Raw genomic sequence first — 70,647 nt, forward strand, 5'->3', positions numbered from 1 at the left:
TGCGAAGAAGATACATATACCTAGACTGCAGGACCTTTGCGTCGAACAATAATGCAGGTATAATTGTGTTCCCCGTCTTACTACGTCAGATTTGTGGTCTTCTCTATTTTTGTTCCAAACATTATTATTTTCTCTTGAGACGAATTCAGAAATGTAAATCCATGCTTTATCACCTGCGACAATCTGAGTCAACGTCTCAGAACATTCTTTTCAGGTTTGGTAAGTAGTTGTTTGGCGATTTTAACCACAGTGTGCTCTTTCCTAGTTGTCAATATATACTGGACAAACCATTTTAAGTTTGAAATGAATTTCTAATCTAAAGAAAACTGCTAACGAATTAATACCAAGGATAAAATAAATGTCTTCCACTGTATATCTAGTATTTTTATTAACTGGCCACATCACAGCAGCCAAGTTCCGCACATTTATCGCAGACAACAGTCTTCTAAAACGTAGGTCATTTTCCGTGCATTTTTAACTATCTTTAAAGCAATAAAATCACCTCAAAATTGTAGAAAATGACAGAATTATATAACTAAACATCATCAATGTTGGTGCTGGCATCACAGAGTACCCGGATTTGACAGTATGCACTTTTCTCAGTAGTAGAATTCTTCTTCTGCTCAGACATTTTTACGTCACTGTTATTTATCTATGTTATCTCAACGTATATATCCACATGCGTCCGGTGTACAACATTTGCAACTGTAAACATTTTTATAAAGGTTTTATATCTCTATCAGCGTTAAATGTATTAGTACCTTCAAAGAAACATATTATATCATACAGAACATTTAGAACTTTTCAATACACAGATAATTCCAGCAGTGATTTGTCATATTACTGCCTTAGATATTATATAAACAACGTCTTATATGATTAATGTAAATACATGGTCAGATAAACAAAACTGTTTTTAGACTTATGAGAAGCAAAAACTAATATTGCCTATAGCTCAGTCTTTACTAAACATTTATGATTAAATCAATATTAAATTTCCAATTAGTCATGAAATATTCTCGAAGATGTGGAAACATAGGATACACATATGAATCAAAGAAAACTTACGTTCTGTAATGAGTTTTTGATAGTTTGTTTAAAATGAATTATTTTTCTTGAAAGACGTTAATTGATAGATGGTCCAATTTACAACTTTTTATAATACGTATGAACTGTTATTGCCCGGTGTTTATATGTAACGTATGGGTGGGGTGGAGGGATACATTCTGTAAGAAATGACATTTCAAGTACTTCTTGCAAGACAACGTCAAGTGAAATATAATCTGGCGCCCAAACTTTCGGGAACAATAAAACGGCAGTGGTAAAAATATATTGGTATGTCAACATGTAATAAAATAATGAACTACTTACAGCCTTTGATCCTTATAACCAAACATGAACTACTTAAAGCTTTTGATCCTTAGAACCAAACATAATTGGTATATTATTTTATGCTAATATGTACCTCATAGTTAGCATACTCAGTTTCTTTCCACATCAACGAGTGAAATAAAATCACTGTGCAAGAAAGGAAATACGACCAATGACTTACCGAGAAATGTTTAAAACATTTGGTTTAAAAGTGTCAAGTTTTTTGTATAAAAAAGGACCTAGGTATCTAAACCCCACTTCCTAGCGCCCAGAAGTACAAACTGAATATTCACACATGACTTGAAGCTTAATTGTAAAGAATTATACAGGGATCACTATTGGCGATTAACAGTTCCCGAGTGAATTATTTATAATGTTGGATGACAATACTAACCAATCTTTCGACGGGAAAATTTCCTATTGAAATGTATATAATACAACCAGCAACAGCAGCAACAAAATAACTTTAGTGACTGTTAAAATTACAAAAGTACAGGAAATTATTTGTTGTTTAGGAAGTAGAATAGTAGTGTCCACATTTTCTGTCTGATCGCTCAGGCATTCACAAAACTGAAGCTCCAGTCGAACTCAAAGTTGTCCAAGGAACCCATATAATACATAATATAACAAACTAATGGACATGAAACTGGGTTCAAACTACTATTTTAAATGTCATGGAGATTCAATAATACAGCAAAATATTTCATAGCCAAGTTGTTGACCATGTCTGATGAAAAAATAGGAGCACAAACAATCTAAATGAAGCTATACTGTTCAAGGGAGCATTTGCTTTCAAAGCTAGAAATGTATTGGAATGGATTTTTCTAAAGGTAAAAGGTTTAGAAAGGAGATTTTAAGTTCCACACTTTTATTTATTCCGCTTCTCCTTCATCGTCGTCTACTTTTCCTCCTCCTCCTCCTCCTCCTCTTCCTTCTTCTTCTTCATTTTCTTCTTCTTCTTCTTCTTCTTCTTATTATTATTATTATTATCATTATTATTATTATTACAGTTCCGTCGAAACCAAATAACTATACGACTAAAATGCGAACATCCACTGAGGTTTCAATACTCTGGGAAAATGGGGATGGCACAAGAGACAAATCCAAGATTATATATAATTGCGTAAGCCCAAATAGCAATATAAACAACACTACGGATCAGATAATTTACACTAATGGAAGTGAATACACGTTTTCCAACCTAGACCCTGGAACAAAATGCAACATCTCCATATTAGCAGTTGCCGGAGACCCAAATATTGAAAGTTTGCCACTAGTGGGGAACATTTCAGCAAACGAAACAGGTATCGGATCATGCAGAAGCGAAATATAATATCAGTTGTTACAGAAGAAGGCTTTATTCATAATTACGTGAAAGGCATCATAATATGTTAATCTATATATTTATTTGCAATATCTTGAATAACATTTTCAATATGCTTGTAAAGTGTACCTGCATGAAAGTTACTTCAAACTACTTAAATTTCTGTAACGTTTCCGGTACATTGTTTGTCGAGTTATGAATTCCGATCCTAAATATCATATTACCCATAGCATGAAGACATGGGAGTTAAAAGCACGATTTAAATACCCGTCGACATTTTACATATTTATAGTGTGGTACATGAAATGTCCCTTACAACAAACTTGTCCTATTTGGTTTAACATCGTATAATGTTATTACTGGTTGCTTGCATGCAGCTATTTAATGTTTATTATTCCGACTTAGAGTACCCATGACTTTGATATCACGTTTCAAACGACGTTTTTATAAGCAAACCATGTAAATGAGGAATGTATGCTTGTTCTGTACTGCCCCTTGTGATATTTTCAGAATACGCTTTTTTATTTTAAACTAAATTTAAATATTTAAACACGCTTAATTTTACTAAAGTAGTTTACAATGGTCCAAAGTCTATCTCAATACATCAAAGAAAGCTTTGTTTCAGTATTAATTACAAAACAAATCATATTTAATGAATGTTTTGTACATCTAGTTATGCTAAATTAGTGGTGTACTCTTTCATGCATACTCGGGCATATATTTACGTCTTTGCTTTGTTATAAACGTAAATCTGCTTTGTATAGCATTTGGCAGGTTTATTGCTTACAGTGTAGATTACATTTTGACTTAGTTTTAAATTCGTGGTTAACGAAATTGATAAATAGTTGTTTTAATTTATACATTAATATAACGATCCAGATGCACACTTTCTTGGCATATAGTTTCAAAATAAGCTTGTCGCAAAGTTCATTTGCAAGATTATAATATTTTAGACGCTTATAACAATTTATCGTCAATGTCCTCTTTCAACTAAAGAGAGAGGAAATAGCATTATTTGTAAACATAATGTTTCTTGCAGCGCCAGAGAAAGTTTGTAATTTCCGTGTCACTAATGTGACTTCGGATACGATTGGACTTAATTGGTCACCCCCACAGAAGAAAAATGGTCGCATTCGAAAGTATGTCTTACTAGTAAAGGAAAATAAAGGTTACTGCTTCCAAACTAATTCTACTATCCGTTACTGGTGTTTCTTCACAAGGGAAAATGAAGAGGAAGATTATCGTTGTAATGTATGTATTTTGGAGAGAGAGAGAGAGAGAGAGATGATAGATTGGTAGAGCGAACTATTTATTGATTCGATATTTGTATGATTACAAAATGGAAATATGTTGATTAGGTTCTTCAAAACTTGAGGCATTGTAATGGTACACAATTTTATTTTCATCAGGCTCATTCCGAAAGAAAGTTGTTTTGAAAATGGTGTATTGATTTAAGTACAAAACTTCCAGGGGCATATATTATACCGTTGATTGAAGGTATGCTATTCAACAACGGTTTATTATTATATGCTCATTGTTTTCCGCGTTAACTTTACATTTTCAGAATCGTGCAATATTACCCAATACTGAACTCGCGCGCCAAAACACATATAGCATTCACATGCATAAAGAAACTACTTTTTATTGTAAAAACAATGGACGCAGACCCCAGCACTTTTGTTTTGTAAGCAAATCATCTACACTTGCGTAAGAGTTGTGGTTGTTTAAATTTGTTTCTGAATGAACTAAGACTGATGTTTCGTGGACTGCTACATACCAGCTGTTTGGCATAATCCGCGTTGATACAATGTTTCGGATTTATGCTAGCTACGTATATAACAGACGCAGGAAAGGATCCTTAAAATAACATACAGGTGACAATTCATATACTGTCTTCTTTAGCTTTTGATAAGAATGGCAAAAAAAGTTTACTTTCAGTTTTACATCCTGAATTTCCTCATAATGTACATTCTTAGTTCTGTAAATCCGAATTACATGAGACATGTTATAGGTTCTCAATCTTGATTACACATTTCGAAATTTGACTGTAATTTCGATAAGTGCAATTACATCCTCCTTACTGCACTCAAAATGAAATAAGCATTAAATCCCATAGCGTCTTCTTGATAATTGCAATTGAAAGGCTTCATATTTTTCCCTCGTTATGATATCAAACACTCAATGACATAATAGAAACACATTTCCAGATGTCAAGATGCTTCTCCCTCGCTTCTTCAATCCGATGTATTTCATGTGGAATTTTCAGATATAAATCCAGTCCATAATCACGAAATTTCGTAGAATCGAACAAAATAACAAAATATATTCATTCCACATCAAATGGTAAAGTTGCTGCGATGCGCACTCATTCACAATATGACTCCAAATTTCAATTTTAACTAGACACGCCAAGTTATGTCGAGCGCACGATTAAGTTCAAAATTTATCTGGGAGGAGTCATGTGCGCAGTTATAATGTTGTTGTTGTGCAATGATGAATCTGCGCTTGTGTAGTTAGTTTGGAATACGGGAAATATTCACTTACGTTGTTTCTTGTAGTGTACTTTGTTTATATAATAAAGCCTTAGGTAGAATAAGAAAATGAGCATATAATAAAACGGCTAATGCATTTGTATGGGAAAATATGAACTCGTTTTGTCGGATGGATATACTGCACTTCCAAGGTCGTGCAGTATTCCATCCAAAAAACTCGTTCATATTTTCCCATTCAAATGCAGTAACCTATCATTCGATAAATTTGTACTCTGTTACAATATTTACTGTGATAATATATTAATGAATCCTATCTTACAATTAATCGTTTGTTTTTATAGAATTCAAAAGATTCCATACACTTTATCGACTGCGATAAATCCAATTATATCAACAAGACAGATGAATCGATATATGTGGATGGACTGAAACCATATGTAAATTATACATTCGAACTGATGGCATATACCTCTTGCTTTGGAGACATGTTACCTCTTACAAACTCAACATTGCCTTCTGGTAAGTGTTTGTATCGTGCTCATCCTTGTATAGTTTTAATATCCTGTCATGGTCATTGTACATAAAATTGATAACGCTTACGTGTTAATAATAATAATAATAATAATAATAATAATAATAATAATAATAATAATAATAATAATGAACGAACGTTTGATTTCATATAAATAAATAAAATAAATAATTTTGAGCTTTTTCCAATGAACACACAAAATATATATTCTATGTTTAAAGCAAACCTCAGATAGTAATAATTTACTAGGTAGTAGTAGTAGCACAGCATGCACAAAATGAGAGCTGGATATTCAAAAATGATAGGAAGAAATGAGTGAGCAACCAATACTGTAGACATATTCAAGCAATTAGCAATAACTCTAGAGCTGATTAGTATGAGAGAAAAATTCATGAATGGACCCAAATGATCTAGCTAATAATTTTAACCATGACTATGGAATTGATCACAGGCTACGATGGTCAGAACACAGTAAAGAAACGGGAAGATGAACTGATGTAGCACATTGACATGGCCAGGTCACTCGTTGGTACATTGTGCTAATAAAAAGCCAATGATGAATATCGAACGTCTAGGATTTGTAGCGAATTTATAGTATCAGGCTGTTGAATTTCTAACTCCTTCAAAAGACATAAGAGACAAGCCAGATGTATGCATTAAACGTCCAAGCAGATATAACTGTACCGATTTAAGCACATACAACAGCAACAAGAAAGATAATAGAAGCTGATGACGACAATAAGAAGAATTACAATAGGAGGACCAATAACATGAAGATGAGAAGAAGATATATAATAAAAACAAGAAAACACGAACACTCAAGAAATGGTGTATGGAAAGCACCTTCTCATACTATTAATGCTCATCGTTCCTTTCCTGAGATAAAATGGGGGAATACGCCACGATAAAAACAATTGAAATTATGAGGAAACGGTTAAAGACACTTAGAGATGACCAGATAAAATGCAACAAGCAACGATTGAAATACATTCCGTGATACAATGTAGCCATAAAGCAAATATTATGGCAATAAAGTGTACATCTTAACATAAACAAGAATGATAGTTAATCAAAATCGGTCAGATTTCTAACAACTATGAGTGTTTCAAGTCTTTTTCGTGATAGATGACATCCAAAAAGTGTTTACCTTTTCCTTAATTGGATCACATTACACATACTTTGGCTTAAGCATATTTTTCTTGCAAACAGTACAATTGGAATCGGCTAAAAAGTTCTAACGTACAAAGCATACTTTCTAATGAAAAACGTTTATGATGACACAAATTTGTTTCATGAATAAATATTATAATAGAGATGTTGAGAAGAGATAATTTGACAAAAATATGTCAGAAAAGAAAAGAAACTAGATCGTATATCATAAATAATACAGGGAAATATTCAACATTGTTGTAATCCAACTTTTTCGTCGTTATAATGTATTGTTGTAAGACAAACTTATTAACTGATTGTGCTGTTTGATTAGTCTGGAATTTTCTCCTAATAATAAATCAAAGTTTAAATTTAAATTCAACTCATGTATTTCATGCAATAATATGCTCTTTGGTTAGTATACCTGCGACATGAAAACAAATAATGCAAGCTTGTTTTGGCGCCTACTCTACATATTAGTAGTGAATGCACTTAAGTCTACTCTGTACAGCTGTTGTCTTTAAGTCTTTTAAAGTATTAGATTTTGAAAGCCATGATCGTTTGAACTCCTCTAGCGACATCATCAAACGTATATCCTCTGAATGATTTCTACGCCAATTAACATAAGGATATATAAATGATTTTCTATAAGAATTATGACAGCAATCAGCTGAAATAATGTCAAAGTTAGTCACGTAAACATACTGTTAAAATGGCAGCTATTGTAAAGTACAAGCTGCAAGCATTGACCAAAGTTAATCAAACAATATAGACATACTGAACACCTCCCTCAAAAAAGATTTATACACTTTTTGTCAAAAAAGCATATGACGCTATAATAAATAACATTACATAGGAAGATGTTTAATGAAAGGCAAAACTCACTTTACCTAAATTCACTGTTAGATTTGCATCACGGAGTCGATCAAAGAATTTCCGAGAGGTTCCAATGTCATCTCTATAGGTATTTAGTTGATGACGACGTCATCGATGTGGGCATGACAATGTTTATAGCCTCTCATTAGAGACTGTAAAATGGTGTGCAGCTGCAAATTTAATTGTAAACAATCTGCATCTTGTATAGACTAATTGATGACTGGTAAATTCTGGCTACATTAAAAGTTATTCTCCATTTATTTCTCAAAGACTATCTTATATGAAGGTTTTAGTACTATACATTTTTTTCAGTTCATCTTATTATTTCTTATATTTGTTCATTGGGCTTAAAGTGTGCTTTTTAAATAAAAATGGTTTTGTCATTAATTTTAATGTATTGTTGTAGAATAATGGCATGGATAGGATATTTTCAATGGTTTTCGTGGAGTAATCGCTCATTTATAACCATGTAAAAATCCAGATAACAAATTTTATTTTAAATTCAATTGATATTTTCGGAGACCTTAGCAGTTTGCAAATTTACTATTTATCCTCCCCAGTTTTCTAATGTATCAATAAGACGAGGTTTCCATGGTACATGATTGAGTGAACAATCAATCAATTAGAGTACGAGTGCCCTGATAGAAAGATTTAATGTGGAAAACGTTTGAAAATAACTCAAGAGAATGAATGGCTTTTCTGTATAACACTTTCTAACCCAAAAGAATTAACAAATAAGATACCGAAACATTTTAATCAGTCCTTTTTTGAAGGGTCCGATAATACAGTAATGCAATGTCCGATAATACAGTAATGCAATGAACAAATGTATGCAAATCTAAACTGCTCTCAATCGTTTGTGCGAATAATATTATTTTATTAAGTGAAGAAAAAATTGTTTGAAGCAGTTAGAAAAATATTAGTAAATTGATCATTTAAAAATATCTTTATGGCTGCTACAATTGCATAGATCATAGATCCATGGACAACGATAATCAACATCAGACTTTTCCCAAAATGTTCGAAAAATACCAACAAATGTCCAATCAGACCGAATATTAAATGATCAGATACACATAACGTTTCTACTGATTTTCCTCTATTGCACAGATCCGTAGCGTCAAATTTATATTCATGAATGAGTTAAACATATGAGTTCTTCTTATTTTTGTTTTTTTATTTAAGAATTTTTACATAACTAATTGCGTCCATATCTGTATTAAGAGGTGCACTGTTTACCATTGTACTACATGCGACAATAGTTTGAGAAGGAACTGAAGTAACAGTCACTTCACTCATTTTCATAACACCTGATAACAGCTATTCATAACCAGTAAATAATGTACATATCATACATTGACTGACTCTCTCAACTCAGGACATCAATCATGTGATGAAGATTCAGCTTTTACCTTTCTACACACAGTTCCTTGTCGAAAATGATAGTCCTAGATGAAACATGCGGATACGTGATAGCATGAAATGGATAGTGAATTCATGTATGTAAAGAATACTTTCAAACTGGCTAGACGTTAAAATTCATCTTCTGCGAATAATAAAAGCAGGATTTTTTTTAAATATCTATTTTTCTGAATGTATCATAAAAATATTCATAGTATACTAGTTATGAATATAATGTACATTATATATTTCTTACGTCCAAAAGAGGCTATTTTTTCCTTGAACGGACTAAATCACTTGAAACAGACACATTAAAGAGCCACTGATATGACGAGCAACAAATCTGGTAGCCGAATAGTGTGTCCTTGCATTATAAATACCATGTCAATAGCCATATTACAGACCTGTTTCATTTATCTTTTTGTAGCACCACATAAACCGACGATAATGAAACCCAAGCCACTCAATGCCACAGCCATCACCGTCACATGGACAAGTCCCGACCTTTGCACTGGAATCACATCATATCATGTTTATTACACTGACACGGTCAACAAGTCAGTGACTAACAACACAACATGTCCGGACTCAGGAAAAGGTACATTTGTATTATGTGTGTGAATGGCATATAAATCGGTAGACAATCAAAACATCAATTTTAAAACTACAATCCTTCGCAAAGATACCGAAGTGGAAAATCTGGGTAGATTATGCGGTAAGACAATGAATTTCTAATACGTTTGAGCTATTGGAATGCGATCATACCTTGATTTTAAAATTAGAAGAGAATTCAGCTTTAAAATGAAGGAAAGAAATTAAGTGTTCTTGTATCGACAAAGCTAAAGTTAATAACTACTTAATTACTCAGCAGTTAGGAAATAACATCCGCTCTGTAAAACAAAACAAAAAGTAGTTCAATACTTTTAGTACAAAGAATCAGAGAATCTATATTTTCTTGTACTTCGCTACATTGCTTATATATTTTTAAAGTTACGGTTAAGCATTTCTATCATTAAAAAAAAATTCCGTACCCCTGTATTATCCATCAGTATATTCATTCGGTGTAATGTCTGATGTATGCAAAACAATAAAGAGTGACTCCGAATGTGTGTGTGTGTGTGTGTGTGTGTGTGTGTGTGTGTGATTGGGAATTTTGACGTAGCTTTAACAAGATTCAGTCATATCGCTATGATGTCTGCAATGCGACAGTTTATAGTGACGTTAGCACTGGGCATCATGCCGCATACATGAAGCATGACCTCCCACCCAATCATATTATCCTGAAACCAGGCCGACTACTCCTAACACTAATCTTGTAATGGTGAGAGCCAAGCGAGGCAGCTGTTAGTACCATTTTTGTAAGTTTTTGGCATGATTCGGCTTGGTATCGAACCCACGATGTCCTGCATCCGAGGCGGACGCAATAAACTTTAAGCAAACGGAGTGGTCACGAATGACTCCGAATTTGTTTCTTTTTTATATTACTGTCAAAGCATGGTAATGTAATAGACATTTCCGTAATATTGTATTGTGTTCTAAAGTACCAAGTACGAGTTGAATATACCTTAAACTCGAGTCCAAAATCTTCTACACAATCACTCAACAAAAACGATGAGACAACGTTTGAGTCAACATGGTTTCCTAATATATTATACGCGTTATACATTAAGTTTTATACCAATGTCTTACTCAGATACTGACTTTTCACAAATATAATGCAGTCTGCTTACATGTATACCCCTGAATGATGCCAACTCATTTTCCTACGTTTAAGTGACTAAATATCATGGTCGCGAATGCTAGCCATGATGACCCAGTGTGAGTAATGTAACACTATGTTCTGGTTGGTCAATCGAAATATTGAACTCTTAATATTCTGATTTTTTCTAATATATGTGACAGTTTAACTGCGCTTATACTAAATATATAAGCAAAACTTGCCCTTATCAATAGTGCACTATTTGGATTCGAATTATGAAAATGACATGGAATGAAGGATGGGAGTGAAGAAGGTAGCCATGTTCTTAGACCTGATAAATAATTCATCAGCGATGAAAATATCCGGCACTCGAGACCAAGTGGAGTCTACCACTTTGGCACCCGATGCATTTATACATGTTGGGGGTGGATGCTGTACAACGAAATGTTTTAATTTCATTTTTCACATCAAAGCTAGCCTTGTTTGTGATATAAATATAAGTAACGGAATTTTTCCATGATCAGCTATATCTGTTCACTGCCGTAATTGTTGCTAAGATGTTTATCAACTAGGTATACTAAAAACGTATGCACTTGATATGGAAGGCATCTCAGATATCCTCAGTTTTAATTTTGCCTCTAATCCTCCCTATTGCAACCCCCACGGCCACAAACCCACGTATACTGCATTCGGTAGTCATCTACTCACCATCTACTCATCCTTCGATATATCATATAAAGATGACAACCCTCCCTCAACTGCGGTATAAGGAAGTGTCTAAATTATCTTGGGAATGTGGCGCTCTTGCACACAACCACCTTCTTCTATAGGTTCTGCATCCAGGATCGAATCATTCATTGTCACCTACCCATGCTCCAGAAGCATAGTATAACTCATTCCTACATCAGTATTAAAATGAAAACCAACAAATGGATGAACGAAACGAAGAGACAAACGGTCAGACTGATACGTCCTATGGGTGATGGGATGTTAATTATACTGCATGAAATGACACATTTCAACGTTCATTCTTGCTTTATGAAGACACATATACGTGATCTTTCAGTGAGCATTGTTGATTTGGAAACATTTTAAAACAGTTCTGAATGGTTTATGTATTCTAACGGATATATTTTAAAGTGGATTATGAACATTTCATATTTTATTTGTCTTGAACTTCCCTTTTTCAAGGCAATACTCATTGCATGAAATGAATACATTAAACAAAAGGTGTTTTTTCTACTAAGGTTTTCATCTTAATGAATGCAGTGTATATGGACTTGATGAATTCTGGAATTATACATTTAAAGTTGGTGCCACTGTAACGAATTTTTCACCGAACATAAGCGATCCTGTGAACGAAAGAACTCTCAGTTCCAGTAAGTTTAAAATACACACATCATGTTACAGTTCCTGTATTTTGGAACCATACCAAACGTTTATCAAGATGTAGTATTTGTATGAGACCTTTTTCTATGAATAAAAATTAATGCATATAGATTTATTCAAAAATATAATATTAATTTCATCCAGCTATAGACTAATAGAATCATTTGCTCGTCAGTTCATCGAGGAAGAAAAAACATTTGTAATAACTTTATGCTACAAGTTTCCTTTCACTTCAATGCTGGTATAAACGCAATGATTATGACATAAGACTTTGTTTAAGAAATTCTTACAACGTTTTGATCAGTCTTATTTACATCACGTGATTCATACTAAATTTTATATTTTTCAGCAACCACAAGATTGATTAATATTATGTTCATTATTGTACATTTCAGGCATGAACAAACTTAAAAAGAAACAAACAAGGAAACTCGTTAATTACGACAGTCTCAGTATTCTAAAACCTTTAATATTTCAGCGCCTGGACCTGTACAAAATTTAACTTTGATACCGGAAGCCAACCCAACCCAACCGAGGTCTATCAATGTGACCTGGATGCCCCCGAAGAAGAGAGATCGAAATGGAGATCTACTTTTCTATACGGTTATTTGCAAAGACAATACATCAAACGTGGTAATCAACTCATATGTATGTATACGTTGTAAAAACGAAAAATATATGTAAAACACAGAACTAGTAATTTACTACAATTGCAAATCTACATGCGAAATTGTCCTCGATGTTGTAATTTAGTGTCACTGTTCGCCATGTGGAGAATTCAACTTAGTATATAGCAACTTTCTTCACTAACAGCTTCTGTATCATTAAATATTATGCTACCCCATGTTTCATTCCTCAAAGCCATCTATTGTGATCAAAACATTCTCTATTAATTTAATTAATTTAATTAATTAAATTTTGAGAGGAAACAGCCACGCAGCAAAGGGAAGGTGCACAGAATGAAAACTCATCCCAGAAAATTCACTTAGCACTTTTAAAATATTTTGATAAACATAAACCTAGTCTCACTATTTATTATCAGCTCAAATTATTTTTCGGTAAATTTATACAAAACATATTCCCTGAAAATAATAATGAAATGATTCAATATATTTTGTAGCAATTGCGTTTCCACTTAAACAATTCAATGCATAGTCTCAAGATACCGCGACTATACAACTGCAATATAACAGTCGTTCTCATTGGCAGAACCTAGCAACGTTTTGGCTGAAAAAAATAGCATAATGTTAATTCTCGGGATGACTTTTGTTTACTTGTCCGTATTTTCGTTAATTTCAGAGAGAGAAATATGTGAAGTTTCGCCAAGAAGAGGCGCAAAGTGTCCAATTTGAAAATTTAACAGCAGAAATAATTTATTTTATCAGTGTAAGTATGATTGCCTAAATTCTTTTTCTTATCAAAGCATCTCAGTTCAAACTTTTAAAGTATAGTATAATAGACTTTTCATATATAGTGAGAAGATATTGGCAGTGGTCATTAATACTTAATAGCTCCAATTAAGTGATTTCATAATTCCAAAAATAGCACTATAAAAGTAAAATATCACCGTGAAACATTTAAACTACGTTAACAGTGTTGTTAAGGAGCATATTTTCCGTATATTTGAAAACAAATTTGCCATTGCATTTATTTTCGAGGCAATAGCTTCTGTTTTAGGAAACATATTCAACAAAATATGTTACTTCTATATCGCAAAATCAAGGAAAGAAGTTTATTGATTTAAGGATAAGTTGCAAGAAAGGTTTAAATTACTAATATTTAAAATAAATAATGAGTGTCCACTGTAGCACAATACGTTACAATTTTTGGTTAGACTTAATGTATATTTCACCAAACATGATATCGAAGACTATCGGGGGGGGGGGGTATCAATGCTTTAAAGATTATGGTAACTTATTTTACTAAATAAATGTTAATGCTCTCTCCTTCTCCTGCATTTACTTCCTATACTTTGCAATTATATATTGAACACTTTTAATTTAAATTTAGTGTTCATTACTATGGCTAATGGAAGAAGACTATTGCCTCTTTAATCAATAGCTTAAAGTGTATAGTCACGTTTGCTAAAATTATTTGTTTGTATTACTGTGGGTACTATTTCAACACAACTACATAAGATCCAAAGGATTGATTTAAATTCATCTTTGTGTGTATATTTCTTTGTACTTGAAATATCTTAGGGTCATTTGCTTTACGGTCATGGTCACTGCTATCAAAAACTAGATTTGACTTGTGCATTTCACGACCACTGGATACCAAAATACGTTGGAAAAACTGAAACGGAATGTTATACTATATTCACCTAAGTGCAAGAAAGAAGGTAATTCATTTGAGTTGACTTTATATGCTTAAAACTCGCATACACTGTACTAGCATTGCTACAAAATTAGTCCAGTTTGAAATCTTCATAATATCTTTAATACCCTGTATGATCATCATAATTATTACAAATGAATACGGACGACTATAGCTTTAAGACATTAAATATCCGATCACTTGTTTTGAAAACTCTTTGCATAACAGTTAATTCTCTATGTTTTGGAGTCGTAGAAATATTTCAATGACGACAGAAAGTACATTCAGATGATGATGATTCTCATTGGTAATAAGATTATAGTTAGATGGTATATCACACATAATATATTTTCAAGATAGGTTCAAGTTTATGTTTGCATTAACAATTTACTAGATGTGTACAATACCAATCATTACAATCCACCATAGCAATTATTTTTATGCAAAAAAAAAATATGTTATACATTATCATTAATTTCCCAAGTTAATTTAAAACTAAAACGTAACAGACTGTTGTAAAAATAACATTTTTTCTTCATCTTAAAAGCACAAACCCTGACCAAAATTAGTCCGCCAACTCTATTTGGAGGGAGTCGAATCTTTAGTTTCCGTGTGCAATATCAGATTCTTACTTCCTTGCTCTTCAAAGCTAATTTAATCAAATATATGTACGGACCGGTTCTTCAGTCTTTATTTAATCTACATCGACTTGTCAAAGTATATACGGTGTGCACACCACATCTAATATCTATGTCTGCTATTGTGGTCCTTGAGGCTTAGAGAGGAAACCTAAAACCTTGCATTTAATACCACTCACCCATATAAGTGACAGAAAACGAATGTGAATGAAACGACTGGAAAGTTGAATATATATAACCATATAACCATAGTAATTTCTTTAAACTATAATTGCAATTGTAGCACATATATATCTGGTCCCCAATTGTTTTTAAACATTACATAAAAAATGAAAACAAAATAAGAAAATACTTAAATCCCTTAGCCTATGTTTCTTTAAAGAGTCTCGATATTATTTGGGTTACATTCATGCAAATATTTAAGAATGCTTACTTTTATTTCAGGTTTCAGCCAACACCAGTGCTGGATTCGGAACATCTGTTGAAAAGAACACGACAATTAAAAGTGGCGGTATGTTATATGATAAATTTATGTCTTTGGAATTGGTATAGCTTTTACAGTTTCCTACGTATGAATCCTCCTTGCACCTGCAGGTGACTGTGTCATAAACAAGAACAACGGGTGTTCTTCCGCTACCGAAATATTTTGGGTTTCATTTCTATTTATTTTTTTAAACGTCGGATATTGGATTGGTCAGTGGAGCTATCTCTAAAAGTATGTTTACTTCCCCGATAACTCTCGACAATTACGCTTAGTTGGATTTCAGCCAGGATTCATCGCCATCTTATCTGGAGAAAGTCAAGTTCTCTTACTTGCTACAGCTTTGGGATATTGTACATCTGATTAGCCATTACCTAATTTTCTAATATACAATCTTTCCAGGACACAATACGCCATCATTATCTGTGCCAAACTAATATATTTTAAGAGTGCCCAACCAAAATAGATACAGGTAATCGCTTGCTGTGCCGTGTTTTGCAAAGCAAACACGCTAGCCACATAAACATCAAATAAACGTATTCGATGATTGATGAAAAAAGACTTAAAGCTTCTTATAAATTAAAACTAAAGAAATTATTTGTTTAGATTTATCTTTGAGAAGGGTTGTTGTTTCTGTTTTCTTTCTTCTCCAGCACCATTGTCACCTAAAATGATGCTCATAAGATCAACCGTTGAACTGACTGACCCCAGAAGACAGATAGCAATTAATTTACCCATTTCAGACTTTTTCTGCAATTTCGAGTATGGATCGCTTCATATGGCGGGCATTATAGTTTCCCAATCATCGAGGATTGACGGTAAAAAAAGCATTTAAATTTATTTATGCTTATAATGATTTAAGACCATTGTAAACTTTTATTACAAATTTATTTTTCTCTAGCATGGTTTTATTTGTATTCAAGACAACATTGAGAATACAAAGGCTCGCTTATTCTGTGCAGGTTCTAAATGTGTATCATCTCTGTTTCACTTTTGCATCCCAATGTACGTAAAACCTTTTGCAAAAGCGATACGAAGGAGGCTTAAGTAGGCCTGATATTGCACATCTGGCCGATATTAGTCTTTAAGGCAAACAAAGAAACATTGCTGGCGCCGTAGCTTTAAAAAAATACTCACCTCTAGATAATGTCCACGTTATTTGGGGGGGGGGGGGGGAATGGTGGTACTAATAGTCGTTTTCAAAAGGAAATTGCTCCAAGAATACAAATATTTTTCTCAAATCAATTAATGACCACTAATATCACAACTTCACAATTACGAGGCTTCTCCTTATCAGGGTTCCGTCTTGTCACGTTAATACAGCACTAGATCAAATACAAAACAACTCAAACACTCATTGCAGAGAACTATTCTCCGATTCTATCCCGGGATCAGTCAAAACACAACTCTGAGCCACATTTCACATGTGCGCCTCCCCCATACTGCTTCCGTGTCAACAATCAATGCATCTCAAAATAAAGAAATCAGCATTTCCCAATTATTCCAGGGTACAAAGTACTAGTTTCTGTCACCAATAAATAAATCAAGACTTCTGTGTCCTTTTATGCTAGTCTGACACCATCTCAAACTATGAAATTAATCCATGCCATCATGCAGTTTCATGAATAACGTACACTATGACGTTTTTCCTAGAAATTGGCTAATTACTCGGGCTGAGAAATATTTCCCCAACAATAACTTCCCATAAACCAAACAATTAATCACTAAAACAAAGCAAACCTATTAACGGAGACGTAAATACAAATGACGCATACCCTAGATTTATTACAATATATATCGTTTTTTTTGGGGGGGGAGGTTTTTTTTAGTAACTTCATTTAGGGTAGATCGTTCATTGCAATATGTGGTATGAATATGAAACGTATTCATGCCAGGACTCATTCCGGGTGGATGCTAAGGAAGCCACAACGGTGCTCGGCAATTACCCTAACATATGTTTCATAAAACATGACATAATAAACAGTTATGCTAAAATTGGGTAATTACTCTTGGGAATATGTTGGAAATGTGTTTCTAAATGAATGATCTGAAAGCCACAATTTTGATACAGCATGCTCCAAGAAATATTCTTACCAAGTTCCATTGAAACAGGCTCAACCGCTCAAGAGAACAAGTCGATCAAAGAATTTCCATCTGCTTGATAAAGAAGCCACGCGGTTGTGAGGAGAGCTACTCTTATGGAATTTAAAGCACATCCTACGAATCGTTTTGCCAAGTTTGATTAAAAGCGACTTAAATATTTTAGAGACGAACTGAAAATTCATTTCGACCTTTTTGCTAACGAAGCCGTACCTATACTTGAAAAGTCACTGGAGCATAGTTTTTATATAGTGTATGTTATAAGAAGCAATCATAGAGAGCTTGATTTAAATTTGTATTTAGCCGTTCTGGAGAATAAGTTGAAAATGTGTTGTTTTTCTTTCCATATTGTTGAAACGGATGTCCCTCTATTGTCATCAAAGTAATAGCAGATACAAGTTTAATACAATATGCCCTTTTCCACATTCATTCCCATTTTGACTGAAATAATCTCTGCCGTTATAGAGTAAAATCCCCCTGCGGGTTCAAGTTTGTAGAACGTGTTCTCACTAAGTGTTGTAAGAGGCGACTGAGTAGAGACAACATGTTTGCCGTGGGTTGCGTCCCGTATCGGGGGACGAAAGGAACCTGGTAGATGAGCAGAGGCTTTCCGATGCGATACACTGCTTTGGTCTCTATTTCTTCTAAACAGGTGGTCGAGATTTACCCGGTCTCGACAAATCGGCTGCTCACGCCGAGCCCTAGGAAGTCTTTATATACTCGCTCACTTTCTGTATCTTTCTCCTTGTATCTCTGTGGATACCACCGTTGCCTCTACATTATATCCCTTTAGCGTTCCCTTTCCCAACTCTTAGAAGATTTACTAGAAGGCGGTGGCATAACAGGTTAATCGTGAGGTAATTTTACGGACTGAGTATAACATATGTGTATCCATGGCACTTCAAAAGTGTATCCTTGTTGGGCTCCGGTGCGGACTGTGAGCTAGGATGCTGAATTTTAAACAAACCAACATGGATAATTCCAAAACAATCAAAACAAATGAATGAAAACTGTATCTAACTCCGATGACGAACCATGTAGTGTGGAGACATTCTCACGCTTCATGGTTCTACAATCAAAAGATCCATCAAGACCCATTGCGGCACTCTATCCATTTGTAATTGACAAGACAATTAGGGGATTGATCGACACAGTAAAAAAAGTAAAACAGTTGTTAAAATCCCGCTGCCTATTGGTTGACTGTGTGCAACGAGGACAAACAGAAAAAATCCAGAATATGAAAATTTTCTTAGATAGTCCAATAACCTCATTAGCTCACACAACACTCAATACGTCAATTGACTGGAATTAGCTACACATATATCATCGAAGAGATGAAGAACAAATGTGTCACTGCGGTCCGTAACAACATTCTGCAGGACACAAACACCACTGTACCCACCTTTAACAAACCATCGGTACCCAGAGTGGTCAAAGTTGGCTTATTGCAAGTGAAGGTTGAAATATACCTACCGATTCTACTTCGTTGCTATATATGTCCAAACATATGGCCATCATGAAGACCGATGCTCAAAAAGCCAAATATTTTAATCGAGATTGCAGAAGAATCCATTCCCAAGTCCTCACCGAACTGTAAAAGAATCCAAAACCTTGGGTCACTAAAGAATGTAAAGAGACCATTAGACAACGCAGAGAAGAAATGAGAAAATGTATGAATCGACCACCGAAAATTTAAGTAAGTACCTTACTCTTCGGGCCAAAGCTCTCATCACGATTACACGAAGCAAAGCATCATCATGAAAGAAATATGATCTATCTTTAAACTCTCGTTCCTCTATTAAGAAAGTTTGGGACACAATCCGCAAAATAAATGGAAAGAGAAAACACAGTTCTCTCCGACATCTGAAATTGAACAATAGTAATATTAATTCAAAATATGACATAGCCAATACCGACAATTTCAAATTTTCAAAGTCAAAAACAGAATGTTTGCGTTTCTGTCAGTTATGAAGAAACCATGATAAATTTAAACTCATGCTGGACGGAACACATGTACCAGTTGATGAGGAAACAAAATTTCCAGGTATGATCTTCGACAAAAAGCTAACCTTCATTCCACATATAAAGACCTTGAAAGCTAAATCCCTGCAATCTCTAGATTTACTTAAAGTGGTAGCGCACACTGACACGGAATTTATATAGAACGTTTATTCGCTCCAAGCTGGACTATGGTTGTGTTGATTATGGTTCAGCCAGAAAGTCATATTTGAAGATGCTTGGCCCAATGCTTCATCAAGGAAAAGGACTCGCTCTGGGAGCATTTAAGACCTCCCCATGTGTAAGCCTTCTCGCTGAAGCGACCTAACCACATTTGTGATGAAGTGTGTGTGAGAGGATAACAACATTAATGAGGAAAGTAAGAATTTGAGCATAACGAATAACACTGAAAACGGTTTTGTTGATACAGGCCTCATAAGTGACAATTGTATTGAAAATAATAATATATTCATATGATCTAACATGCATAAGGTTATTTACAAAATTACTTTAACATAGTATTTGATAAACTACATAGTTTAAATTCAGACCTGAATGTAAATTTGTAACCATCAAACCAAAAAAAAATCCATTTGGGAGCTGAGACCACCATAATGTACATGTAACCGAAAGAACCATGCTATTACTTTTTTATATATAAAAACGTTATATACAAAAACTTGTCAACGGTAGATTGGTCAACTGTATCTGCATGTGTTGCTCCAGCTCCATGCTGTTGTTTTTGGCGATCAACTGCTCTAATCTGTGAACCAGATGACTGAACCCTCTTTACAGCCCTTTCAACCCCTGCTGCTGCTTTGCGCTTGGGTGGCATGATCTGGTTATGTTAGAAAAAAATAATATATCAAACATAATAGTGAATAGTAAGAAACATGTAATATGGACTACCTTGTATGGTCATATGCACAAGGCATGTTATTATTTAATGAAAAATGCACGATCAAATTGTCATTGGCAAACCGATGCATGTAAGGTTACCTGATATAATTTCTTCATTGATAGACACACACACACACACACACACACATATATATATATATATATATATATATATATATATATATATATATATATATATATATATATATATATATATATATATATATATATATATATATATATATATATATATATATATATATATATATATATATATATATATATATATATATATTGTGAAATAATTTATAATGAAGAACAAGGATACCTCTGGTATGCAACCGGACCTGTTATCAGGCCAACAGGTTGATGCAAAAGTGCAAAAGAAAAAGAGGACAGGTACGGGACCTGGTCTGTTATCTCCCAAAGTGTGCAGATAACAAAAGATATTGAAACATGTTCCAGGAAGCCACTCATACAGGACCCCTTGTGAAATAATTAAGAACAAGGATACCTTGGTATATAATCATTAAACTTGGTGGGGGGGCACCAAAATTATTATGGGGAACCCCTATTATGTAGACCAGAGTGGCTTGCCAGGAACAAGTCCCAAAAGGATCAGGTACGGGACTTGACCCAGTGCCTCCACAATGGCAGACACTAAGGTTGTTTACGAAAAACAAAGGAACAGGTACGTGACCTGGCCTGATATCTCCCTTTGTGGGCAGATACCAATGAAATTGAAAGCAAAATTAGTACAAGAGCTAACCTAGCCTAGTGATCGTTGAATAATTGTGCGTTATTTTGTAACATGCATTGAGAAGAGCTCCCCGAAATGACTTATAAAGGTGCCACTGTCCTTTAGGGGACAAATGAATGCCATCTGAGCGAAATTTCTCCCTCACATGAGGCCTATCGAGGGCAAATTTGCTATTATGGTCCCACAATGTTAAATAAGAATAAGAAGACACTTCAAATCGCGGACTTCATTCATGTCAAGGCGCAAAAACTTGTCGATTGTGAGCCCTCCGATACCCTTCATGTTTACATTACAAACTTCCGTTACATTAAAAGACGGAACTAGTCTAAGATCCGTCCTGGAGCTCAAATACCTATCTAACCATTTACAAAGTGAATGGCCCATAATAAGTGCTTTTGTCATTGTCTTTCCAAAAAGTAGACGATGGCCATGTACATAAAGAAAATTCTACTAACCGTCTTCTTTCCAAAGTGCGAGCAAGAAAATGATCCTCACAGTTATGAGAAATAATTGTGCAAAGAAACAGGAACAATTAAAAGGATCGAAAGAAAAAAGAAGAAAAATGTAAAATTTTTGCTCTCTAAATATACTACCCGTACCTCCAAGAATTCTTTGCAAGTGACGCTAAGGATGCTTACCTATATATTCATACCCCTTAACTATCTTCCATTGGCTGAACGAGTCATGTGACCTCATTCCTGTGTTCGGCTGGCCCCCCAATGGTCAATATTGCTTTGTTTCCATTGCATAACACTACCTATTCACCCATCATCATAAATATCCTTGCCCTAGCGCAAATAGTTATATCACATTGTAGAGAAATGCTTTCCCCACAGTATGCTCTCAAATTAAGATCAAACCCTCTGAAGCCTGCTTTTTCGGCTGTTTTTGAACCTAAATACAAATCCTTATACGAAAATAAACCATATGACACACCTTCCTTTGGCATTATAATATCATCCAGCCTTGACAATATAAAATTTGATCTTTCTAAGATTCAGAAAACATCCTTCTCTAAAACAACTCCCTGGACACTTAAGCAATCGAAATTACCTTTTACGCTACACGATGGAAAAATCTGAGACAAACCCTTCTATCTTCCACAACTCTTATCATGAGCTCCTCGCCGAATTAAAAAACTGCACACGAATTTATAATGATGGATCAAAGGGTGAGGAAAAGGCTGCTGAAGCCAACGTTATTGGATAACAAAAACCAAAATTTCGCTTACCAAATGGTACATCTATATTTTCAGCCGAAATGAGAGCAGCATACCTTGTTCTGTGATATATCGAACACAAACTTTTTTAAACAGCATCTTCTCCAACTCACTATCAGTACTTCATTCACTACACAATAGAAAACTGGAAAATCAATTATTAGCCAATATCCTCATAACAAATACTGAGTGAGTGCCTCCTACAATATAGCATAATGTTGCTACCCAACCATATTAGTATTAAAGGCAATGCAAAAGCAGAACCATCTGAAGTGGCAAGCATCATGGAATGATGCAGTGAATAACTTCATGCAATCAAGCCAAACCTAGGAGAATGGACCCCTTCCTACAGAACCATTCGTAGGGAGCAGGTAGTCATTGCAAGAATTAGAATTGGTCATACTCATATAACCCACTCCCACATACTAAAAGGCGAAGACCCACCAGAGTGCGTTTCTTGACATAAACTATTCACTGTTAATCACTTTATGATAGTTTTCGACCTACAACCTATGCGCGATCAGTAATACAATGTGCATGACATGAAGGGACTTTTTGATACAATAAACGCCTCTTCTATTTTTGAATTCTTGAAAGAAGTAAACATTTTTTCTAAGATATTGATTATGCTTTCACCTTGAGTATTTATATGTACTGTATTATATGTACTGTATATACCGTCCTTTATACTCAATACCTTTTCAACAAATATCCATTTACATTCCCGGTTGATTGGGAAGCTTTATATATTACCCTTACCATCTTATCGTTTTGCTTATAATTGTTTAATATTTATATCGCTTGTCGATAAGAAACATTTGATTTCTTTTAAATAATCATACATGTAACCTTTTGTATGGCGCTAAATAGCCTGACAGTGCTGATACCCCGTAAAAATGCAATCAATCAATCAGTCTAATGTAAAAATTGAAAAGAAGTTTCCAATACTGAAGTAGTGTAAACAACAACTTTGCTACGGAAGCCAACCCCGATATAATTTTGACAGAGCGTGTCCAGTGAAACAGTCCTGCAAAGTCTGATCAAACGCTTATCAGCAATACTAAAGAAGAATACAGAATATTGGCTTTCATGTGGTTGTTAGGTTGAACCATCCCAGAGATAAGTTTGTATACAATATGCCATTATGAACATTCCTTTCAAGTTTGATTGAAACTGGCTAAGCCGTTCTAGAAAAGAAATTCAAACACAGAACTTTCCATGCAGTAATTTCGGAAGCCATACCTTTTGCTATGGAAGTCTCCTCATATACAATATAGATGATATCGAGAGAAACAAGTTTCAAACAAATTGACTTAGGCATGCTTGATAAGTGTCAACCTGGTTGGCACAAAATTACAATGTTTGTTGGAGAGCCAGTCAGAAAATATGTTTGATGGTATGTATCCTAAAAGAACACTCCTAATAAATTTCAGATCCCGCAATCTTTAATTGTTCTAACAATAAATACCTTCTTTTCAACACACTCGCTGCCATCACAACCTTTTTCCAGTCCAAATGAAACATCTTTTTCCTTCGTCCATTATGATTCATGTTTTATGCGACACACAATGCATGAAAAGCCGATCCAGACGAAAATATTGTTTACGGAGGTGAACATGTCTCCTTAGCTACAAACACCGTTTGCACTTTTTGAACTGGAGATCTCGCTAGCAGACCGTTTACTCAATTAATAATTTGATTTTATTTTACGATCAACTGAGTTCACTCACATTTGATGAGAAGGGTGTTCGTTAATCATAAATCGAGTGGACACTCACATGAGGGAAAAACTCGCTTATGTTGAGTTGAGTTTCTCACTGAACATGAGGAGTTTCGTGAATAGTTAACCAAGCTGCGCTAAAATAGTTTCATTTTTAAAAAGAATTTATATGAATGTTCAACGGCATGTACATTACATTGCTGTAAAAGCTTTATTTGATATTTTCAGATAATATTTACAGAGGAAATTCGTCATATTACATCAGCACAGTCATTAAGAACTATCGTTCTTGGAGCCATGTTCATGACAGCGACAATGTTCCACCTTACAGAGCAACATCTGACGACTGGAAACCCCCTGTAGAATGCGGTATGTATTGTCAATCATAAAATTTGTTTTCTGTCTTATGGCGATTTCCATTTCTTTTGTGTATTAACCGAAGCTTCGCAGATCAGTTCGGTCAGTATTTACTCATTGATGGCGTTATTTATGTATCAGTATTCTTTTCTTTATAGCATGAAAACTTCAACACCTTTTGGTACAAAGGAATACGAGTTTTATTGTTTTAATATGAACCATGCTCTTTCGTTTTAGCAGGCAGAATAAGTTGCGATTCTGTTAATAATGAAGAGACAGTTGTTGATCTATTCTTATAAAGAAGGCCAAAGATTAGGCTCCATTTGATAATAGTCCCAATGATGCCTTGTTTCATAAATTTTACCATTATTCCAATCTAACTAATGTTTGGAAGGAAGGAAATAATTTGTTTTAAAGAAAAAGCTCTCTGACATAAACTTGTCTTTTAAATAATCCAAATGTTAGGCTTAAACGAGGTTCAAATATTTAGTTAGAATAAAAATGTGTGCCACCCCTTAATTCAGTACCCTAACTCTCTCGTAATTCCGTTCTTTTTTCGAGGGTGCTCTGAAAGTTGTGATATGTTACAAATTCCGTTAGTAACTAGTCTAATAACAACAATATTTGATGAAACTGAAAGGTCAAATAGCAGTAAAAATGGCAGGACTTATGAAATGAATTTGTAACATTTAAATTCAATTAAATAAAATCGATACATAACATTAGCACTTTACATTCACAAACCATCTAGAACTGAGAAAACTGGATCAATCGTGTATTCTTGTAAAATTGGAACTTCAACATTTAATGATTTACGTCGTCTATGATACTTCTTAGTCCAATAAATAGTTTTATACATTTACTAAATTTTGTTTTTGCTAACGCTTAATTTGTTATAGTGGATTCATTATTGGAGTTGAGCCTTTTTTTTACTTAACTGTACTTTTGGTAAAGTCAGTTTTTCTTTTAGTCAGAGTAATGAACGTTATCAAACTGAATTGTCAAAACACCTAATATATATCTAACATGAAATTAATACCTGTAAAGACTTCGTTTGGGTCCTCGTCCACTTGAAGAAGAATAACAAAGCTACTGATTTCAATGTAATGCTAGTTCACAGTTGTTAGTGATTGTTCTGACTTTTTAAAATACGCAAGAATAGTATGTTTGGTCTTAAAGATAGAGAAATTAATGTTCTTATTCTCTTGTACATCATGTTTCAAGATAAATATTGTCAGCCATACTTTCAACCCATCGGAACTAGAAAATAATTTAACATTCTGTTCAGATATTGATATCGTTGCATTACAACACGACCTGTTTAAAATTATCAGATTGTATTAAACGTTTACTGATTTAAAATGCAACAATACATAATATGACCCCAAAACCAAACCAAAATATCAATCAAATGTAGAATACAATTTTTTTAATTAAATTCAAAGAAGCGATAATTCATACTAAAGTCAGGCAAAAGATTTCCTTTCAAAAGAGTTTTGTGCAACTGAATAAATATAATAACTTGTGACTTAAGAAATTGAATAGTGTGTACGGCACACTGATTTTGTGGAGTAATAACAATAATAGATAAATATGTCAAACATACAATTAATAAATATAACAGTAGCGCTAAATGTTACAAATGCAGTGAAGGAAAGTCATATGGAACGATTCAGCACAATGCAAAAGAAGCACACTGAAGCAGCCGATTCGAGCTGGCCTGTGTGAGTATAAAACCCGCATCCCTTGGAATAAGAATACGATGCAATAAAAGATTTATTATGCTTGGTGGCATTTCAGATAAACGAAGACGCCAAAATATCGTACATTTCAATTCAATGCTGATGATAGATGGTCTGATATCACATGTTAAAATATAATTCCACGTTAGTTTCCTCTCTGGTAAAGACATCCTGGTCCACGCTCCTTCGCGTTCTGTTTGGACAATCTTTGATTGTGAACTCTTTTCCTTCACTTGCCGTATCATTGCTTAATCACTGTCATTCTTGTCACTGGGTCAGCTTCCTCCGCGCTTTGTACGCCTGCAATTAACCACTGAACAACTTTATCATGTCCAGTTTCGTAATATGTCATGCATATGGATTATTTCTCGTTAATAACCTGTAATGTTATCACACATCCACGTACGATTGTCATTGTATTAAATATCAGGTCGGCCACCCATGTACAGATGCATTGTACGGATCTCCTCGCAAAGGTCAAACATGTACCCGTCCTGTTGCATAAGGGCATAACGATCATGTGTAAACCAGTGATTGTGGCTTGGAAGATACACATACGCCGCGGGAGTAATCAATATCAAATCACCCGTTTCCACGGTTGACGAAAATCCAAACAGTATGTAACTTTGATAGTTACAATTGCCACTTATGACGTCATAAGTTAAATTATTCTGAATCGCTGAAGCGATCCTCACAATGTATTGTGAATTCACGTAAGATTCGTTTGTCCTCTGGAATTTTATTAATGTCTTCGGGCCAACCGAGAACTGTTCTCACTGACGATCGTGTGATGTCAGTCTCTTATGCAGTCTTAATCTTGATGACTGAGCTGAGTGTGGATTCATGTTCACATGTAAAACTTGTAGAATCTGCGTCGGTCTTTCACGAAATCCCCCGTCAAAGTTCTTCATTAAGTAACTCGCGAACTGACTTTGGAAACATGTCACTGTACTTGGATGGCCTAGGACTTCGCCAATGACGGTAAATTCAGCTTTTGTTTATACCGTCGATGCCATATTGAATATCATTTGTTGTATAACTCAGTTATGCAACATATTGTGTGCCATGCTTCATAAAATCTCGTACTGAAAATCCATCTCGAGTTCAAACGCGTAATGGTAGAGCTGCGATCGCTGTAACTTGTGTTCGGTGTGGAGCAAACAAAACTCGCTGGAGGTGATAGTGATAGACCTAGCCAAAACATTGAAATTTTAACAAATCCCTTCACTAGTACAGAATTGAAATTGGCCTTAGATATCACTTTCATTTGTTTTAAGTTGCATAATTAGAGAACTGATGTTGTTTCAAACCACACATAAATGTTATTTACCCAATATATGTGTGTGTTATAGTGTTTGCTTGCAATCTTGGTTTTTAAACGATGTGCTGTAAATAAGCACGATTAGAGCATTCATTCTTTTGTTATTTTGTTTCAGTTCCGATTGTATAGGCTATGCGATAATGTTCGTTTACTTTAACAACGGCTTCTAAAACTATTTGTCAACAAAACAAGCTCCGATTTGAAATTTGACTCAAAATAGCATTTCAACTTTTTAACCATTACAGTTATCAATGTTTCATTCATATAAATGCCAGTGTATGTATTTGGTGTCCTTGATTTGAGGGTTATTGGTTGTAAACACAATCAAAGAGCATTTCGCAGTCAAAGCACATGTATCTGCATCAGTGCAAAGACGTTGTCTTCAAATTTCAATGGTTTTCATCAAGCAATAACTTTCTGTAACGGAAACGTATATTTTCTGTTAAATGTTAAATATGACACAGCAAGCGGTGAAATTATTTTATTCCTCCATTCCTTATCGATACTTTGACCTATTCTTATCTTTTTAATGTCAACAACTTGATCAATGCTAATTTTAGTTAACAAATGTTTTCCTAAAAGCCGGTTTCTTCTGGCATAAGGCGCAATTAATAATGATCAAGCGTCACTATTCTATTTTTAGCTGCCTCAAAGATAATGTGCATTCTAGAAATTCCAGGAAAGATTTATAGATCCTTTTAAAAAAATTTTTGTAAGAAATGTCATTTCTGAATCTGATAGATCATGGGTCGTGGGACAAGTGCTTCAATATTCTTGAATATCTAATGTACTCGCCTTAAGTGGGCTTCCAATAATCATTTTGCACCGGGAAAAAAACTGAACATTTTGTGTAAAAGTGTCTTCAGTTTTATTGACTTTTTCTCTAAAAATATAACAGCACCATTAAGTATCGCCCCAACCAATCAGCGTATTCACGCTGGGTTTCTACAACAGATCCCCACTGTTCGACTAGACATTAACAACATAGCATACACTCTTCTTGATCTTAGCGTGTCAGCTGGTCTCAATAAATGTAAAGTCGGCATCATATGACACTCTAATGTACCGCTGAAACGTATCATTATGAAGCTGCGTGACACGCTCATCGCATAAATCATCTAGAAGTTTCTCCAGTTGTAATCCATTAAACTTCGAATCTGCCTTGACATCACAATAAGTGTTTATGTGTCGGAGAAATGTACAATATTATGGTCCCAATATATCTGGCTGACCAAAGGTTTTTGTTTTTCTCGTCGTCGGACAATCTGCAAACTAAATGTTAGAAAACAGATTTGTATTAAGATATCGTTGTTTTTATACATCCGGACCCCTAGGTAGACGGTATATCACATAATTTAATACATTGTATTTGAAGCTAAGTAAATTTCTGTGATTAATGTATTGATTTACATTTTATTGCGAGAGAAATGTGTACATCCGTTTAAAACCTATAAACTGAAATGGAACTCGATGGAAAAATAAATTGACTTCCATGTAAAATATTCACTTTGACCGAATCAAACATGACACATAAGCACCTTCGAAGAGCAAGCATATGTTTTAAAACTTCATATTTTACCTTATGGAGATAAAATTACACTTTCTTTACAAACTATTACCTGAGTTGTGAAATAATGGTTAGTGCCTTCGACCACGGAACTACATTGCCATCGTACAATAATTTTATATACGCCCCCCCCCACTTATGTTTTCGCCATGATTCATGACATTTTGTAAAATGTGCTCTTAGCCGCATTTTAGCATAAAACCTCTCAACCAGATCAGTCATTCCTTCTTTAATCCTCTCATTTGTTTTCCTTATTTTTCTCTCATCTGAGGAATCATCATGAAACCAACTATTGATCCCAAGATTAATGTCCAAACATAGTGTTGAAAGTACATTTATAGTTATATTTATATCAGCAGCTGCACTAATAATGGTTGCGCCTCCTATAATATTTCAAGCGCAGATAACTAACCACTAGTCTTCATTGAATACCTGAAGAACATATATCATAATGGTGTTAACTCTAAGTTAATTTACATGGCGAGAACTAAAAATGCATTGAAACGAAACATGAAATCAGGTGAAACTTTCACTGATTAGACATTAGATAAATGAAAGTCGGTGATAACAGGTCTACAAATGACAAACTGTCATCTGAATGAAAGATACGAGAATTCGTAAATAACCAATAAATTAATAACATTTCTTTTAAATGAAGCCTAAGAAAAATCTGCATCAATATCAAGGCAGCCAGTATACATTTATTTAGTGTTAGTATATTTTTCTTTCTTCGCTATTGACTATTAAAATGTACGTGATTGTATGTTATCAAACTAGCACTCACTACAGATATAGATATAATCCTAACAAAGATTATGAAATCCCAGGAAATCATCATATTTTTCCAACTCTCTTAACTAAATTTCTACCACCTATCCTTTTCTGTATCCATTTTGCTTTTTCGACTTTGTTTATATTCTTCACGAGAAATAACTCTACTGCTTTATTTTTTATCTTCTGATAAAACCCATTATGTATCCATTCAAATAGCGAAATTGTGTCAGAATATGGAATCTTGAAATTTCTGAAGAAGAAAAATATAGAGTACCTTATTATAGATAAACTGAGTCTGTACAACATATTGGCCATTTTTTTACATAAATGGAAATTAATCGACGCGAAATTTAGAACTTCCTCAACAGCCTAGACTTATGGATGTAATGCTTATGAAAGAAAACAAATCTAACTTTATTGAACCAGTCACATTTGGCCAGAATGCTAAAGATGCCCTGGAGTGTACTTTGGAATGGCACTTAGTTCTAATTTCCACAGTATGATACAGCGAAGTATATGTTCAAGTGTGTAAAATAAAACAATCAGCTTTACTAATAAATTCCATTATTTCATTTATATGTTTGTCATACATTTCAATTCAGGAAGACATGAAATGAATACAGTTAAATTTCAAGAACGATCGGAAAGAGTTGAATGTAAGAGAGAGTAAATGGTTGAACATTTAACAGTTTGAAAAAATATTTAACAGACGACTTAGAAAAGATAAATTCAAAAGGTAGAGCAAGGTAGACATAAGGAGAACGTTTGCAACAATTGTTCAACGAGTTCTTCATATATATTCATATATCAACATTACTGAGCAAGATTTAAAAAAGTATGGTTCTACTATAACGTTGCTATCGCCGTGTATCACCACATTATCTGAGTAATAAGAAAAAATTAGAGTGTTTTGCACTCCACTGCTAGCAATTTACTCACATATCAATTTTCAGAAAGTTTCTGATATCTTCCCTTGTCAAACAACATTGAACCCACTTTATAACAGTATCCCTGTCATATCTAACAATTTTTTAATAGTATTTCTCAAGTTCTGATACCTCAGAATCTGTCAGTAACACGCTAAACGCCGAATAAGGATCGTGTTCAACTAGTACGTATTTTTCTGTTTTTTTCATTGCTCATAAATATCATGACAGCGTCGAGTAGCAGGTTCATATTTAAGGTTTTAGCTTCTTATTTCGTCATTTCATTACAGTACTTAGATAAAAGTCATCTATATAAGTTGTCCCAAACAACATTTTTGTTTGCAAATATATTGTCATATATTTCCTCTGACCTCGATCGTGAGACTGCAGAGTGCAAGCACTCCGAGTGTGATTTACATCAGGATTCGAAGAAGCTCAATATTGTTAATAGTCAAGATGCAAAGCATCCAAATAATGCAAAAGTATCAAATTCTACCTAGAAACATATATATTTCCTGCCGTCGATGATACATTTGCTGATGAACTAGGTATAATACCTCAAGATGAATTAGTTTATGACGCAGGAATATCACGGTAGAATGTAAAATATCATCTTACTAAAATGTTTAATTTTACTATCTCTGAGCATCAGATATTCTGGGAGATGTTAAACCCATTCATGAATCGTGGACCACTAAACGTTTATGTTCGTCAAAAAAATAATATTTGATTTTCTGTTTGTTTAGATTTTTAACCTGATGCAGATTACTTTGCACTCGACACGAAGACATTATTTGATATCATTGTGCAGGCCAGTGAAGAGAAATTCTGTTTTTTTTTAAATACGAAACGATTTGATGTGATTGGATTGCTATCGACCTGATCAAAGATTTTTTTATTTCCCTAGTTGGTATCCAACTACTAAACGTGTCTCTATAACCTCTCCATTTGACTAAAAGTCGCTTGCCTTTTCTTGCTATTACTCGCTCGATGACGAATGTATCCTGCTTTGTCCGCTGCAGGTCCTGTTCGTAAAACTTCCAATAACATACTCTCCTGCAAGATCTCTCAGCTTATACGTAACAGGTATTGTTGTCAAAATTTTATCCACAACAAATGCTTCCTCTGAACAATTTGGAGTGACTCTTTTTTTGAAATATCACTTTAAGATTGTGTCTTCAGTACATATTCTCATTCACCCGTATTGGATTATTAACAGCTTCGTTGGGCGACATCTCAAGTGTTTTATGTTTAGTGTTATTGTAATCCGATACAACCTTTGGCAGATAATCAACATACCTGTTCGTATTTTAACTGTTAGTTGCTTATAGGTCTTTCTTTTAACGTACGATACAATCTCTGAACAATGATACTTTTCCCTCATTTACAGTGATATGCTTGATCAACTTATTTTGTTCCAGAAACTGCTTCGATTACTTATTAAACAACTCCGCTCCATGATCAGACCACATTTTACTTGGTTTTCATTATGTGTTGGTAATAATATATCTTAACGTGTTAGTTATAGTTTTTCCTGTTTTATATGCAACAGATACACTAAACGCGTATTCCCTATTTACTAAAAATATTAACAACGTTTATCGGGTTCCTTTTGTTGTCGTTGTACAGTGCAGTATTTGACATATCAGCAAGATCTATCGCCCGAATGTCATCAACCGCATTTGCGACGACTTTACGTCGAGTAAACCTTTTTAGGTCTATGCAGTTCATGTGCAAGAGTAGACTGCACTTCACCATCTCCGAACAGGGGCTGAGGCGCATGCGCCTTACCAAGCCCAAGCATATATTTTGTTCCAGTAATACTTTCGACTAGAATACGATCAATTTGCTCTCGCAGCCTGTGAAACAGGTCACCGTTTGATTTCATATCTCTTAGTTCGTCAAGCAGAACACGATCCCTACCAGGTTTATCATCTTCGTTGTCACGGTAACATATGTCATGTGGCATTGCCATTGAATCGATCTAATTATATGGTTTTGCCCTGGAATTGGTTTGTCATTTTCATCAAATTGTTTATCGAGCTGGTTTCAATGTCCAGTGTACTTGCGAAATGGCATCCACCTTTCGATTTCTGTGATTTGCCAATTAATCTGTGAATATCTAAGCCGGATCCGATTACAGCGCGCTGATTACAATACTGATAGTAAGGTATTATTTTATACTGCTCTGTACACAGATCGTAGTCAGCTTTAAATTTACCTGAAAAGCTTTGCTTTTTTATTATATTTTAATTATCGACTAAAATAACATTATGATTTCTTTGCATTCCATGATCTCCAATTAGTGAGTCAGTCAGTTTAGCTTGTTTACGTAACACCCTCTTTTTTCTGCCACAGCTAGCACAAACACTTTTCAGCATTAGTCTGTCATGTTTAGTTGTTTCCATAGTTTCGTCTGTGTTGTCTGATTTACTTCTGCAAGTGATGCAATACGTTGTCATTTTTATATTTGCTTGTTACATAAAATTGCAATTTTGTCGTTTTCCAAGCTTGGTTACGGTGTAAACTGCAATATAAATATCAGAAAATATTCCGATGAGTACTTTGCACTCTGTGCTTGCGTCCCATACATTTGTTTGATAAACATAACAAAGTAATTTCCAGAAGCTACAGTTCCAACTGGCTAAAGTTGATTAGAAGAGTAATTGATTTTTTGGTACTTTTTTGATGATAGCAGGTACTGTTTGATAACATCACTCGGATGTAGACCAAGCGAAACAAAGTAGTTGTTGCTGTAAAGTGCTACCCAATGTGTACCAGAACTATCGTTGAAATTTTGAAATTTATAGCTCAAATTCGAATTGTCAGCAGACAGCGAAGTTCCCTAGGTTGTGATTGGACCGCTGGAGGTCGAAGTTCATCGTTTAAAAATTTTCCAATAAATCCGTTGATATCTTTCAGTTTATCTAGAATCTCAAAGTTGTTTAACAGCGGGTACCAGGTAGCATTCGTCCTCTCCCACGTCCTATCCCCAATACACTGGGAAGAAAACTTCACGCTATTCCGGCTAGCAACGACCCTATTATTCCACCTAGGACAGCTTTGCGGTTCGTTGCCTTTGAATCATCTTTTTTAGTTGTTTCACATTTCGTGTTTGTTTTACGTTTCCCATGCGTTTTTTTATTATAATCATTAGACAAAAGTGAAATATTTCGCATTTTACACAATTTGTTTTATACCGTCCCCTGACAGCCCTTTTAGTTGCTCCAGATATCGCACCTGATGCCGCAGCTATTTTTAATGTTCCTAATACTCGAAATAACTTCTGTAGTACCGTTTTTGAAATAGTTGCTAGTACAGGTCCCAGAAAGCATCCACTTATTTCCTTTTCCTGCCGTTGTTGTAAATTGTGCTGCTGATAAACTTATGATTAAAAGGTTTTTGCAGTCGCATTTTATTGATTTGTCTTTGTGTTAGCATCATTTTTGCTGGCAGTGGATCACTGTGCGTTCCGCCTTTTTGCGTTCCGAAATCTATCTTCAGAGAAACAGATTGTCGTTTAACAATAGCTTGTGTTAGTTTTTAACTTGTCCCGGCGATAAGTTCATATCATGTATAATATCTCTCATCGTTTTTTATTTGTCTTTTCTTTGCTAAAATTATACCACTTGCTGTAAAGTCATTCTTGCTAGAAAATCAATACATTCCGCCGCTTTCTAGAAAAATCAATTTTGTTCCTAGTGTCCATATAACCTCAATATCAGATGTTGATTCAACAGCTTTCTCTGAATGTTTTGATACGTCAAAGTGAAATATCGGATAAAGTTTGCTAACCTTTTCGATTAAAACTTTGAGATCCACTGTCATCTTCCGCAAATTTTTGCATAGCCTCTATCAGATACATGTGAGCATGAGACACATTGATAAGAGCTAATACTGCATCATTAGCTGCAAAAATGCATTGATTGCTCGCCCAGGATATTGTTTAAAACTTATTTTAACAAATATTCCTCTGACATCTCGACTGTGAAATAGAGAATTGTTTCGAACTTGATTATTACCTCGGGCTTGTTGTTGAAACACTGAAAGACATGTCTTGGCAACTGTTTGCTTGGCGCTGTTGTTATTCGTCACGTGTTATCAGTCAAATTTGGTACTGCTGTTTGATAAATCTTATTTTGCATAAATTACAATTTCTAGGTAAACGTAGTCAACATCGCATCAAGTTCAATTGTTTTATCGATCGACTGAACGACACGTGGTATCCACAGCGCTCGTCGTGAAAATATAAAATTAAAATTATTAAAAGCATCACCAGGAGCAGGTCGACCAGCAGCAGCAGGGTAATCAGACAATCGCTTTGATCTGCTTGGTCAAGTATAAGTGTAATTTGTATACCACGAAATACCTTATTGAAATAGCGGAAAATCCTAATCTTGTGCTAAGCAGAAGCATCATTGTTATTTGATCTGAATTATATGTAAATTTTAGTCGTTTAACATAACCTTATTTTTGCTCTATATTTCTAATATTTATTATATTTGTTATCCTTTTTACGATTGCTAACATTGCAGTTCGAACATCCGCAGCTCCAGGTGGAGTAATTCCAATAATATTACAAGCTTCTATCAGAGAAGTTCTTGTATCATCTGTATTTGCAGATGCATCTGATGCAGAAATTCCAAATGTAGTGGCGTTTGCTATAAGAAGATCTTTTAATACAACTGCTCTGGCAGCAACATCAGCTCCAGCAACAGGTTCATCAAAATAAACAATCTCGTTTGAAACTGTATTTCCGCCCTCGGTATATTTAAGCCACAGCATATTTGTTGCAACAGATCGTGAGTAGTCGTCGTTGAACGTAACTATGTTAAGAATCGTACTTGTTATCAGCAAGTGCATAGAAATATCTTCTACGGTTTGATTAGCCAGTTGATATCTTGCGCTTTTGAACAAACTCCATTCGTTATTCATGACTGATACTTGAGTAGAAGCAGTAATATTACCAGCTGCTAATGTTCTTATACTTCCTCCTACTTCAAGTATGGCTTTATGCGGTAATAGAAACATAACTTCGTCGAGTGTATTGAACGTCCTGATGTATTGCTTATCAGGCTTATTTGAATTTTCATCGAGATACTCAACAATATTTAAATCTGTTGTTGATATCTCTATAGTTACTTCCTCGGTCAGGTCAAGATGATTTTTATAGACATTCTTTGCTTGTAATTGTTAGATAAAATCACGAGCGTTTTACACTAAACTGCGGCAACACCAACGAACCGCGTCGCGGTTTGAGGTCGTGTTTTAGTTACTAATTTTGTAATAATTTCTACGCTTGGCAGCAATAGCAGGTTTTTTGTCAGTTTTATCAACGCCGCAGTAATTTATGATGTTGGTGCTATTTGTGAAATTGCTTGCGATAGGTGCACTTGGAGGAGTGCAAAGCATTCTCTCCTTCATTGTATTAGCAATCTTTTGTTCCACCGCATTGCCCGCTGAAGATGAAGCCCCAGTAGCAAACGCCTTTGATGCGTCTAACGCAATAGGTTCTACTATATTTGCAATTCCAGGTATATTTTCAACTCTTTCAGAGAATATATTTCCGAAGAAACCTCCTGTTGTATAAACGATCCGATCAAAATGATGCCGGTGAGCAGAACTCACTGCGACCTCAAGTACAGATAATATGCTGCAATTTAGTTTTTGAGATTGAGCTGCCGCCCTGATTGATCAGGCAGCGTCATCGTGATAGAAGATACTTGATATTCGACACTAATCGGATAGTATATTATCTGTCTTGGATTTACTTGCATTAGCGAGACAGGTCGAACATCAGGAGAAACTCAATAAATTGTTTGTCCTTGGCTACATCATGCTGAATAATATCCAGTTGCTATTTATTAAAATCGTGTTTATTACTGTGATGCTGACAGCTGATTCACTCTCATACAGTATTGTTGCAACTGTTGCAGATCCATACCATTGTTTATTAAATCCAAGTAATGATCCAATTGTATTTTCTTTACTGAAATCGATGAACAAGTTGTTTTTTAATGTTATTCTTGATCGTAGTGTGTTATCGTTTGGAATGAGTTCCAAATTATCTGATGAGATTCCGCTGTTTATAAGATATTATGGGTTTTATTTAGATTTGTAAGAGAATTCCATATAATAAACACCTCCTGTTCTTACTCCAAACGTAAAATCATCATTGATGCTAGTTTTCACATTTACCATTGAGTACCAGACAGTAGCTGATACTAGTCATATTTCGTGTTGATTATGGATGTTAAGTTCGATTGGTAGATTATAAATGATAGAAATGTCCGCCGCATTCTAAGATAAATTAAGTAGTAATGTAGTTGATAACATTTTTATTTTATCTGATAGATAAAACTCGGATTGCTTTGCAGTGTGATAAGATCACTATATAAAATATAATATTCGTCGGATGTTAGATAAACGTATGATCTGAGATCATCTCAAACATCAAAGATTTTGTTGTCGATTTGTGTCATTATATGTCCGGCTTCTTTTGATGAGATTGATATAATTAGTCGATCAACCATTTCAGCTTCAGAATTATAGAGCTTCACGCCGTTGCCTGTCTTTTCCTCTACTCGTATCTTATAAAGATATCCTTAAAGTGTACTTAATTTATATTCTTCCATCGGTAAACTCTTTTATTCCCTTTATTATTTGTCTCATTATCTTAATATAATGACCTGCAATAGTACCTTTTCCTCTTTTGTCATATAAATGTCTTGCTTTCAACAGATCATCAGCTGATTACATATCGTCCGAGGCGCTTTCATTATTTGCTCTAATTATTTCTAGTTGTATAACGATTGTATTCCTTTCATCGTCTTTCGTTTATTAAATTGTACTACGAGCGCTGATTCTCTATATAATTCTTTCTCGAATGTTATATATTCAATAAGTAATCTCATCAATAGTTGATTTTTGGCGTATTAATAAATTGTTGTAGTTGGTCATCTTTAATTTGCACTAAGATCAAATTTTGAGTTTCTTCTTCTGATATTCTCTGCTCGTAAATGTTCTGTATCATTTCCTTTTGGGCTTAAGAATGTTCGCTCAACAATTTATTCTGCAGTTTTTTTTCTATCTTTCTTCAACTAGACCAAGTAGTCCTTTCTCTAATATTTTTTTTTGTTCTTCTGGTGTTGCTGAAGAAATATCTGGATGTTTCCAAGGTACAGCTTCAGTCACAGGTCTTAAAAGTATAACAGTTTATTCTGCTGTTTGTTGTTGCCCGCGACATTCCTGCTGAACCTTTTTCTTTAATGCGGCTCATGTTGCAAACATTTCTTTAAAACCTCTATTCGTTTCGTGTCCATTTTTATAAGTATCTGTTAGATTAATTTTCAAAGTCCAATATCTTGTCTATTACACATCTAAACATGTAATTTCGATCTCGTGCTATTTTATCAAATGAAAATAAATTGTGCTTTCACTGGCCAGTTCCGCAAATTTATCTTTTAATACATCTTCACACTGCTCTCGCGTTAAATTGTGCACGTCAATCCCATCAAATAATTTAAAACAATCTGTATTTCGCCTGATAAATCAATCGACATTATGAAAAATCTCGTGCTAGATAAACTGCATTACATTTTATGTTGCGCAACAGTGCAAAAATAAGATTTCATCTAATCCATCTCAGGGTTGCTGAGTGGAATGTTATCAAACACAATTATTTTATGCTCATCGTCCAAATCTAGCTCGGCAACTGGAAATAGATCTTCAGGTTGTTTTATGATAAAAATATGTTCACCAAAGTTCAATTTTTAGTTTTTCGTTATACTCACTTAGAAGCTCAAATTTCTCCTGCATCGATTTAATGTGTAAATATAAATTCTATCGTAGTTGATTCATCAGCAAGTTAGTTAGGCCTAATGTAGTTCGTCCTATTATCAGATAATGGCAGTCAGGTAGGTCGTGTTTGTGAAGATTTCAAAGTTAATTATGCTTATTCTATTTTAAACTGTATTTTATAGAATTACATTTTATCAGGCGGTGAAAGTTAAATTTTATCGCGCAGTAAAAATAATAATGAGCTATTACACAACATTTAGCACGTTAATTGGAATCTTAGCAGAATCTGAACAGAAAACACAGCAACAGCAATTACAACTCACGCAGATCTAACAAACTATCTAGACAATGAAGAGATACAATGACAGGTAACTTAAGTATGTCAGGTCAGTGAGTGATAAAGCTTGAACAACATATCCACCTAGCAACGTAGATAACACAAGCCATAAAGATAACACATGCCGTAAGCTATTCCCAACTAAAGACGATCCATAATAGTAAGTTATCGTTGAGCAGTGGATCAAAACTCATGGCAGGTAATAAAATAATGAATGTAGAAACTGAATACCCTCCTGCTGAACTGAATAACAAACAAGTTGTAAGTTATGCTGAGCTTAAGGCGATCGATAATAACAAGTTGTCACTAACTGGTGGAACAATAGCTGGAAAAAATAAATATGGACGGGAAATTAATACTTAATATTTAATTCAATAATACAACGTTCGCCGACGACACTTTTGTAACAAATGAAAATTTTGTCAAGGACAATTTTGTGATTAAATCTGGTGATACGATAACAGGTACGTTAGACATGAGCGCTAAAAAAATCACATCATCGTATAACGCAATTGCCGCATCGGATCTTACAAATAACAGCACGTGGACGTTGATATACGTATAGCATCAGTAAGTACGATTGCCGCTGCGGATGCCGCTGATCTTTAAAAAAGCATGAGGTACAATTACAGGAGCGTTCGTTATGGTTGCCAAAAAGAAAACTACGCATGTACCTGCTGATGTATCCGATCTTGTGAATAAACTGTACTTGGATAGTGTTGTAGCAGGCAGCATAAAACGAGTTTAAAATAGTGTCGGTCATATTTCACATATCGCTGATACTGTTAATAATCGTTGGGGTTTTATTGTGGGTTAGAGTGGACCAACAACGGAGAATTAAGTGGCTTTTGGATTAAAATACAATGTCCAGAAACCGTAGCAACGTGGAAATTTCAATAACGAGGTCGAATAAATGCAAATATCTGACACATTTACAACTGGAAATTAGTAGGATCGAAAGATGATTTAAACTGAACTACGATGCACAGGAATTGCATGTTCGTACTACCACCACTTCTCAAAAAATTTTCACTTGATCTGAGAGTAACCATATGCAATTACTCGTATTGCCATTTATGCTTTCGACACTAGAGGTACTTACCCAGGTTTGACGATGTTTCAGATATATACACTTGACGATTTAATGTGATACTGTAGTATATAATGTCTATTGATTATCCATCGATCAGAGTCACAAAAGAGTTTTATAATTCTATACTAAACCCAAAACCTGAGATCGAAATAGCTGTTGTTCATTCGCTAAGCCCAGAAAGTGTTGAGGATAAAAAAATAAACGTTAGATTCACTCGGTTTAAATGAAAACAGTAAAACTTTGTTAGAGTTGCAAGAATGAGAGGCCTTCAACTAGAGACTTTAATACAATTAGTAAATAATGTCTTGTGAGTGACTTTGAGGAACAGGGATTAAAAGTTGAAAAGTTGTTGATAAATACGTTCCTTGAGCTAAATAAACAAAATATCTTGACTATCGACAAATCTAACCTTGTAAAAACAAAATTTCATGGTGGTAAAAACCCAGAGCAGGAGCGACTAAACAATTATGATGAACTTGACAAACTAACTGAAACAAAGAAACACAAGTTTCTAAACATCGCAAGTTCAAACAAAAATTTGCTAAACGTTCAATATTTCGTGTACTCGGTATTGACTATTATGATAAAAAGACGTTCTTTGGAAATGTTTGATGTAGAAAAAGTACAAATGCTAAGCTGCTAACGACAGCATATCTAGTTCTAATAGGCTCTCTCACCGATAATAAATACGTATAACGTATATCACATTAATTCTGCAGTATAAGAAATTGAATATAGAATTAAATCATAGAATGATGTCCAACGAGACATATTTTATCAGGGGCTTGACGATATTACAACTGGAGAACCTAGAATTTATAAAGATTATGAAATACACAATAGTTCTAAACAAATGGCGTTGAAAAACTATCAAAATGCTGGAAAGTTACTGACAGAATTAAAAGACAGAAATATCAAAGAGATTATAACTGGATACCTAAACCGACCCGTCAACGACATAAATATAGAAGAAGCAGATATTCGCGGTCTTTTGAGTTTTGCAACAGTATATACAATTCTTAGGTAATATATAATACTTAAAAAATTTAAACCGGGACAGGTATGTTATGTTGTTAGTTACATTAATGAAAAAGAAGAATTTATCGTGATAGAGTCAATGATATTACTGAAGTACCAACAAATTTTGATCCTCTATTTTCACCATCAGATCATAAAGTTGTAACAGATACCAGATACAATGATATCTCATCTGGACTATATAATAAGTACAGAGAGATTTTCTTGCTGATCCTGTTAATAGTACATTTTGTGCTCTGGTTGATAAAGCTTATGCTGAAAATACATTTACATCCTTAATTGAAATAACAACTGCAACAATTTCATAATAACAAAAACGAAATTATTGATTAAGTCATATCTCATCAGGTCTTTCAGACAACGACAGGGACGAGTTGATCAAATACTAAGACTGCTATCATAAAAACCTTACTACGTCACACGCGCCAGAAAATATTACAGCAAAATAATAGGTGTACTGACCTACATTCCTATATTACTTACAAAATTGGGATTAGCATCAGCAGTAGAAACCGCAAATCAATTACTTCTGATAGTGTCAGAGGCAGGTATTGTATTATCAGCAAGAACTTTATAAAAAATCGAGCCCAAATACGAGAACAAATATGCGTCGTGTAAAATAGCAATAGCTACCTACCACACAATTCTCAATCAGCTTCGAGCTCATCTCAGAGGAGAAAAGTTTATCTGATACATGAACTGCGAATCAAAGACGAATTGCTTGTTGATATGATACCGAACAGAGTTGTGAAATACGAAAAACAATATTCAGTAAACTTTGTGTGAAACTCAAAAATAAGGATAGTAACATTTTGTGTCACATATGAAAAATAATGGAACATATTACTATAGAGGACACGATGTTAAAGATGAAAAGAATTATTTTCCGAGGTAAGCATGTGACATTTATCCGAATCAATAAAAAGTACAGCAGGTATTTCAAAAGCAGATATAAGATAAAGTTGTCACTTGTTTGCAAGGAGGAATCAGCTTAGTTTGGTCAGATTGCCTTGGTTAAAGATTCGCTTTCTGTGCTATTCATCATCATCATCATCATCATCATCATCAGTCTCAAGACCTAGTGTGGTCGTTGAGGCACTGTACTGCTGAACATCTGACCAGTTCCCTCCACTTGTCTCGATCATGTGCCAATGCCTGTGTCTCCGAAAAACTTTTCCTTGTCCATTCTGTGATGTTGTCAGTCCACTTTTTTCTCTGTCTACCTCTCCTTCTGCCACCCTGGACGCTGCCCTGCAGGACTGTTGTGGATAGACTGTTGGCTCTAGTGACATGGCCATACCATTTGAGCTTTCTCTTTTTGACGGTGGTGAGGAGGTCCTCATATTGGCCTACATCGCGCCTGATGGTGTTACGCACTTCATTTGTGATGTGGTCCATGTAAGAGATGCCAAGGATGGTTCTGTAGCATCTCATTTCAAGTAACTGGATTCTTCGTTGTAATGCTGCTGTCAGGGTCCATGCCTCACATGAGTACAAAAATAGTGAGATGACTAGAGCTCGCAATAGTCTGATTTTAGTTTTCAGACAAATATTCTTGTCTCTCCAGATGGGTCTTAGCTTTGACATAGCTGCCATTGTTTGTGCTGCTCTTGACAAAATTTCTGCTCTTGATCGCTCTTCGGTGATTATGGAACCAAGATGTCCTCTGACTTTAATCTTGGCTGAGATTTGTTTGCCTCTATTTGTCATCAGTTTTGTCTTCTCAGCGCTTATCTCCATGTCAAATCTGGAAATTGTTTCATCCAGGTTCTTCACTAAGGTGGCTAGCTCATCTTCACTGCCTGCCAGCCCATCAATGTCGTCTGCAAAGCGGAGGTTGGTGATGTTACGCCCTCCAATGCTGACTGTCCCACAGTGGTTTTCCAGGGCTTTGCTCATGATGCGTTCTAAGTAGATGTTTAAAAGCGTGGGTGACAGGAGACAGCCTTGACGCACTCCCACTGTTGTCTGGAACCAGTCCCCCACAGCACCTTGAGCAAGTACTGCACTGGTAGCCTTGGCGTATAGCTGCTTGATGGTATTGGATAACTTCTGACCCATGTTATACTTCTTCATTGTGGCCCACAATGCCTCATGCCACACTCGGTCAAAGGCCTTTTTGAAATCTATGAACACAGGATAGATGTCTTGTTGGTGTTGCGAGTACTTTTCGCACAGAACCCTGAGATTGAATATTTGTTCTGTTGTGCTTCTTCCACTCCGGAACCCTGCCTGTTCTTCAGCGATTATTTCTTCTGCTTGTGGTTTCAGTCTGTTCAAGATGATCTTCAGCATTACCTTACTAGCATGGCTGATCAAACTTATAGTTCTGTAATTATGGCACAGCTGGAGATTGCCTTTTTCGGGAAGTGTTATAATCAGTGACTGGGTCCATTGTGTTGACCATTCACCTGTCTGCCAGATCTTGTTGCAGATTTTTGTTAGTAGCTCTTTCACTGATTCTCCCCCATTCTTGATAAGTTCAGCTGGGATGTTGTCTACTCCAGCTGCCTTCCCATTCTTCAGTGTTCTTATTGCTGACTCTTCTTTGAAAATGGGGAAGTCATCATCATTTGAGAAGTTTGGAACTTCAGACACCTCTGGGTCTCCTGTGGACTGATGGTTGTAGAGTTATTTGCAATACTCATCTTTCTGCAATGTCACTTGCTTCTGTGAGGCATTTTCCATTTTTGTCTTGAATGGTACTGACTCTTGGTTGTTTCTGTCTGGTGACCAATATCGACGTGACCGTACGGTAAAGTGAATTGATTGGGAATCCGCACTCGCTTCTGGTACACTATCTGATAGACTTTTTCTAAAGTCCGACTGACAATTTGGTGTGTTGGTAAGCGTACAATCTTTTGCGGTTTGTAGGTGGTCACTGTAAAGTTTCCATCCTGTCCAGACTGCAAAGCATCTTTCAGCACACCAAAGTTCACCACTGGACTGGTGAGATACTTGAGAGTCAATCCTGTCACTTTACAATCCGTGTGCACTTTTCCTTGTTTGTCACGGTATTCGTAGCCGTACTTTTTAGGACCGCCACTAGCAAACCTTTGAATTTTGTCCTCGGGATGCTCGTCCGTCCAGGCTCTTAAACGGTCTCCTTCGATCTTAAGGTAACAGCGACCGAGGTGATCGATGTAGATGTCACTGTCAGTGTCAAAAAATAGCAAGCAATCTCCTAACAGTACAAAAACTTCGTACAACTTTAAGCAAGCATGAGCTGTTACGTAAGCCGCAATGATGACATTTCCAAAATTCTTCGGCTTCTACAAAGTCCAGTTCTTCTTCGTAATTTACTAAGATCAAATCCTCACGAAGAACGTCCACGTGTTCCGTGTATTTGGTTTTGTTGTGAATCATCTGGAAGTAGCGGGAAGGTTCTCTCAAATACTGTCTTGGGCAACAGGGTCGTTGTGCCATGTTTGCCCCACAAGGAATTTAACATCACTTTGGCAAACGATTGCCTTCCTTCCTTTTTCTCCACGTGATTTAAAGTTATGCCTTCCTGCTCCCAGTATATTTATTTGAATGTCGTTTAGTCTTCGGGAATGTGGCACCAGGAAGGATAGCCACTGGCTTCTTGTTTCAGTTTCACAAAGGCATCCACGTATTCTGCGAAAATGCCTTTCTGAGTTTGGTCACCCTTGTGGTATTTTTCTGTCTTGGGAAAGTGGTAACTTTCATACACTTCTAACAGTTGGTATCCCAGGTCCAGAGCGGTAAATGATTCCCCACTAACCCACGTTCCCGTCAAGTCGCGTTCTTCATGGGTGTGCTGACAAGGTCGGTCTTGGTTGCACGTTTCGGCACAAGTACGGCACAAGGAAAACATCAATTTTCCTTGGCAATGGTGAGATAAAATGGGATGGTACAAGTCGATGAGAGGCTGGACTTGACATATAATCAATCCTTTGTATTGTTAAATGTAGTCCAAGCCGATGTGTTCAGGCAGCAATTGAGGGTGCCCTGCGGTAAAGTGACAATATTTGCACACGAAAGGATACAGCGAACACGCCTACAAGTATTTGATTTCCTCTCCTTTCTCTTCGTCAGCGTGGTACAGCAAATAGGTGGAATTCGTCCATCCTTCGTACAAATTGTATCGCGGGTTCAGTGGATCCAACAACTAGTAACTTTCCACGATGCGTTTCAATTCGGGATCGATTTTCAAACATTGAGTGTACCCGTCTTCCCACGTTTCCACCACATGGTATATTTGCTGTTCTAACTTCATGCGCCGCTGACAAGTGGTCTTGTACAATGGTCTTCAATGGTACGTTGTAAAGATTGATTTTTAGTGTCACGTTAAGGGTATTAGATGGGATATCCGTGAAATAAGCAACCGTTATATTCGTGCGTCGCTGACAAGTAGCCTGGCACAATGGTCTTCAATGGTACGTTGTAAAGATTGATTTTTAGTGTCACGTTGAGGGTAGCACATGGAACATCCGGGAAATAAGCAACCGTTATACTCGTACACGGTCTTGGTGTTTTCTAAGTCTCAGCCATCCACCGAATACGTTCCGATTGTCTCTTTGCCCCCTCCTTTGCGGGCGTATTGGATCCTTTTGTCTTCCTTGTCGAACAAGTAATGTACCCAGAATAGGGCTTTGACCTAGAATTGGCGTTTTGACAAAATTGGTCTTCTGGCAGCCAGGGTGTTTTCGGGCATGAGTCGTTGGCTGTACACTAAGGAAAGCGCTTTGGCAAGGGTGCAGGCTTCTTTCAAAGTATCGATCCATCCCTACTCCATGAACTATTCTCGAAATTTTCCACATCAACGCCGTAAAATGTCCACGTCCTATCGACATTGCTTTAACATTTCTTCCTGAAAGTCGAAGTATGTTATCAAGCGTAGAAAGCTTCTCGTTGTTCGGTACGCATATTGTCGGGATCGTAGTAGTGAAACTCAGGTGATAGGGGTAGAACGGCGTGTTGATTGGCTTTGGTGTTGAAAAAGTGTAGGAAATAGCCTTGGCCACTTCTGGCATTCCAAACGTTTTAGGCATTCGACTCAGTGGCATAGTCAAGTAACTCATCCAATCTTTAAACGGATCTTGTCCAACTTGCATGAACATGATTTTGGCTCCACTCAAAGTGACTTTAGGACATTGGGTACTTTGTTCCATATACTATATCAAAGAAAACTGTCCATCGTACCCCGAGAAAGTGTGGCCCATCGCCGTGACATTGCGATACAAATCTCCGTAATGTTTGATGTCTTCTTGGCTCCAATTCTCGTCGATGGGGTCTAAGATCCATTGGGCGACATCGGCTAGCGTATTTGGTCCCCGAAAGATTTTTTCGCGTCCTCCAAGAATCTAGCTGCAGTGATGGCAATCACTAAAGATAGGCTCTTGGATACATTTCTCTCGCGTTTGATGAGCCACGCAGAAATTAGGAATGTAAATTTCAGTCTCTTGCATGCATTCGAAATCATAAAAGATGAAATACCCTTTCTTCTGGTCATCTACTTCCTCTTGATATTTGAAATGGTATTTTTGAATGTACCATTCATGTTCCAAGTCCACGATTTGGTGACAAATGTGACATCGTTTCATTCCTGAACATACGTGCGCCTTGGCATTGCTGATACGTATGCCTTGTCCACGAGTAGGGCACAATTTCAGGAGTTGGAAAGCACTTTTCTGCTGTGAACCTTATTACTTCAGATGTGGTTGGTAACAGGTTGTACTGACAAATGTGCGCTGACAAGCAGGGCAATGCGCTAGTTTTTGTCCTTCATGCAGACAGGGTTGATAGGCCAAACATCCTGAGCATTTCGATCCACAATGCTTCTGTTGCTTTCGTTTGCTATATCCTTAGTCACATTTCTCACGATAATAACTGTATCCCAGGAATGGGGAGATACTAGTGATGGCATCGAAATGTTCATCGTGATGACAGACGTGAATGTATTTTCCGTCATTGCAATCTTTGCCTCGAAACAACAGAGGTCCACACACTTCTTGTGGGTGCACTTTCAAGGTTTAGAGTAGAGGCAGGACATCTTGCAGTTTTTGCATATCAGGAATGCCACAGTTTATGTCTTTGGATATCGCCGCAGGACATCTTGCAGTTTTTGCATATCAGGAATGCCACAGTTTATGTCTTTGGATATCGCCGCCTACTGTAACAGGAGTTCTGCTTCTTTTCGTTGTTTGGCTCGGTTCGATTGTTGATTAGTTTGACAAGCTCTTTTCCATTCAGCCGCGTTGTTCTTGTTGGTGTACGTTCGTCCCACCACGATGGCTAAACACATCTTGTCTTAAGGTTTATTAATTTGGACGAGACGTTTTGTGTGATGAGAATGTCGTCCGCCAAAAACACCCATTTTCGCTCTGTCCCTTTAGGAAGAGACACGTGGGTCATGAACAGTTTCGCTTTTCCATCGGTAATTGGAAACCTGTCGTTGGATTGATGTACGTGTTGAATCTTATCGATGCCTTTAGAAGGTGTAAATTCTGCCGCGCTGCTAAATTCAATCCAAATTGGTGACTTCAAACTGACATGATAAATGGAAGGTCTCAAGCGATCGTCTTCTTTGGCTTCACATTGTTGTTTCAGTGTGGTTAACAAAGAATCCCCCACCTCGGTGATGAACTATTCTGCTTTCTATAGCGGTTCGTCGGACTTGAAATATTTAAACTTCACCGTGTACATTGAGCCGTAGTTCTACATTTTCTAGAGGACCACATTTCGATCTCTCGAAAGTGGTAGTACTTTCCAGGGTTTCCAAATGGTAGTGAACTTTGGCTGGGTGTAGACTCCCTGGGTCTGGATTCTGGCTCACTCATGTCATCTTTAAAACCAGTGGCATGAATTTGAGCCAATACTTCAGCTACTGCGCGAGGTGATATTCACGTTTCTGCCTCTTACTTTCTTCTCCTTTCTCCACGAAATGATGTGATCGTTTCATCTTGACGTCAAAGAGTGAAATTACTACATTTTAAACGCTAAGGGTCCTATATCAATATCAGACCAGTGTCTTCCCTAAATAAATGGTCCGTGTCTTCCCTTCCAGTATTTATTTCACTCTCATACCTAACAGAACGATGGAAGAGTCAACACGGATCGAACTTGTGATCAGAGTTTTGCGAGGTGTCGTACGAAACTTTTTGTCATACAAGCCGACGGGCTACTCTCCCTCCTTTCGAAATATAAGTCAAAATACTTGCTATATCTGTAAGAAGAAAGTGCATTAGGCTACATAATGTCCAGAACGTCAAAAGAGCAAGACATGTGTAAGAAGATACAAAAGCCAAGCTACCTGTTATCTTTGTCAAGAGAAAGGAAATTGGTCTTCAGACTCCCATAAGAAACAACAGGAGCAAGAGGAAGAGTGGGGTTCCAAACAGGAAGCAGAAGAGGTACCCTTGCAAAAGCAAGAACCCCGACACGTCCAGAAAGAGACAAAAGAGAAGAAAAGAAGACGAGGAGAAAGTGTGGAAGAAGAGGTGGAAAAAACTGTGAAAGTGAGGAGATTTAAAAAACAAAGAGAGAGTGAACAAAGACGCAGAAGAAGTCTATGAACTTTTTAAAGTCTTTTGTGAATTGGATTGTAAAATTTGTACCAGAATAGACCATACAGAAAAGGTGTCTCTTGGTTTTGGTTTTAGAATAAGGACCTACACTCACACATTCACACACGTACGAAGTGAGAAAAAAAAAGGGATTTTGAGTTTTATTTGATTTCTTGCAAAATGAATACTATCTCTTTTCGACAGAAGTGGGTGGCCCTGAAAAGGACCGTTGGGTGTTTGTTTTTTAAAGAAACAAACTCAGCAGCTGAAAGCAATCAGCTTTAACTTCCCTACGCCAATGCATACTTCTGAACCTGCTCCTGTCGATCATTTGGTAGAAATCACTAGGGGTGGTATCTCAGGCATAGTAACAGGGTCGGACTGTTTGGCTCGGGAATGTCATTTTCTCTTGTGCCGTAATAAAGAAGTCTGATACATTTGTGTCAGACTCATTATCTCTGCCAAAATGTCTAAGAGTATCATCACCATATGACTTTCACTGTCCTCCTTCACCCCTAGACTTTGTTTCTTCTCTACTGCTTCCTCCGACTCCTCCTGTTTCCTTCTTCTTGCCTCTTCTTCTTCATCTTCTTGTGAAGGGGAAAGCTTGTTCTGCTTCTTTCTGCTGCTGTAAAAATTTCTCCTATTCTTCTTTCTGCCTCTGTATAAAATTTTTGACGTGTGATAAGGAAGGAGAAGGTTTCGAAGGTGCTGGTGCTGGAATAAATTCTTACGAAAAAGAGAGAAAATCCACTAAATCATAATTAAAATCAGTCTCTTCTGAAAGTATGATCGTGTTGACTTTTGTAGCCGCTGATATGCCATCACTTCTCGTCTCCACGGCCAATGCACTTCAATTAATCGACTTTTTAGTTTCCGTCATGTTTGAAATTTCTGTCGCATTGTTTCACTGCGCAGAGACGCTAGCGCATCAATATAGGAAATGTGACTTCAGAGGCAGATCTCTTCGGATTGGAAGACAGACTCCAAGATTGGGACTGAATTTTGTAACGCGTGTTAGGATTGGTGAAAAAACTAAATCCGTTATGATCCACTCTTCCACCATAAATAACCCCGGTTCACTTCGTTCCCTTCACCTGTTCTCGTCACAAGATGTGGACTAACGTTGAATGATCTAGTCTCGAATCGTCATTGCTGTTCCGCATGGTCTTACCATGTATGTCACATCATCATGGACAATCATCCGGATCACTGATATGAGCGTTTGGAAAAGAAGGATCTATGTCGAGAGACAAGGCTGTTTGAAGAGAGTTCTCATCTACAGTCCAGAAGTCAGAAGATGTTTGAGGAAGAGAAGAAGACCTTTGCAAAGCCCTCTATGTTAACGAAATGGTGTTAACAAAAAGCTAACGGCCCCTTTCAGGGCTACTCATATGCCTCAAAAAGATTTGCTTTCTTGCCTAAAAAAAATTTTGTCGATCTTATATTTTATATTTTATCTTTGCCGACAAAACTAATTTATTATCTTGCCTAAAATAATTTTAGTCGATTTTATATTTTAAGTGTGCTAGACTGATGTTCTTCAATCTATGTATGTATGTTTGTAAATGGAATACACTCCAGCCCAGTTGATCTATGTTGTGGTGTTCCACAGGGGTCTGTTCTTGGACCTGTTCTTTTCATTTTGTATACTCAGTCGCTCTCAAGTGTCATAGATCATCATCCAGTGTCTCACCAGTTGTACGCTGATGACACCCAAATATACAAATCTAGCCATCTGAAGTTGATGCTACCATCCAAGGTGTAGACAGGTGCATTTCTGATGTGAAATCATGGATGACTTGTAACAAGCTGCAGATGAATGATGATAAAACTGAGGCCATTCTGATCACAACACAAAGACTTTCTCATTCATATCCTTTACCTCAAACAATAAATATCAGCAACACCAACATTAAATTCACAAAATCAGTACGAAACCTAGGTGTTACTCTGGACAATACAATCACGTTGCACCAACATGTCATGAACATATGCAAGGCTGCATATCTTGAGCTGAGACGCATCAGCTCAATTCGCAAATATCTTTCAGTTGATGCCACTAAAACACTTGTGTGTTCATTAGCACTTTCAAGACTGGACAATTGTAACTCAATTATGTCTGGTTCATCCCACTATCTGCTCCAGAAACTTCAAAAAGTTCAAAACACAGCTGCTCGGATCATACTTAGAGTACCACGATCATAGCACACCTTCCCGCTGCTCTGTACCCTACACTGGCTATCCATTCGATCCAGAATCAAACACAAAATTTGTTCTCTGTGCTACATTTCACTGTCGGACTCTAGTCCAACATACCTATCTGACCTCACCCATGTGTACACACCAGCAAGATACTTACGCTCCTCTTCTGACAATCAGTTACTCATTATTCCTACTATGAAAACAAAGGCATATGGACAGCGTTATTTTGCATACCAGGGCCCAGCAACGTGGAATGAATTGCCCACTGAACTTAGACACAAAGACACAATGATCACTGCAAGGACAAACTTAAAGACCTAATAATATTTCCTACCTGAAATATTCTCAGCATGTTTTTTTATTGTTTAATGTTTTTTTAATTTCATGTTGTTTGTTTTTGTAATAATATTATTATGTTTCTTATCTTATATGTGTTGTCTAATGTTGTAAAGCGCTTAGAGCTTCTAAACATTAGGCGCTAAACAAAGTCCTCATTACTATTATTATTATTATTATTATTATGTTATATATATATATACATACATACATATATACATATATATCTACTGTACTTGTCTCTCCCTAGAGTAGCGCGTATTCAGTTCACACCCTTGCCACAATGTCGCCATTCCTATTAAACCCAACCTTCCCTTGTCCGTAAACAGTCCCAATGTTTCCCATGTTAAATTCCCATTGTCCGTAAGCAGCCTCAGAGTAATCTGAAAACCCTTGTGGGTAAACAGCTCCAAGGGGGTCTGTAATGTATTTTCCCATTGTTCGCAAACAGCCCCCGTTCACTACTAATAAGTATATTCAATTTTGTTGACTGTACGAACTGGTTCTTAAAATAGTATTAATCCAATATCAAATTTAGCATATATCTTGAATTGTACAGCATGTGTGAGGACTTTGGTTGAAGATAACATGTCTTTCAAGACGTCATAGCACGATTTACGTACCATAACAAGTAATTTTTAAATGCCCCTAATTAGTAATTTGTCAAAATAGCGCTTCAATATTAACATTTTCCGTGGTCTGAAAATACAAAACATTTTACCAAGCTTCTAAGTCATACATTTGCCTCGAGCTCAGAATCATATCACAATGATGTGTCTAAAGTTATAAAACGAACACAAGTTTTTATCACGTCGTTTGACGAAAATAGTATATGCACCTTCCAATAGGTAGGACATAAATTTTAGTACAGAACAACAGTAATATTTTGATGAGTTTATAAATTAAAAAAATAAAAAACCATTTTGACGATAATTTACTTTTAAAACATAATTTGTTACATAACAGTAAATACGATCCTAAGCTTTTTGGCGATTGCTTATAAACGTTAATACAATATTTCAACATTATACCCTCATATTCCGGAAACTTATTTTATTTAAGGACCTTCATTGCATTGGTATAATTCTTGAAGGTAAATCAGCCATTACGTTAAAGAGAAATAACAAAAAAGCATATGTACAGATAAAGTGGTGTGAAGGTTCTCACTAAATCAATAATAAACCTTTGGCATTTTAGCTAAAGAGCAAGTGCATTTTAGTAATTTATACAATGATATCATTACATCATAATGAACAATATTTTAAACAGTATCAAGAAATGAATGATTTGCATGATAGCTGAAGGCGATATTTATGTATTTTGCATGGCGAGATACGTTATGTTACGAGCACTTTTACTGAATTATGTTACTTTCAATCATACAGATGTAAATATAAAACAATATATATATATATATATATATATATATATATATATATATATATATATATATATATATATATATATATATATATATATATATATAGGTGTGTGTGTGTTTTAATGGTGATCCGTATCTAACATAACAAATAAATTAGGTTAAATACTATAGTTCATAATATTAAGATAGAAAACTCCTTTTTTTAACATTGATTTGCAAAAATTATTATAGTATGAATATTGTCGGAATATACATTTTGATGTAAAATAAAATGTTGTGTTCCAGCCTGCCGCCAACTTACTCATCCGCTGTCAGTAAGAGATATGCAGATTATACCTACTTAAATATAAATAGTCCCGTAGCAAATGTGCACAAAATAAAAATAAAATATAACACACAATACTTTGGACACCGAATTTTGTTCGCAAAATAAAAATACGTATTCATTTAAGTGACGATTGTACAAACCTCCCCTCTCCTGATAGTGGTGGGGAGATCCAGAACTTGAATCCCTCTTAATTATAAGGACCACATTGCTCGCCAAGTTATTAAATAGAAGATGTATAATTAAAGTATATTGCTTATTTGTTAGCTCCATGACAATTTTGAACTTATTTGTGTTTATTTGCTGTTATTTTACCGTGATTTAGTAACATATACACTCTTTTATCGTATATAATTTATTCTAACCCATCTTTAACCATTCATTTCCATGCTTTTGTTTGACTCGTTTTGTCCGGTCAGTGAAAAACTCTGAAGACTCTTGAGTGATATTGATGATGATCCAAAATAATGGGTCTCAATGTCATTATTTGCTATATTTTATTTTTATCAGTATGGTTTGAAACTAGAAATCAGTCTCACTTCAAGACACGTTCCAGCTTGTCTGGCTTTCGTGTCTAATGACTAATGATGCATATATATTTAGTCCGCATTAAATCTCGAGAACAATCGGTCTCTTTTAGATCATTAATTCTTTAAATAAAGTCTGCATGTTTTCCTCAAAGCATCTAACAGCAGACAGAGACGCTCCACTGGAAGTCAGAACACGCCAGAATCTGTGAGTTACATAATAGGAGAGGAGAAGGATTGCGAAGGCACAAGTGGCACATACTGTAACGGCTACCTTAAACCCAACACTGAATACAAGTAATGTTTTCGTTTTGGAAGTAAATGTTTGCTGTAGAAAGATAGTAATATTCCTTGCCATTTTATGCGATCTTTTCATTAGAAATGTATTTCGTAAGATATTTTTCTGATGTCAATAAACGATTTTGTGGATTATTTCAATATCTTAAATAAAGATTTTTCAGCAGTGCCATATAAAGAAAATGTCTTTTTTCTATAAAGTAAGCACTTAACACTAATGTTTTACACGTTAACAATAGGTAGCATAGTATGTTGCATATAAAGCATAATACAATCACAAGCATGTATTGCATTTTTGTCAGTATATATATATATATATATATATATATATATATATATATATATATATATATATATATATATATATATATAATTGTACACACACACACAAATCATATACATACATACATACATACATACTAGCATTCTTATTCCCTTTCGAAAGCTCGATTATTGTCCAAATCATTTATTCTTCCATTTTACATTAGCTTATTCAATATTAATAGCTTTTCTAAATGACATTTCGAACGACATGGACAGACACTTGCTATTCCTCTTTAATTATGTCCATATATTCCTATGACATATGCTTTCTATTCATAGAGTAAAGATTTTTATGTGCACAGCGAACGGCTGCACAGAGAGTGAGTGGTCAGAAGCAATGAAAACAGGTAATACAAAATTTGGGTCATGGTGTCTTCATTTTATCTCTTGCAAAATGGTAAATCTGAAGCGCTACAATGTTCATGTCAATACCAATTTAAATCAGATACATGTACCAGAACAAGGAAAATAAGAGACAAAACATATCAACTGGTATAAATAACTTTCAGACATGAATAAACTGTTCTATTAAAATAATATGGCTCCAAATTCAATGGATATGCCGTTACACTTGACATAGATGCATACATTTATGGTGCGTTTTCCACTGTAATTTCTATACTAATTTAATCATTTTCTCGTGCTTCTACGTTTTATGTTCTCTTTTTGTAGATTATGACCCTACTGTAGCAATAACGGTACCTATAGTGTTGGTATTATTGACAGCATCAACGATAGTTGTTGTGTTCCTGCTTAGAAGGAAACGGATGGTGTAAGTAAACATTCTCTTGAATATAAACCTGTTGGCTTAGATTTTCGCGAATTTTAGTATTTTAATGTTTGTCTCATAAATTTCTTTTTGGATAGAGAGATCATGCTATGGTGAAATGTCAAAGAGTAGACAATTCAGCAGTGTACATTTTGAAGACAATGCAATACATGGACATTCAGGAAAATAAAATACCGCGCCCAATGCTATAACTAGCCACTTGACCCGTGGGGCGACAGCGAATATTCGACCTGTTGCATCTTTTTTTCAGGTAAATATCGGGGATATTTTAATATCTAGTATAAGTTGCAGAACCCAAGTACGTGTGTCGTATTTATACTTGCTGGTCAAGCTCTGAGTATGAAGTCAGATCTGGCAGGTAGAATATTAAAACATGTGTAATTTGACAGTAAAAATCCGGTGGCCTAAGTGGTTGTAGCGTTTGCGTCTGCTGTGGAATGTCGCGGGTTCGAATAACGGCCGAGTCATACTAAACACTTATTAAAAAATGGTACTAGCAGCTGCCTCGCTTGGCGCTCAGCATTAACAGGTGAGTGTTAGGACTGGTCAACCTGGTGTAAGAATAATGTGACTGGGTGGTACATGATGATACATGTATGCAGCATGTTGCCCCAGTGCATTACAATAAACTGCCACACTTCATACACCGCAGTGATATGAGTGAAAAATTGTTAAAGCTACGTTAAAAATCCAAATCACACACACACACACATACACACACATAATAAAATCCATTGTAATACATTGTGCATGTAGCAATGTAAGCCTATTTCCCAGGCCAACCAATGGAACATAAAGTCTATATCCCTGGCCAACCAACAAATGTTTCAGCCATTGTTTTGCTGGTTTAGCTGAATTTTGACAAATTTGACCGAAAACGGTGTTAGAAAGACGATTGGACAAAACTTCTCTTTATTTATGACACAATTTTTAATACATTGAGAAATAAAAAATCTAAAAATTAAATAGTATTGCCCAAATTTCTAATTTCTGGGTCAAATGGCTCATTTTAGTCTTAACCCACTGGCCCTTTTTCATGTCTTCCCAATTTGTATTGAAAAATCCAAGTAATTGGCCTTCAACCTTTATGGAAAACAGTACTGTGCCACTTGGGCCACTGGCCTTCATCATCTTTCTACATGAGTTTGAACCAATCGTCGCTACGACGTCTTAAAGATTTTCGTATCATTTTCAAGACGAAAGAACTATTTTAATGCAATATATAAATAACAATATAGCAATGTTTACAATTGTATTGTGTGTTAAAATGTATTATTTACTATATTCTTTTTTAAAGTTATGGTAACAAACCCAAGTAAAGTCCAGCACACTATGTAAAAGCTAATGTATAATAAGTCCTGTAAAGCATGCAACTCCTAACCTAGGACATAAATACCCAGCTGACCAGAAATACTTACCACACCACCTTCTACATAGTCTTTTTTTAAATTCTATTCTGTTTTATGCTTTCTTTTTACACCTCTGTAATGTTCTATTTCCTTAACAAAATTATTCTTAATTTCGTTAATTTTCGTCATCCTAAAACTGAAATGCATGGTCGTTAGAGAATGTGTCCAAGATTTGAAAGTACTAAGTCTATTGAGAATAATTTGCTTACGCTGTCTGATAGCATCCCATTACACTATTAGATAGCTAATTGTAAACTTATTTAGTTATTGACCATATATTCAGATGAAATGTATTAATTTTGGCCATGCTTGCATAATTCTACTCTAGTATTTCTGGAAATGGATTTACTTTTTGACTCCTGTATTGTGAAAAAAATCCCATTTTCCAGCTGGTGCTATTCCTACTAAGTATCTTAGCTCCTCAACAGTAAGGGACACATAATGAGATCACTACTGCTTGCACGAAGTCCCCAATGTGAACAGCCTTTTCACAGACGGATTTATCCGTAGCCTTTTTAACTCCCTGTGTTCCTTAACACCATGTTCTCATCAGAAGTTAGCTGCACCCACTAACTGTCTCTCAATTTCGGACGAATCCAGCCTGAATGCCTGACAGATGGCTGAATTATTTTATATACCGATTGATAAATAAAGCCATTCCTTTACTACGAGTAAATTTTAAGGTGTGTGTAACTCTGAATTTATTATGCCGTTACGCCTGCGCCAGATTTACTGATTGTAATTGTTCATTTAATTGATGAGTCCAGTCAGATATTACCTGTTTTGCAGTATGAATGCAATAAAACTCTACAAACTTCACACTTCTCTAGATTGTATCCAAACTGTATAAATATATTTATAAGAAAACTACCATCGAATACTATTACTTACCTTAGAATTTAAATAGTTTTTTTCTGGAACAGACTAAAACTTTTATTGAGAATAATAGTCCATGATTAGTTTCACACCATTCTGTTCAATTATTTGGAAAGAAATTTGTAAATCTAAAACTCTGTAAGAATCATGTGGCTGTAAACTCAGTAATGTATAAGTCAATGTTACTGGAACTTGGAGGATATGCGGCTCCGTTGATACCATGATTCTTTGTTATTTTTATTTATTTATTTATTTATTTATTAAGGTATTTACTTAATTATTTATCCTGATTTTACTTATCCTGATTTTCGTTTTCTTCGTTTTAAGGTATAGCAGGGTAAATATTTTTGTTTCTTGTTTATCTTTTGTTCGTTTATTATTTTAATATTTTACTTTTTATTTGCTTTCTTGGATGTACTGGAGACATGGTTTTGTTGTTTTAGAACCAGTTTTAATGTGGTGGAGATTGTGAGGATCTTTTAAAGATCACTGGTCTAGATATTGGGCAAACCACCTAATTTTGACCACCAGTGGTGCGTCGCTTTTAATAAAATTTTAAAAACTAATGGATCTGGTGGTGGCTGTGGCTGTTTGGGCCATCCGACTAATTTTGAAGGCCACTGGCTTAAGTGAAATAGTGAGTTTTTTCAGTCCTTTCGCCCGGGGTTCTGAGTAACCATTCGGAGGATCAGAAGTGGATGGCTTATGGTTTAGGACAAAGAGAAATTTAGAATTCTACTATTTAATCAATTTTGTAAATAGGGAAAATATTAGAACTTAAAGCAGCATTTTTAGCCCAACTGTTCAAAACTCTACCAAATTAGCAAACGAATGGAGGTAAACAAAGGATTTGGCTTATATTAGGTTGATTTCTATTTATTAACATCACTCTTCGAAGTACATATAGTGGATACAAAATTTACGAACCCACATACCTATTTTTACAGTAAATAGACAATATTTTTAAAATGATACACAAAGTTCCAATTTTTTCACTTAACACTGTTTGTTCGCTTGTTAATCTGTGTATAATTACATTGGTTGAACCAAACATCCATACTTTAGATTCTGACTGAGCTTAGGAGCAATTCTCTTTGTGTAAAATTAGAATGTACAACCTTTGCCGTACACCTTATGAGTAGTGCGTTGTATAAAAATGCAGTTCGCAAAGACTATTAATGATGCGTTCTGTACAATTGATCAGGGCCTAAAAAACAATATATGAATAAGCCGTCTATTAGCTGCTGCTGCTGTACTATCAACCCATGTACTGTCTGCATTACAGCGAAATGTTTACCAAAATGGTCAGGAACTATACACAGAAAACATACAATCCGTGTTGCAATTTATTCAATCCAAACACGTTTTAGTATGCAAGTTCACTAACTTTAATTTAAGAAGGGATTACTTTTTTTCTTGAGCGCGTAGCAGAATGAGATGTTGCGGCCAGTCGAAATTGAATAAGTTTTGTTTTACAAGAATGCAGAACGATTTTATTCGGAGTACATAAAATAGCTACCAACACACTTTCCTTTTTATATGTAAAGCCTAGGTTATTCAATTTTTGATGCATTGTGCCTCACTGGAAACCTTATGTTCACACACCACATTTCAATGACTGACTGCTATTCCAGGTGTTTTAAAGATCCAAAGTTAGTTGAAGAAGCCACGAATAGGCATAACAGAGAGCAAGAAATGAAACCAAGAGCTAATGTACACCGGTAAGAAATCTTTTATCGCTACATTACTGTGTTATTTGCTGCAATCAATTCTATCAAGAATGCGTAGTTTGTACGTAGTAATAACACCTGTTGCATCTGTCATGTAAGCTTCATTATCATCAGGCTTTTCCTCGATATACGTATGTGTATGTATGTGCGTGTGCGTGCGTGTGCGTGTGTCTGTGTGTGTGTTTATGTGGGCTGCTCCATAATGTGAACAATTCTTAAGTTCCCTCAGACATATATGTCTTTCTTAACAGTTAAATAAAGAGGGCGACACGTGCTACTCATACTCAATGTTGCTCACCGATTTCATGCTAATTTCATGCCCACCTTAAATTGAACAGCCAGCTACGAACAACATGCCTTGGATCTGCTCTCACATAACGTGTTAGTGATCAAAGTCTTAGATGTTCGTTCTATTTAATGATTTGAAGCGACCAGCATATACAGTGATTCCCACCACCACCACCACGCGGTATGCGATATCACGACTGGAAATTATACAAAGTTTTGAATAAAAATAAATCGTCCCTGCAGACAGAATTACAAATTTTCCTCCCTAATGTTTTTTATGGTAAATTACTTATCTATCTAGTATTTGACTGGCTGAAAATCAAAACTAAGTCTCAAACTGGAGTTCATAGTAGTCTCATCTCTATGCTAGGTCTGTGTGGATGTTATCAGTTGTTGCACCACAGGTTTTACAATAGTGTCTAGCAAGATATTTAGATTTTAAAGCTTTCGATAACTCTTGCAAACTAGTATTATCAGATTTCTCACTCCACAACTGAACTGAATTTACATGTTATTGTTTTTATGCATTCAATCTGTCATTTTGTAATAAGTCTGTTAACACTGATGTTTAATGATTTAACTTTGTAAAGTTTCTATGCAATTCTTCTATTGTACATTTTTTAAAGGACACTCTTTAGGCATTTGTACTGACTTGTCGTTATATCCTTAAATCCTAATGTGTGTGTGTGTATATATTCATACTGTCATATTGTCATACAAAATAAATGGGTGACTTTTTTTGCAGACAAATAAAGCTGACACAACTTAAGGAGCATGTTACGAACATGCACAGGAATACAAATCTGCAATTTAGTGCTGAGTACAAGGTAAGTATTAGTCATTTCATTTATATTAGTAATATCATTGTTGTGCTACATATACTTTGCAGATATCTATAGTTGTAATAAGGCAACGTTCACCCCCCACGTAAAACATTATTCACTGTAAATATTTGTCCCTCTGTGTAATGTTAGCAAAAGTTCGAAAGGTTTCCAAACTAAAAGACGTTAATTACGTTTCATATACAAAATAATAAAAATTAAAAGTTCCATTCAAATTAAAGGCCTAATTTTCTTTAATGGCAGGGTACGTTAAAGTTTCTGTATATTATGGCCAACATTAGCAAATCTTATACAAAGTATGAAGAGGTTTCTACTTTCTGTTTTCTACGGAACATATTTATGAAAAGAATGGATTTACTTTTGACCCACATCCTGATCATTTTATTGTGTCTGAGAGTTTTATGTAAGATTCTGATAAAATTAATTGTTTATTAATGCTTTTACACCAGTCTATATAATCGTTGTTAGTTGTGATCATATATAATTTGAAAGGAATCGTTTATTTAAAATGTATGTATTGGAATTAAAAAGCACAGCGCACATTGAAATTTTGAACTAAATCATTCTTTTGCAAATATTATAAATTCATTCAAAGACATCAGGGGCTGTATCATTGTTATATATATATATATATATATATATATATATTATATATATATATATATATATATATATATATATATATATATATATATATATATATATGGTAAATAAGCACATTCAATGATGGAATTTATTCGGAACATTCTATACGTTTGGACTTGTGATAAAACGTTTAAGGTTATTTGGGATTTAGGTCACAATACTGTACGTTCCTTATCAATTTTCACTTTGTCTTCAAGCAAAATAAATTATTTGTTTATTTTTACTAAACTTATTGGAATTACTGTTTATGTTGCTTAGTTTAAGATCATAGAGTCGTAGCACTTGCGATACTCGTATCTTGAGTCAGAAGTGAGAATTAACAGTTATTTGATGATGTCATTTCACACGAATATATAACAAAATGATTAGGTGTGCAGAATAATGGTAAATAATTTTAAAATTTAAGAAAAACTATATGGTAACCATAATAAAAGTATGGCAATTTTTATTAAAAGTCAAGTACCTTCCATAAGTGACATCTACGCAAAATTGTAAAAAATTTAAATACCTAAAATCTCGAGACAGACCATAGCAATGAAATGAAATGTACGTTCAGTAAAGCTGTAGATACCAAAGGATAGATAGACAGATAGTGATGGAGTTATGGAATTTATAATTTAGTTGTTAAACATTTTGCTGCCAAATAGAATTCATTGAAATATAAGCTCTTTCAAATGAACCTCGTCCATTGCCTTGCAAACTGTACAGATAGCACTCTTACCAACATGATAACGCAATGCAAGAAATATAACGAAATTCAGCTCAAGTTTAGAAAGAGAGAAAGGTGCTCAGGTATAATTCCTCTAATAAAAGGTAGGTAATTTCTAAAGATTTATCTTAGTGATAAATTATTTTGGACGATGGCCAAACTAATATTTAAAGGCTGCAATGCCACTACATCAGCTAAAAGCAGACAGTGAAAGTTTCAAATGATTCCGATCAGCATAAACGGTACTGCAACTGCGATTATCACGGTGTCGTTTCCATCATAGAGACTTTTTGAAAAGACTGAATATAAGATTTCTACGGACACTTTTATGAAGATAATGCCCATGTATTAATGTCGATTGCGTAGGCAAGTATCTGCAATAGTGAACTAGTATCAAGAAATCACGGAATTTAAGGATAATATTAATTATTTCAAACCTTTATGGGTGGTGTTTATTTTATTATTTCATACAGTATAACATATTTTATTTGTTATTTTTTGTACAGTCTGATTGCACTTTATACCGCTTCACGTTGTAGATTATCCAGTTTTTCAGCTTCAGACAATCTACAAAGTCCTTAACACCACACCGTATTAGCATTTCTCCTTCGAATGCTTCCTACTAACATATTAACGTTAGGAATAAAAAGCTATAGTACCTCCCGAATCGAGCCCTGCTAAAGACAAAAAAATCGTCTTTCGATCTATAACATACTGACGAAGAGTAATAAGTTTTGCACAATACCTACCCCATGGCGTGTACAGTTGGCGCCAGTTTAAATCTTTCGCTGTGAACTAGACAGTCGTAGTTCGCTTCGCCTCCCAAACACCAGTTGGATTTTGTATTATATTCATCCATTCATCGATGATTACATTATTTTCGGATTTATTACATCTTATTCTACAGCCAGTATACTTTATTTTTTAAATTTCGAATATATTTATGTGAAATGTTTGCACCTACGTGGACTTAATCTCTGCGTTCTCTGACATCACGGTTCTCACATCTACATTATAAACGTGCCTGTAGATTGTTATTGCACATGCTTTATATTTAACTCCAGAGTGGGTGTCCCTGACATTATTTACGAAGTTTACTATTAATAGTAATTTATTATTATGTTCTTTCATTATTCCTTTGTCCTTTTATGACATAATAGTAACAGCGAAGTTCATATCGAAACCAGTGAGCAATCGCATAAACCATGCATCGCCTGCACCGAGAGTACGTCGTCAGCTCAGCTACATGCAGCACGTGTGCTCAATAGTCTGGTACTATATGATCAACAGTACTAACGAAAAGCTCAAACAAGAAAGAGCGACGGGAAAATCAAAGTCTGAGAGTAATGATGTATTGAGTATCCCATAGTATGGTGGGGGTCTTTAACTATTTATATTTTTTTTTAAATTCCTATTGTCGTTTCAAAACATAACAATGACGACGTAGTGTAGGTTTGCTACAACAAGCGACAACAGTGTTGATTAGTTCTGGCCATCTTGTTCCGTCCTTCCTTCTTCATTCTTCTTCTGGCCTATCCAACAGTTTCAACACTATGGGGAGGGGCAATTCTTGCCAGTCCATTGGGTGTACGACGCACCCCACCCATGCATGGTCGAGCATGACCGTAGGGCCAGTAAGTCCAGGCGTATTGGATTTATCACTGCATTCAGTAACCTATACCGTCTAAACGCATCTTAGTTTGATGCCGCACCAGTTACTGACCACACCGTGCATCTCTCCGGTCCATGATCAATACCGTTCAGTGACCGTATGGCTTCTATGGTATACGGTAATATGCCTCATCCACCAGAGTTGTGGAATGTTGGATTTGCCGGGAAGCTTACTGACTGATCCGTTTGTTCATCCGTCATTACCATTTCACCCGAAATGCCGCCAATACTATAGGCCGTACGACTGACTCCAGTACTGACTTATTTTGATCTGGACAAGCAGTTCGTACCGATCCGACAACTACATTTACAGATACGACTAACCATTTACTCATGGCTTACCGTCTGGAACCGTACTGTGACAGCCTCAGAGAACGCGGTCAAGCCTAGTCTATACCCCTGGGTATATATTATAAATATGTAGATATTGATCACGACGATGATGATCCACACACTGAATGAGGATAAACTTGATGATAGCATACACTCAGATCCCCCATTGGAGAGGACTGGGTATAGCTTTAAGTATATCGGGTGTTGTCGAACTCAGAATAATCACCGCCCCTCTTCTACACATGCATGCAGTGCAAGGCCTCGGTCGCCGTTGACGATGAGAGAAATATGTCCCTCCTTTCGTCTTCTTCCGCAAGCGAGAAAAATCATGAATATTGCCGAGAAACGGTCTCCCAAGATAGGTGATCCAGACAAGTATAAATCCTTTTTCCTGAAAGTCAGATTTCATCATCCTTTATATCTTGCTGGTACGGATTTCATTCCGACGACTTTGTTAAGTATCGCCCACCGTTAGACAAGACAGTAGTATATGGGGTCACCCTAGCGTCAAGTGGACTTACCATGCAAAAACAGTCGATTCACTCTGGCGTCAAGGGGAATTTAACATGGGAAATTTTAACATGGATGGAACTGTAGAGCGTCAAGGGGAATTGAACATGGAAATTGAACAGGACCAGTACTTTAACGTCAATGGGACTTTAACGTTAAAATATGGGGTTTGCACTTTGTCGTAAATGGAAATTGAACATGGGAATGTCACCTGGATGTCAATGGGAATTGAACTTTGGGTGACGTCATGAGGTTTATAGGGTCAAAACATTTTATAGGGATTTTAATGTATTTGTAAGGACAAAGGGTAGATAGGGACAAACATACAAATACACATTTAAACACACAGAAAAGACGACAGAAATGTTCTAAAACAAACCTCACAGAGAGAATAATGGCTCAAAAAAGAAAAGTCTATTGTATGGGTTCAAAACATTTATTCAAGTATATACATGGGCTCTCTGGCCTGTGCTTTGGTCTAAGCACTATCCATTTAATACATAAACATTTCTACATCAAACAAACCTATTTACTAGTTATTTAGTTCTTGGCTCTAGTAAACCTGTTTACATTTAATGTTCATTTATAAGAAAAAGCTAACACAAAACAAGTAACATGCAATCAAATAGGACAAAGTTCATGTTTCTCTCTCTCTATTCGTCTCACACGTTGTTAAAAATCTGGTCAGCTAGCACTTGTGTCCCAGCGTAGATATTTCCCATCACTTAATCCGTTTCATTCATAAATCGGCTGTTATATCCATCGTGCTAGGTACACTTATCAGTAAGCAGATCAAGTGCAGTCATCGTCTTCTTCCCATGGAGGTACAATGTATACCATATGAATGGTTACTTTTCCTTCGTTGATGTCAAATTTTCCTCTCATCGACTGCACGTCTTCAATAGCCCTAAAAAGTTTGGACGAAGTTATTTCTGCAGGTGTGCTAAATCCGAGACATACAGGTGAGTTCAAACTGTCGCGATACATAGATAGGCTCAAACGACCTCGATCTTTGACTTGGCAATGACATTTGAGTTCCTCTAACAGTGAGTCAAGTAGGTCCGTAATGAAACCTGCTACTTCCTCGGCTGAAATGTCAGACGCGAAGTCTCTAAATTTCACCGTGTAGGTGTAAGTTGTCGTTCTAAATTTTCTTGAGGTCGCTGTCTGAGTCATTTGGATGCTAAAATACTCCTGTAGGTCTACTGAATCCTTTCCCTTCTTGGACGCACTTTGCTGTGACGGTATGGTAGTGAAAGAGGTCAGTGATGTTTGTTCCTTCTCTTTTTTCATCTGCGTAGAGTGATTCATCTTTCTCGTTGCTTGTCCTCGCAATGAAGTGTCGTTCTTGGAAGTCGTCCCTTTTTATACTGGGTGATATCAGTATGTCCATAAGGTAAAGTTTTGTGGTCTGGAAGTTTCACTAGCTGCACGTAGTTTGTCATGGCGTTAGTACATAAATAACTAAGATGTGTTACTGCATTGGTGATGTGATAGTGAGGCAAAGAATCACACCTGAGTTTCTCGTTGGACTTGAGTCTTACGCTCTATACTTGCTGTTTGAAGGGATTCATTTTTTCTCAGTTGGTCTTAGTAGTGACAATGAACTGTTGGTCTTGGACGTTGTCCTTTTTTATATGCTGACCAATATTGATGTGACCGTACGGCAAAGTAAAGTGGTTGGGAAGTCGCACTCGCTTCTGGTACACGATTTGACAGACTTTTTCCAAGGGTCGACTGACGATGTGGTGAGTGGGTAAACGTACAATCTTGTTCGGCTGGTAGGTGGTCACTTTAAAGTTTGCATCCTCTCCAGACTGCAATGCTTCTTTCAATACGCCAAAATTGACCACACGACTGGTACGATAATTCAGAGTCAATCCTTTCACTTTACACTCTGTGTGCACCTTCTCCTTGTGGGTCCCGGTATTCGTAGCCGTAATTTTTAGGACCGTCACTCGCGAAACTTAGAATCTTGTCGTCAGGATGTTCGTCTGTCCAGGCTCCTAAACGGTCTCCTTCGATGTTAGGGTGTTGCTGACCCGGTCGATCGATGTAGATGCAACTGTCCGTGTCAAGGTACAGGACGCGATCCCCTAACAGTTCTAAAGCTTCGTACAATTTTAAGCGAGCATGAGCTGTCACGTAAGCCGCAATGATGACATTTCCAAAAGGGTCGTCTTGTACAAAGTCCAGATCTTCTTCGTAATTGACCAAGATCAAATTCTCTCGAACGACGTCCACGTGTTTCATGTATTTGGTTTTGTCGTGAATCATCTGGAAGTAGCGGGAAGGTTCTGTCAAATATTCCGTCTTGGGTAAACACGGTCGTTGTGCCATTTTACCCCACAAGCAATTTAACATCACTTTGGCAAACGATCGCCTACCTTCGTTTTTCTCGATGTGGTCTAAAGTGATGCCTTCTTGTTCCCGGTATTTCTCTTTGAATTTTATTTGGTCTTCGGGAGTATGACACCAGGAAGGATAGCCGCTGGCTTCTTGCTTCAGTTTCAAAAAGGCATCCACGTAGTCTGCGAAAATGCCTTTCTGAGTAGGGTCACCCTTGTGGTATTGTTGTGTCTTGGGAAAGTGGCAAATTTCGTACACTTCTAACAGTTGACATCCCATGTCCATAGCTTTGAACAATTCTACGCTGACCCAGGTTCCCGTCAAGGCACGTTCTTCCTGGGTGTGCTGACAAGGCTGATCTTGGTTGCACGTTTCGGCACAAGTACGGCACAAGGGAAACATCAGTTTGCCTTGACAATGGTGAGGTAAGACGGGATGGTATAGGTTCGTGGGAGGCAAAACTTTGCACTTGATCAAGCCTTCGTATTGTCGAATGTTGACCAGGTCGATGTGTTCCGTCAGCAATCGCGGGTGCCCTGTAGGAAAGCGACAATATTTGCACACGTAGGGATACAGCGAACACACATCCAAGTATTTGATTTCTTCTCCTTTCTCTTCGTCGGCTTGGTACAGCAAACAGGTGGCATTGGTTCTTCCTCCGTACAAACTATCCCTCGGGTTCAACGGGTCCATGAACTGGTAACTTTCCACGACACGTTTAAACTCAGGATCGATTTTCAAACGGTGATCGTATTCGTGTTCCCACATTTCCACCACTTGGTATCCTTGCTGTTCTAACTTCAAGCGTCGCTGACAAGTGTCCTGGTACAGGTCTTCCATGGTCCGTTGTAAAAACTGATTTTTAGTGTCACGGTCAGGGTAGCAGACGGGACATCCGTGAAATAAGCAACCGTTAAACTCATACACGATCTTGGGGTTTTTTAAGTCCCAGCCATCGACCGAATACGTTCCGATGGTCCTTTCGCCTCCTCCGTTGCGGGCATGCTGAATCCATTTGCCTTCCTTGTCGCACAAGTAATGTAACCAGCGTAGGGCTTTGACCGAGTATTGACGTTTGACATAGTTGGTCGTTTGAGGACTGATGACAGCCACGGTCTTTTGAGGCATGAATCGTTGGCGGTACACTAAGGAACACGCTTTGGCAATGGTGCAAGCTTCTTTCAAAGGATCGACCCCTCTGTGTTCCATGAACAGTTCTCGAAATTTTTCACAGCAACGTCGTAAAATATCCACGTCGGAACGACAATACTTTAACATTTCTTCCTGAAAGTCGAAGGGGTCAGAGGCATGAGCCTGGTACCAAGCGTAGAAATCTTCTCGTTGTTCGGTACGCATGTTGTCGGGGTCGTAATAGTGAGCCTCAGGCAAATGGGGTAGAACGGCATGTTGATTGGCTTCCGTATTGAAAAAGTGTGGAAAGTACCCTTTAGCCATTTCTGTCATTCCAAACGTTTTAGGCATTCGACTCAAAGGCATGGCCAAGTAACTCATCGAATCTTTAAACTGCACTTGTCCCACTTGCATGAAAATGATTTTGGCTCCGTTCAAAGTGACTTTAGGACGTTCGGTGCCATGTTCCGTATAGTACCTCAAAAGAAACTGTCCATCGTATCCGGAGAAATTGTGAGCCATCACTGTGGCATGGCGATGACAATCTCGGTAACGTTCGATGTCCTCTTTGCTCCATGTCTTGTCGATGGGGTCTAAGACCCATTTGGCAAAATCGTCTAGCGTCTTTGGTCCTCGAAAGATTTTTTCACGCCCTCCAGGAATTTTGCTGCAGTGAGGGCAATAACTGAAGATAGGTTCTTGAATACACTTCTCGCACGCTCGATGAGCCACGCAGAAATTAGGAATATGAATGCCAGTCTCTTGCATGCATTCGAAATCGAAAAAGATGAAATTGCCTTCTTCTTGTGACCGTCCTCTTTCTCTGGTGGGGGTTGGTATTTTTGCACGTAACATTGGTGTTCCAAGTCCACGATGTGGTGGCAAATGTGACATTTTTTCTTTCCTGAACATACGTGTGCCTTGACACTATTGGTACGTATGCCTTGTCCACACGCGGGGCACAATCTCAGCAGTTGACAAGCGCATTTCTTCTGTGAACCTTGCGTCTTCAAATGTTGTTGGTAACAGGTAGGGCTGACAAACGTGCGCAGACAAGTTGAACAAGGCACTGGTTCTTCGCTCAGACAGGGTTGAGAGGCCAAACATCCTGAGCATTTCCATCCACAATGTTTGTGTTGCTCTCGATTATTATAACCATAGTCACATTTCTCACAATAATAAACATATCCCAGGAATCCAGCGATACTGGTAATGGTATCGAAATGTTCATCGTGATGATAAAGGTGAGTGTATTTTCCGTCCTTAAAATGTTGGCCTCGAAACAACAGAGGCCCGCGCATTTCTTGAGGGTGCACTTTCAAGGTGTAGCGTGGAGCTAGGGCATCTTGCAATTTTTGCATCTCAGGAATGCCACAGGGTGTGTCTTTGGACAGTCCGGCTTGTTGTAACAGGAGTTCTGCTTCATTTCGTTGTTTGGCTCGGTCGGATTGTTGAATAGTTTTCCAGGTTCTTTTCCATTCTACCGTGTCGGTCTTGTTGGCATAGGTTCGTCCCACCACGATGACACGGGCTAAACACATCTGGTCATGAGGGTTGTTAATTCGGACGAGACTTGTTTTGGTGTTGCGAAGGTCGTCCACCAATAAGACCTTTTTGCGTCCTGTCCCTTGAGGAAGAGAGACGTGAGCCATTTTCAGTGTGGCTTTACCATCGGTGATGTCAAACTTGTCATTGGATTGTTGCACCTGTTGTATCTTGTCCATGACTTTGGAAGGGGTCAGTTCTGCGGGTCTGCTAAACTCGATCCAAACAGGGGATTTCAAGCTGTCGTGTTGTATGGATAGTGTCAAGCGATGGTCTTCTTTGGGTTGACATTGTCGCTTGAGTGTGGTGAGCAAAGAATCCCACATCTCGGTGATGAACCCTTCTGCTTTCTCCAACGGTACGTCGGACTTGAAATCTTTAAACTTCACCGTGTAGGTGTAAGCCGTGGTTCTAAAGTTTCTAGAGGAGCGCTTTTCCGTCTCTCGAATGTGACAGTACTTTTCAGGGTTGACTGGTGAACTTTGGTTTGGAGTAGACTCTCTCTGTCTGGTCGCAGACGTGGAAGGTGTTGGTTCAGGTTCGCTCATGTCTTCTATTTGAGCGAACACTTCTTTTCGTGTGTGAGGCGATACGTCACTTCGCTGCCTCTTACGTTCTTCTTCTCTCTCACTGAAATCGTTCGATCGTTTCATCTCGATTGCTGATTCAGAAATGATTTAACCAAGTTCATTCTTTCCATATATACCCTCTCTGCCTCTCGTTGTGACAATGACTTGGTATATTTCACAAGGCAAGTGAAAGCCAAGCATATAGGAACCCAACGACAGCGTTGCGTCTTAAACACCTCATGCATCTTGACGACCCTTCGATTCAAACCCTACCACGAAAGAAAATAGTTGCAAGAAAAATAAAACAGACAGTTGGTGTCTTCAAGAGAGCTAGAGACGGCACTGTGTCGCTGGGACACGTACGTACGTACTCCAGAAAACTACGCTACTCGACAACGTGAGTGTGCTTGTCAAAATGTTTGAATAAGATTAAAAATGTTTGTCAGTTTCAAAACGCGAACCAGTACTGTGTCCGTTTAATATTTGATGTGGCAAGAAGAAATGGTACAATACGCAACAAAGGGTTTGTACGTTTACACTCCAATCTGTCTGTACTGCAATGGTAACAGCGCTCTTGCGTTGGCATTATTTTGCCACACTACCTTTTAAATAAAACAATGCATCACTCATCATAAACGATTTCATTGGCTATACTTATTTTCTTACCGCTTTCGCTTCGAATTGACTTCAGTACCTTTTCGCACAGCGACAAGATCGGACGTGTTTTTTTATTCTGCGTCTGGTCGCTACACTACTTGCCCTGAATTTACAACCAAACAATGTGTTACACATTGTAATTGACTTCATTGGCTAACCGATATTTTACACTTCTGTCTCTGTTGATGTGAGTGTGCTTGTCAAAATGTTTGAGTAAGATTAAAAATGTTTGTTAGTTTCAAAACGCGAACCAGTACTGTGGCCGTTTAATATTTGACGTGGCAAGAAGAAATGGTACAATACGCAACAAAGGGTTTGTACGTTTACACTCCAATCTGTCTGCACTGCA

General features: G+C 36.3%; 1 protein-coding gene across 1 annotated transcript; it reads left to right on the forward strand.

Moving 5' to 3' along the window:
* Positions 1 to 20,977: 20,977 nt before the first annotated feature.
* On the forward strand, positions 20,978 to 60,164 carry LOC149772934 (uncharacterized; the record flags this gene model as incomplete). Its single annotated transcript, XM_089947100.1, has 7 exons — positions 20,978 to 21,065; positions 24,594 to 24,734; positions 53,779 to 53,920; positions 54,524 to 54,591; positions 54,917 to 55,016; positions 58,954 to 59,040; positions 60,083 to 60,164. Coding segments are annotated over exons 1-7 (708 nt in total), but the record flags the coding sequence as incomplete, so codon positions are not given.
* Positions 60,165 to 70,647: the final 10,483 nt, after the last annotated feature.

The sequence above is a fragment of the Sinohyriopsis cumingii genome, unplaced genomic scaffold (genome assembly GCF_028554795.1).
Source record: "Sinohyriopsis cumingii isolate HCF-2022 unplaced genomic scaffold, ASM2855479v2 utg000972l, whole genome shotgun sequence".
Lineage (NCBI taxonomy): Eukaryota > Metazoa > Mollusca > Bivalvia > Unionida > Unionidae > Sinohyriopsis > Sinohyriopsis cumingii.